This window comes from Coregonus lavaretus (genome assembly GCF_964263955.1).
Source record: "Coregonus lavaretus genome assembly, chromosome: 22".
Lineage (NCBI taxonomy): Eukaryota > Metazoa > Chordata > Actinopteri > Salmoniformes > Salmonidae > Coregonus > Coregonus lavaretus.
In genome coordinates, this window is record NC_140009.1 from 19404503 (window position 1) to 19476591 (window position 72089).

At 45.2% G+C, this 72089-nt stretch overlaps 2 protein-coding genes and 1 pseudogene across 5 annotated transcripts; 1 reads left to right on the top strand and 2 right to left on the bottom strand.

Annotated features, from left to right (window-relative positions):
* The first annotated feature begins 22562 nt into the window (after nucleotides 1-22562).
* Nucleotides 22563-24097, top strand: LOC311149555 (hyaluronidase-1-like; annotated as a pseudogene). The gene is made up of 4 exons: nucleotides 22563-23100; nucleotides 23184-23572; nucleotides 23680-23778; nucleotides 23963-24097. The product of its transcript is annotated as a hyaluronidase-1-like (transcript).
* A 69-nt stretch (nucleotides 24098-24166) lies between these two features.
* LOC311149412 (uncharacterized protein) lies at nucleotides 24167-35934 on the bottom strand. 3 transcript variants are annotated; one of them, XM_084186598.1, is made up of 6 exons: nucleotides 35882-35934; nucleotides 28454-29109; nucleotides 27864-28236; nucleotides 27376-27545; nucleotides 26310-26393; nucleotides 24167-26175 (listed from the first exon to the last, which is right to left on the bottom strand). In XM_084186598.1, exons 1-6 carry the CDS (start codon nucleotides 35916-35918, stop codon nucleotides 26050-26052), a joined length of 1446 nt encoding a protein of 481 aa, XP_084042724.1. In that variant the 5' UTR covers nucleotides 35919-35934; the 3' UTR covers nucleotides 24167-26049. The 3 variants fall into 3 exon arrangements, with proteins under 3 accessions (XP_084042724.1, XP_084042723.1, XP_084042722.1); XM_084186596.1 differs by having other exon boundaries at nucleotides 24173-26018; nucleotides 26349-26393; XM_084186597.1 differs by lacking the exon at nucleotides 35882-35934 and having other exon boundaries at nucleotides 28454-29345.
* Nucleotides 35935-39869: 3935 nt separating this feature from the next.
* sema3h (sema domain, immunoglobulin domain (Ig), short basic domain, secreted, (semaphorin) 3H) lies at nucleotides 39870-69685 on the bottom strand (the record flags this gene model as incomplete). The annotated part of the gene is made up of 17 exons (XM_084186592.1): nucleotides 39870-40681; nucleotides 40985-41127; nucleotides 41228-41289; nucleotides 41603-41760; nucleotides 42276-42317; nucleotides 42408-42496; nucleotides 44212-44431; nucleotides 44730-44874; nucleotides 46150-46222; nucleotides 51311-51425; nucleotides 51603-51748; nucleotides 52447-52566; nucleotides 52752-52845; nucleotides 53630-53749; nucleotides 54015-54077; nucleotides 55461-55615; nucleotides 69586-69685. The coding sequence occupies 17 exons, from the start codon at nucleotides 69683-69685 to the stop codon at nucleotides 40229-40231; spliced, it is 2298 nt and encodes a 765-aa protein (XP_084042718.1). The 3' UTR covers nucleotides 39870-40228.
* Between the last annotated feature and the right edge of the window lie 2404 nt (nucleotides 69686-72089).

Genomic DNA, 72089 nt, shown 5'->3' on the forward strand with positions numbered 1-72089 from the left:
CTGTAAAAGTTTGTGAGGGTTTTAAGGGAAAGCCAAATGTCTTCAGCCTCCTGAGGTTGAAGAGGCTCTGTTGGCCCTTCTTCACCGCACTGTCTGTGTGGTTGGACCATTTCAGATCGTCAGTGATGTGTACGCCGAGGAACTTGAAGCTTTCCACCTTCTCCACTACGATCCCGTCGATGTGGATAGGCGTGTGCTCCCTCTGTTGTTTCATCCGCTGCCATCACCTAATGTTTAAGCATGATAATGCACAGCCCCATGTCACAAGGATCTATACACAATTCCTGGAAGCTGAACATGTCCCAGTTCTTGCATGGCCTGCATACTCTCCAGACATGTCATCCATTGAGCATGTTTGGGATGCTCTGGATCGACATGTACGACAGCGTGTTCCAGTTCCCGCCAATTTCCAGCAACTTCACACAGCCATTGAAGAGGAGTGGTACAACATTCCACAGGCCACAATCAATAGCCTGATCAACTCTATGCGAAGGAGATATGTCACGCTGATTGAGGCAAATGGTGGTTTTCTGATCCACACCCCTACTTTTTTTAAGGTATCCGTGACCAACAATTCCCAGCAGTGGAGGCTCCTCAGAGGAGGAAGGACCTTCATTTTTGAAGAAATTCATTTGTTGTCTTTCTCTCTCTTTGAGTCAACTACTCACCACATTTTATGCACTGCAGTGCTAGCTAGCTGTAGCTTATGCTTTCAGTACTAGATTAATTCTATGATCCTTTGATTGGGTGGACAACATGTCAATTCATGCTGCAAGAGCTCTGATAAGTTGGAGGACGTCCTCCGGAAGTTGTCATAATTACTGTGTAAGTCTATGGAAGGGGGTGAGAACCATGAGCCTCCTAGGTTTTGTATTGAAGTCAATGTAGGACGGATGCTAGCTGTCCTCCGGCTACACCATGGTGCTACCCTACAGAGTGCTGTTGAGGCTACTGTTGACCTTCATTGCAAAACAGTTTGTTTTAATCAATGATTAGGTAATATATTTAGTATAGTTTTATCTAAAAAGGATAACTTTTTAAATGTTTCACTATTTTGATTTTTATGAAATTCACTGAGGAGGATGGTCCTCCCCTTCCTCCTCTGAGGAGACTCCACTGATATATACAACGAACAAAGTGATCATGCTGTTTTTATGTGGCTGCTATGAAAGTGAACTGTTTGCGTGTGATCAGGGGTGTATTCATTCCACTCAACCTGTGCACCTACGTTGTAAACTTCCATTCATAGGCTAGGTTATAGCAACCTCATGATGGGTACAGGGAAAATTTGAGTATCCTGTAGTAGCCTCAACCTATTGATGTTACATTGAGCTGGGTGAATGGAATATGAATGACAGTCATCTAATATGCTGTAATAGAAATAAAGCCATGCTCATAAAAAACAAACATCTTCCCTCATCTTAAATGGCACCGACTGCCACTGATTCCCAGTCATGTGAAATCCATAGATTAGGGCCTAATTTATTTATTTATTTGACTGATTTCCTTATATGAACTGTAACTCAATAAAATCTTTGAAATTGTGCATATTGCATATATATTTTTGTTCAGTGTAGTTTACAGAATGGTTTGTATGAGTCCGAGAAGGAATGTGATGTTCTTTTCTGAAGAGGCTAATAGCTCATTCATCCTGTACTGGATGCTTCTACCTGCTCCCCCAGTCGCACACCTGAGCCCCTGGTTCTCCAGGCCCACCTTCCTGTCATGGTCTGGGCTCTGGGGCTCTCGGCTCTGGGACTGACTGTGCAACGTGTCCATCTAGGGAAACAATAACAGAAACAGAGTTTTAAAAAAAACATGCGAGTCATCTCGACTACTGTGCAGAGCTTCTATTAGAAATCCCCTCTCAGCTCTCTGCCTGGCACACGATCGGGGGGCCACAATGGGCGGCGGATTCCCCCGGGATTTGGAGCACAAAGGCAGGCCGCCACCCACCCGTGGCCCCCTCTTGTGCCTCCGACCTAACGGGAGCTTCTGGAACTCCTGATTCAGCCGAGTACCGACTCACACACATGCACGCACCTACAGTATAATACACAGGCACTGGAAGCACACGCATGCACACACATATACACACGCATGCACACACATATACACACGCATGCACACACATATACACACGCATGCACACACATATACACACGCATGCACACACATATACACACGCATGTACAGTGAGGGGAAAAAAGTATTTGATCCCCTGCTGATTTTGTACGTTTGCCCACTGACAAAGACATGATCAGTCTATAATTTTAATGGTAGGTTTATTTGAACAGTGAGAGACAGAATAACAAAACAAAAAATCCAGAAGAACGCATGTAAAAAATGTTATAAATTGATTTGCATTTTAATGAGGGAAATAAGTATTTGACCCCTCTGCAAAACATTACTTAGTACTTGGTGTCACGATCATTGAGAGACGGGTCAGACCAAGGTGCAGCGTGGTATGCGTACATGTTTATTAAGACGAATAAACACTTGACAAAATAACAAGACAACGAAACGTGAAGCTCAAACAGTGGCTACACACAACAAGCCAAACACGAGTCAAGATCCCACAACTAAGGTAGGCAACCAGGCTACCTAAGTATGATCCCCAATCAGAGACAACGATCGACAGCTGCCTCTGATTGGGAACCACACCCGGCCAACATAGATCTAAACATACTAGATCTCCACATAGAATTACACATTACATAGAATACTCACACCCTGACCAACCCAACTAGCGAACTCCATGTCAGGGCGTGACACTTGGTGGCTAAACCCTTGTTGGCAAGCACAGAGGTCAGACGTTTCTTGTAGTTGGCCACCAGGTTTGCACACATCTCAGGAGGGATTTTGTCCCACTCCTCTTTGCAGATCTTCTCCAAGTCATTAAGGTTTCGAGGCTGACGTTTGGAAACTCGAACCTTCAGCTCCCTCCACAGATTTTCTATGGGATTAAGGTCTGCCTTGGCCGTGTGTTTTGGGTCATTGTCATGCTGGAATACCCATCCACGACCCATTTTCAATGCCCTGGCTGAGGGAAGGAGGTTCTCACCCAAGATTTGACGGTACATGGCCCCATCCATCGTCCCTTTGATGCGGTGAAGTTGTCCTGTCCCCTTAGCAGAAAAACACCCCCAAAGCATAATGTTTCCACCTCCATGTTTGACGGTGTTCTTGGAGTCATAGGCAGCATTCCTCTTCCTCCAAACACGGCGAGTTGAGTTGATGCCAAAGAGCTCAATTTTGGTCTCATCTGACCACAACACTTTCACCTAGTTCTCCTCTGAATCATTCAGATGTTCATTGGCAAACTTCAGACGGGCCTGTATATGTGCTTTCTTGAGCAGGGGGACCTTGCGGGCACTGCAGGATTTCAGTCCTTCACGGCGTAGTGTGTTACCAATTGTTTTCTTGGTGACTATGGTCCCAGCTGCCTTGAGCTCATTGACAAGATCCTCCCGTGTAGTTCTGGGCTGATTCCTCACTGTTCTCATGATCATTGCAACTCCACGAGGTGAGATCTTGCATGGAGCCCCAGGCCGAGGGAGATTGACAGTTATTTTGTGTTTCTTCCATTTGCGAATAATCTCACCAACTGTTGTCACCTTCTCACCAAGCTACTTGGCGATGGTCTTGTAGCCCATTCCAGCCTTGTGTAGGTCTACGATCTTGTCCCTGACATCCTTGGAGAGCTCTTTGGGCTTGGCCATGGTGGAGAGTTTGGAATCTGATTGATTGATTGCTTCTGTGGACAGGTGTCTTTTATACACGTAACAAGCTGAGATTAGGAGCACTCCCTTCAAGAGTGTGCTCCTAATCTCAGTGTCACGCTCGTGGATAGACGGCTCGGACCAAGGTGCAGCATGGTAGGCGAACATTTTAATAAAAAAATGAACAAAGATCAAACAACAAAATGCACACAAACGTAAAGTACTGTAGGCTACAAAGCCACTACACAAAACCAAGATCCCACAAACTAAGGTGGGAAAACAGGCTGCCTAAGTATGATCCCCAATCAGAGACAACGATAGACAGCTGCCTCTGATTGGGAACCATACCCAGCCAACAAAGAAATAGACAAACTAGAATGCCCACCCAAATCACACCCTGACCTAACCAAAATAGAGAATAAAAGGGATCTCTAAGGTCAGGGCGTGACAGTACCCCCCACAAAGGTGTGGACTCCGGCATCAAAACCTGACTCATTAGGGGAGGGTCCGGGCGGGCATCTAGCCTCGGTGGCGCCTCTGGTGCGGGGATCGTCGCCGGAAGCTCCGGACCGTGGATCGTCGCCGGAGGACCCGGACCGTGGATCGTTGCCGGACACTCCGGACCGTGGATCGTCGCCGGAAGCTCCGGACCGTGGATCGTCACCGGAGGAACCGGACCGTGGATCGTCGCCGGACACGCCGGACCGTGGATCGTCGCCGGAAGTTCCGGACCGTAGATCGTCGCCGGAAACTCTGGACTGCCGACCGTCGCCGGAGACTCTGGACTGCCGACCGTCACCGGAGACTCTGGACTGCCGACCGTCGCCGGAGACTCTGGACTGCCGACCGTCGCCGGAGACTCTGGACTGCCGACCGTCGCCGGAGACTCTGGACTGCAGACCGTCGCCGGAGACTCTGGACTGCAGACCGTCGCCGGAGACTCTGGACTGCAGACTGTTGCTGGAGACTCTGGACTGCAGACCGTCGCTGGAGGCTTCGTGCCATGGATCGTCACTGGAGGCTTCGGGCCATGGATCGTCACTGGAGGCTTCGGGCCATGGATCATCACTGGAGGCTCCGGGCCATGGACCATCACTGGAGGCTTCATGCCATGGATTATCACTGGAGGCTTCCGGCCATGGATCATCACTGGAGGATCCGGGCCATGGACCATCACTGGAGGCTTCGTGCCATGGATCATCACTGGAGGCTTCGGGCCATGGATCATCACTGGAGGCGTTGGGCCATGGATCATCACTGGAGCCCGGCAAGTGCGGGGCGCTGGCACAGGACGCACTGGGCTGTGAAGGCGCACTGGCGACACAGTGCGTAGAGCCGGCGCAGGATATACTGGGCCGTGGAGGCGCACTGGAGGTCTGGAGCATAGAGCTGGCACAACCTGTCCTGGCTGGACGCTCACTTTAGCCCGTCAAGTGCGGGGCGCGGGCACAGGACACACTGGGCTGTGAAGGCGCACTGGCGACACAGTGCGTAGAGCCGGCACAACCTGTCCTGGCTGGACGCTCACTTTAGCCCGGCAAGTGCGGGGCGCGGGCACAGGACGCACTGGGCTGTGAAGGCGCACTGGCAACACAGTGCGTAGGACCGGTGCAGGATATACTGGACCGAGGAGGCGTACTGGAGACCAGGAGCGCTGAGCCGGCACAACCCGTCCTGGCTGGACGCTCACTTTAGCCCGGCAAGTGCGGGGCCCGGGCACCAAGCGCACCGGGCTGTGAATGCGCACTGGAGACACAGTGCGTATCACCGCATAACAGGGTGCCTGAACGATCCCACGCTCTTTAAAGCGAGTGCGGGGAGTTGGCTCTGGTCTGAAACCTGGCTCCGCCAACCACCCCGTGTGCCCCCCAAAAAAAAATATTTGGGGCTGCCTCTCGGGCTTCCTTCGTGGTCATGAACTACGAAGTCGCCGTTGATCCTCCCTCGCTACCTCCGTCTGCTCCCATGGAAGGCGATCCCTTCCTGCCTGGGTCTCCTCCTTCGCCCAGGGTCCCTTTCCGGCAAATATCTCCTCCCATGTCCAGAATGTCTTCCCCACCTGTGTCCAGAAACGTAAAGTACTGTAGGCTACAAAGCCACTACACAAAACCAAGATCCCACAAACAGGCTGCCTAAGTATGATCCCCAATCAGAGACAACGATAAACAGCTGCCTCTGATTGGGAACCATACCCGGCCAACAAAGAAATAGACAAACTAGAATGCCCACCCAAATCACACCCTGACCTAACCAAATAGAGAATAAAAGGGATCTCTAAGGTCAGGGCGTGACACTCAGCTCGTTACCTGTATAAAAGACAGCTGGGAGCCAGAAATCTTTCTACTTATTTCCCTCATTAAAATGCAAATACATTTATAACATTTTTGACATGCGTTTTTCTGGATTTTTTTGTTGTTATTCTGTCTCTCACTGTTCAAATAAACCTACCATTAAAATTATAGACTGATTATTTCTTTGTCAGTGGGCAAACGTACAAAATCAGCAGGGGATCAAAAACGTTTTTCCCTCACTGTACATACACACACACACGAATACCTATACACAGGTACTGGCGCAACAGCAAACACTCACGATCAACCCACACTTGGAACTTCAGGATTTGAATAGTAAAAGATCACAGTTTAGCTTTAGCAGAAACACCAGCGCTAGTAGAACGGCTCTACCTGTGAAGAATACTAGGGAAAGAGTTGTGGTATAAATGTGTTGAGCTACATGGATGAGCAATTCTGCTCCAGATGACTGAGTGAGAGTATGTTCAGTAGGGGGTTCAGAGTAGGACTTTGATCATTACCAAGTGTGACAGAAGACTTCTGACAGAGAACCCCCCCTCTCGCACACTATTACACACACACGAACACACACACACACACACACACACACACACACATCCATCTCTAATTCCACAATCTATTTTCATTTCTCAAGGTGTTTTATTGATGCGGTTCTTCTCTGAGTTTTTGGTTAGCTGAATGAAATGCTAATCACTTTAAAAGTTCTGTTTGAGACACCGTTTTCATACAAAAATCTATTCCAAGCGCTCTTTCTAGCAGTGCAGCCCTGCAATCATCAGCTAATCTGTTTAATATCCAGCAGAAGGTATGAATGGGAATGAGTCCCAAATGGCACCCTATTTTCTTTATAGTGCATTACTTGCAATATATAGGGAACAGGGTACCATTTGGGACGTAGCCAGGGACTTCCTGTTTCCTGTGGAAGAGAAGGGACGCAGGGCCAGGGAGAGAGTCTGTGCTTGGTCACAATCTGCCTCTGCTTTGTCCTGCTGACAGTGATATATATTTATATCCAGGTTACAGTTTATTTTAGGAGACTTGGTTCTCTGAGGCTAAGGGCCTCTTTACACTACACTACTTTGAAAACACAAACGAGGTCCAGGAGAGATACTTGTGTAATGTAAAGAGACGGATCTAGATTCAAATCTCTCTTTAAGGGATGTCTCCCACACTGGCTCCAGAGGTAGTGTGGGAGACATTTACACCACATACCCCCCTCTGAGTGGTGCAGTGTAAAGACAACTGCTTTCCCACACCACGTCCATGCAAGGATGACCTTAATTACCTTAATACCAGTAGACAGCATTTTCTCTCTGTTAGCCAAATGGAAAATTAAAGGCTTTTTAAATATATTTTAAAATATCCACACATTTGTGAATCATTGCATTAATCCAGTTTGCAACACTATGTGCAAAATGGTTTAGATTAGAAGCTCCTGTATAGTTTGAATTGCTATCCTTATTTTGTTTGTCTATAAACTATGCTATTTACGATATGCTAATAGCTGCACTCACACATGAAGCAGGAATGTGACTTTGACCACACCGCATCCAAGGCTAGTGTAAACAGCAAAGTTGCAAATCTGATGTTGAAGAGAGCTAGATATCACTAAACATATTTGACTAATGTAAATCCACTTGTAAGTCAAGTCCCTCCTTTGCTCCCCCACCTCCCCAGCCCACCATAGTTTGATCAGTGTTATGGCCAGTGTTACTATAAGACCGGAAAAAGCTGTATTCACAGGATGTGTGTGTGTGTGTGTGTGTGTTTGTGTGTGTGTGTGTGTGTGTTAGGGGGAGGAAAGGGAATTAAACAGTGCTCCCTTCTACATTCATGACAGCACAGTAAGACAGACAGCCAGTCCCGCTGTGAGGTTGTCATGGCTACAACAGGAAGATGGAATGCAGTAAATATATTTATTTACATCAACCCCATCCTCAGTCATCCTAACTAATCTACACTCACTTTCTGACACACACACAGTCACACTCATGCGCACACACACACATTCGCACAGACACACATGCGCACACACACACACACACACACACACACACACACACACACACACACACACACACACACACACGTATTGCCTTCCATTACAGTACAGTGTAATTAAACCATTTACATACACATTCTCTCGCTCTCTTTTTCTCAGTTGGTCTTGTTATGGTCTTTCAGGAGAAAGGTCAAAACACGCCAGGAAACTAGCAATCCTGTCAGAGAGGGGGAGGAGGGATGCGGGGCATTTTATTTTTGTAAAGGCAACAATCATTGTCACACAAACAGCATGCGCTGACCTCGAAAAATGAATGAGGAGAATGAAAAATATGAATTTGACTCTCTGTCAATGCCAAGAGCCTGTCAGCAGTGGAATGGGATTGGGAGGGCAGACGGCTGAGGTTAGAACGAACAGCACTAGGCTTCATTTCAATGGAGATGAATAGGGAGATATAACAGGGGAGAGCGCCTGATGATAAGGCGTACATAACAAGGCCTTTCTTTACCTGCGACTACCCAGAGACATGCTGGTGCCTGGGCGTGGATAAACATCTGATTTCATCATCAGATCATGTCCCATTTTCTGTAGTGTCCAATAATGTCAAGTTTGTATTATGCTTTCCCACTTATGCTTTTTCACAGCGACCATTTGGAGAGGGATAATTTTAATTTCCAATTTCTATTTTGTTTAGTGTTTTAGAAACTACAGATTGAGGAAATTCGAAAACGTTCTTATTCTTTTCTGCAAGCAAATCCCTGGACCTCACTGACCACAGATTAATGGAGCAAAGGAAAGACAGAGAGGGTGTGAGAAGAAAGAGAGAGGGAGAGGGAGAGAGTGAACGACAGAGGTAGTTAGTGGAGGAGTGGAGAAGGACAGTGACGGGAGAAAGAAAGAGACTAAACTGGTCAACTGGAGATGAAGCCCCGTGTTGTGTGTGCTTTAGGGAAGTAATGGTCGCTATGGAGAAGCAGTGGTCGCTATGGTAACCCAGGGAGCGCGGGTCAACGGCTCCAGGAATGTGTTTGCACACAGAGGGGGGATGATGAGAGGAGGACCCCGCTGGTACAGTTAAAGAGGGCTGTGAATATCTGCACCTCTGTGGGGGGTGTGGGGACAACTGCCACACAACTGGTGCCATCCCACACCAGGAGGGCAGAGGGGCAGGAGAGGGCAGGGTGAACCGGGTTGACAGGGTGAACCCTGAAAATGATATTCCACTGTATGTGTGTGTGTTTGTGTGTGTGTGTGTGTACTCCCTGTTCAGTTCACTCACTGTGCCCTTAATGCTTGATACAAATTGCAGGATGTCAGCATCACCTCCCAATGACAGTTCATCTTCCCCTTCCACCAGAAACACACACACACACACACACACACACACCGACTCGTTCCTGCTTTCCAGACCACAGAACAGACACGCTCACTCAAGCACAAAATGTGAAGTTCAAGCAAGAAAATTCAGTCACTTTTCCCACCGCATTTCTACCTCATTCAGAGTCAAGCACGATTAAGATGCTTAAACTGACACGCAAACACCCCCAACCTCACACACAAACACAAACACACGCACACACAGATCTAGTGGTTAGATTAACACAGCATATCTGGTGGAGCTAGTCCTCCCTGTATTTGTCATGGAATCCAAGTTGACAGACACTCTAGTCCTAACACATATACAAAACCAGTGACATTCTGTCCCTGTTCCTGTCTCTGACCCCCTTACAATGGCCTTGATGACCTGTAGCTCTCACACGGCCCCAAAGATCAGCCCATGGACCAGACCTTGACTCCAATTGCCACACGACTCGCCTTACTTTGACCTTTTGACATGGTTCAGTTCAATGGCTGCTGCTGGGACTCTGTGATCCACACTTGTCACCCTACCCATGAATGCCCCTAATATTTCAACTATGAATGTCCCTTTTCAATCATGGGGGCCATACAGAATGTATCCATAAAGCCTTAAATGCTTGTTGTGGTATTATGCAGGTGGGGAAAGCACTTAGACACAGACATGAAGTGATTACTTAGACACATTTTTCAGTGAGAGAAACAAAAGCCATTCCATTCGCAGAGCAGTGATAATCTGTCTATGTCCATGTACCACCTCTGCATCTCGGCTCAGACTGCCACACTTTCAATAACATTGTCAGCTTCAGAGGCTGGCAGTCACACTGTTAGACAGGACCTGGTAACACAGACGTCTGTGCCAGAACTCGAAGACCCAGTCCAGGATCCGAGGCCAGGGAAAGAGAACAGCTATCCACTTTAGAGCCAGGCATTGAAGCTATTTTTGAGAGGCCCTTAAGATTGTTTTTGTCACACTGGTTCAACAGGCTACACTCAATCTTGTTTTGAATCAATCGTGTTCACCTGTTGGTGATGAGAAAAGTCATATTCTGAAAGAATAAAAAACACAAAACTTGTGTCAAATCCCTTATATACGTTACGCACATATAACCTGCTTTAGATTTGAATGAAGGGCTGTACTTTGCCATCCATCTTTAAAAGTTTGGTGATGCTTCTTGTTGGAGTCATGCACTGTGTATAGTAGCTATAGTGCTGTGCCTACTGACTACATGCCATACTGTATGCCTGTCATGGCTGCTCTTATTCTCAGATGTGTAGCCCTTCCTTCGCCACAGCCCTCCACTCTGTCTCTGTACCCCCCGCCAGCTCCCCTCTAAGACATCGTTCTGCAGCTCGCTGCACTTAAAGAGCTGAACTGTCTGCTTGTGGAGCAGTGAAATGGAAAAATTTAATCGCATTAAAATAAAAACCTTCTCCTTTCATTTGTAAATTCCTGGGACACGCTTTTCCCCCACATCCGTGCTCTGACATGGCTGGTGGACCTAGAAACATCCCACCCCCTTACCTCAGCTCCTTCCATGTGTCTCCATTCAAGAGCAGAGGATCCAGGATCTGCTCCACCTACCCCCACCCCCTTTCTCTCCTTCAGCTCTGTCTTGCTCCTCTAATTCCATTTATCCTTTTTTAAATAAGACAGAGATCAAAGCAGACTGGCCTGGCCCCGCCCCTCCCCACATCGTCCTGCTCTCACTCTATCCAGAGCAGCATTGTCCTGGTCCATGTGTCACTCTCTCTTTCTCTCGCTCTCTCTCTCTCTTTGTGGGACCCTTTTCTGGTTTCGTGCCATGTCCAACCGCCTCCATTGTCATCTGGTTCCCTAAAGGACCCAACCGCCCTGGCAGCGCCCCCCCCTCACACCTACCTCCTTTTGGACCGTGATCTCCCTCCCTTCCCCTCCCTACACCACCCTCCACTCCACCCACTCCTGCTTCCATGGGGACGAGCCACCTGAAGAGAGCTGAGGATTAGCGGTCCAGTTCAAAGACTTGAGGAGTTTTGTCTGGGGGAAGGTCTTTGGGTAGGAGGGGGGGGGGGGGATGTTCTGTCTCTGGGCATCAGGAAGCCTGCCTGCTGCTGTGGCCCAAAGCCCAGTTCCTCTGAGGGGCTGTCTGGCCTGCCAACTCCAATCAGCTACAGACCACGGAGGGCCCCCACTAACAGCTAGCAGGTCACAGGTCAAGCGACCTAGCCTGACATACCCCGGCTCCACAGTCCTCTCTGCCTCCCTGGGCATATAATGCACCTAGCTAGCACGCTCAGTGGGACTAATCAATGCTCAGAGATATTGATCACAGGAGGGTCTTCACAGTGGGCATCAACTTTGACAACACTATTTATTGGATTCCTTTCCCTTTCTCCTTTTCACCTCATCACTAGCACTGAAAGGTGAAAGGATTGGGAAACTTTTTTCACTAATCAGGCCCCTACAGAGGTCACAGAAATTGGGAGGTAGCCACAATATATGTTCAATACCGTAATTTAGTGGGCAAATTAATTATTTGACCCAATTTTGCAATCTCACAGAGCTCCCAGTGTCAATGTTTCAATACACCAGTGGTTCGGTCAGGACCATGAAGAGGACTTTATTCACGTTTATTGCTATTATAGGTAGGATTTTTCAAACACACAAAACTTGTAGGAGCAATAATAGTGTTCAAACTCTGTTTTTGAGGATGTTCGTTTCTCCCATTTGGCTTACATTCCTACTGGGTGGAGTAATGTAGACCACAGCACAATAGAGTAGCCTACACTTGGAAACAATTCTCCTCTTAGTCCAGTATTGCAATGTCAGCCAAACTCTAATGCCTGTGTGGTGTGTCGGTGTGCTGTGCTGTACTGGGCTGTACTTTGTTGATTAAAGCTACTGGCTGGCTGGCTGGCAGGCTGGAAGGCAGTACCTGTATAAGTGTTCCCTCTGCCCCCTTGTCTTTGTGTGTGATTGTTTATTGTGGAGGATAGCTAAGCTCGGTGGAGCTCCGTGTATTTTTTCTCGCTGGGATATTTCCCCGTGTGCCTTGTATTTTCCAGTGCGCCTGTTTTGCGCACTAGAATGTTTGACGCATTTCTGCATAACTCTGTATTTGCGGAATAAAGCCTGTTATTCTGTGATTTACCCTCCTGCGCCTGACTCCTTCGAAATCACCTCATCACACACTTACATTTACAGAGTGGGTGAGCTCCATTCCTGACAGGCTGATCAGATTCAATAGCAGCCTCAGAAGCTGATAAATCCGGATGCCGCTTTGTAAGCTGTTTCATATGTAAGGCTCCTTGCAGACAGCCTACAAGGTAGAATCCTGACTTATCAGCCCAATCACTTGCAAATGAACTCAATGCCACAAAGAATTCATTTAAGGTTTTATTTACTAGACTAAATAAGTTGGGAAACAAGGTAGTTAAAGGCACGTTATAAAACAGGGTACAATGGGGTACAACACAGTTATTGAGGTGAGAGTCTCCACAGTATAACTGGCTTCCGTATTCAACTCAGGCAAATACAACAGAACATTCACAGGACTTTTGAGAATGACATGATCTTATTCATTAAAAGAGAAAATGTGAGAGGACTTCGTCAACTTAGGCTTTCACAACCGTGAAACTCTAGAGCTCACCAACCAGGAAAATACATTAACTAGGCTACCAATTAGCCTCCGATGTGAAGAGTGCCGAGACAGTATTGATCATGGGTTTGTAAATTAAACTTGCCGTCTTACAATACTCAATATTTATTTATTTATTTATCAAATCAAATGTTATTTGTCACATGCGCCGAATACAACAGGTGTAGACCTTACCGTGAAATGCTTACTTACAAGCCCTTAACCAACAATGCAGTTCAAGAAATAGAGTTAAGAAAATATTTACTAAATAAACTAAAGTAAAAAATAAAAAGTGACATAATAAAATAACAATTACGAGGCTATATACAGGGGGTACCGGTACCGAGTCAATGTGCAGGGGTACAGGTTAGTCGAGGTAATTTGTACATGTAGGTAGGGTAGGGTAAAGTGACTGTGCAGAGATAATAAACAGCGAGTAGGAGCAGTGTAAAAACAAAGGAGGGGGGGGAAGGGGGGTTAATGTGAATAGTCCGGGTGGCCATTTGATTAATTGTTCAGCAGTCTTATGGCTTAGGGGTAGAAGCTGTTAAGGAGCCTTTTGGACCTACAGTGGGGAGAACAAGTATTTGACACACTGCTGATTTTGCAGGTTTTCCTACTTACAAAGCATGTAGAGGTCTGTAATTTTTATCATAGGTACACTTCAACCGTGAGAGACGGAATCTAAAACAAATTTTTTTTAAATGACATTGTATGATTTTTAAGTAATTAATTTGCATTTTATTGCATGACATAAGTATTTGATACATCAGAAAAGCAGAACTTAATATTTGGTACAGAAACCTTTGTTTGCAATTACAGAGATCATACGTTTCCTTTAGGTCTTGATCAGGTTTGCACACACTGCAGAAGGGATTTTGGCCCACTCCTCCATACAGACCTTCTCCAGATCCTTCAGGTTTTGGGGCTGTCGCTGGGCAATACGGACTTTCAGCTCCCTCCAAAGATTTTCTATTGGGTTCAGGTCTGGAGACTGGCTAGGCCACTCCAGGACTTTGAAATGCCTCCCGAGTGGCGCAGTGGTCTAAGGCACTGCATCGCAGTGCTAGCTGTGCCACTAGAGATCCTGGTTCGAATCCAGGCTCTGTCGTAGCCGGCCATGACCGGGAGACCCATGGGGCGGTGCATAATTGGCCCTGCAGGGATGTAACTCAGTTGGTAGAGCATGGCATTTGCAACGCCAGGGTTGTGGGTTCAATTCCCATGGGGGGCCAGTATGAAAAATAAAATAATGTAGGCACTCACTAACTGTAAGTTGCTCTGGATAAGAGCGTCTGCTAAATGACAAAAAAAACTCCTTAGTTGCCCTGGCTGTGTGTTTCGGGTCGTTGTCATGCTGGAAGACCCAGCCATTACCCATCTTCAATGCTCTTACTGAGGGAAGGAGGTTGTTGGCCAAGATCTCGCGATACATGGCCCCATCCATCCTCCCCTCAATACGGTGCAGTCATCCCCAAAGAATGATGTTTCCACCTCCATGCTTCACGGTTGGGATGGTGTTCTTGGGGTTGTACCTATCCTTCTTCTTCCTCCAAACACGGCGAGTGGAGTTTAGACCAAAAAGCTCTATTTTTGTCTCATCAGACCACATGACCTTCTCCCATTCCTCCTCTGGATCATCCAGATGGTCATTGGCAAACTTCAGACGGGCCTGGACATGCGCTGGCTTGAGCAGGGGAACCTTGCGTGCACTGCAGGATTTTAATCCATGACGGCATAGTGTGTTACTAATGGCTTTCTTTGAGACTGTGGTCCCAGCTCTCTTTAGGTCATTGACCAGGTCCTGCCGTGTAGTTCTGGGCTGATCCCTCACCTTCCTCATGATCATTGATGCCCCACGAGGTGAGATCTTGCATGGAGCCCCAGACCGAGGGTGATTGACCGTCATCTTGAACTTCTTCCATTTTCTAATAATTGCGCCAACAGTTGTTGCCTTCTCACCAAGCTGCTTGTCTATTGTCCTGTAGCCCATCCCAGCCTTGTGCAGGTCTACAATTTTATCCCTGATGTCCTTACACAGCTCTCTGGTCTTGGCCATTGTGGAGAGGTTGGAGTCTGTTTGATTGAGTGTGTGGACAGGTGTCTTTTATACAGGTAACAAGTTCAAACAGGTGCAGTTAATACAGGTAATGAGTGGAGAACAGGAGGGCTTCTTAAAGAAAAACTAACAGGTCTGTGAGAGCCGGAATTCTTACTGGTTGGTAGGTGATCAAATACTTATGTCATGCAATAAAATGCAAATTAATTACTTAAAAATCATACAATGTGATTTTCTGGATTTTTGTTTTAGATTCCGTCTCTCACAGTTGAAGTGTACCTATGATACAAATTACAGACCTCTACATGCTTTGTAAGTAGGAAAACCTGCAAAATCGGCAGTGTATCAAATACTTGTTCTCCCCACTGTATACTTGGCGCTCCGGTACCGCTTGCCGTGCGGTAGCAGAGAGAACAGTCTATTACTTGGGTGACTGGTGTCTTTGACAATTTTTTGGGCCTTCCTCTGACACCGCCTAGTATATAGGTCATGGATGGCACGAAGCTTGACCCCAGTGATGTACTGGGCCGTACGCACTACCCTCTGCAGGGCCTTACGGTCGGATGCAGAGCAGTTGCCATACCAGGCGGTGATGCAGCCGGTCAGGATGCTCTCGATGGTGCAGCTGTATAACTTTTTGAGGATCTGGGGACCCATGCCAAATATTTTCAGTCTCCTGAGGGGGAAAAGGTGTTGTCATGCTCACGTTGAGGGAGAGGTTGTTGTCCTGGCACCACACTGCCAGGTCTCTGACCTACTCCCTATAGGCTGTCTCATCGTTGTCGGTGATCAGGCCTACCACTATTGTGTCGTCAACAAACTTAATGATGGTGTTGGAGTCGTGCTTGGCCACGCAGTCGTGGGTGAACAGGGAGTACAGGAGGGGACTAAACACCCACCCCTGAGGATCAGCGTGGCAGATGTGTTGTTGCCCACCCTTACCATCTGGGTGCGGCCTGTCAGGAAGTCCAGGATCCAGTTGCAGAGGGAGGTGTTTAGTCCCAGGGTCCTTAGCTTAGTGATGAGCTTTGTGGGCACTATGGTGTTGAACGCTGATCTGTAGTTAGTGAACAGCCTTCTCACATACATGTTCCTTTTGTCCAGGTGGGAAAGGACAGTGTGGAGTGCGATTGAGAACCTCCACCACTTTGCACACACAACTTCACTTTCAAAGGAGATGAAGAATGTAACAGGGTAATATTACTTGTATGTCAGTGTTGCCTGCCCAGTTGGATTCCGATTAGGATGGGATGGAGCCGGAATGGATGGTTGTCCAAGTCTCTCTCGACAGCAGTGCTGAGGCCAGCAGGCTGAAATAATTCACAGCCAAAGGAGCGATACCCACTTCTTCCTCTCTGTCAGTCCTCAGTCCAGGAAAGTAAAGTCTATTAGAGTTGTTTCCATGCAGCTTATTCTTTCTCAGTTCACAGCCGGGATGGATGGTGAACTTAGTTACTTCATTTTAAATGAGCCCACTGTGTGTTGTGCACGACCACCTCTGAGATGATTGCTTCGGTCTGAATAGAATAAGTATTCTTCGATAGATGTTTGGCTTCAAAGGAGGTATGGATCACTCTGTTCAACTGGCGTGGCCACACCGCAAAGAAACTTAATCTGACGTCTGATAGCAAGTCCTGTAATTTATATGGATACTCACAGAGGGCGGGCCGATTAGGGCGGACAGGGTGTCACAGGGACCACCCCGTTGATTCTGAGAATTCAGCACATCCATGTCCATTGACACAAACCTGAGAAGTGTCTACAACATGTCCTATTGTACAGAAAACAGTTCAACAGTCCCTAGGATGAAATACGTTCCAAACACGCCTTGGGTGAAATACACACATCCCCCCCCCCCCCCAATTTGAAGGGGTGTCCACATACTTTTGTATATATAGTGTATATATATATATATATTTATATATTCAGTTTCAGCCGCAGGGCCGGAAGTGTCTGTTTTGGCATGAGGTGCTTCTGGAGTTAAAGTAAAACCAACACTGTAACCAACCAATCAACCAAACCAACCAACCTGACCTACCCCAATCACCAACCCAAGGTTGCTGGAGCTGTAAGTGTGAACAGAATATATTCTACAAAATATGTATCTTATGAAACAGTGTAAAAGGGGCCCTACTCTCATCTTATCTCTACCCAACCACCACATTATACAACTTTAGAAGCACGGCATCCAACTGCGAGCCATCCTGAAGGCGTACCAGCAACACCTGACCTAAAAACCTGCTGCCACCCGGCCAGCTGACCTGCGACCTGCCAGTACCCCAGTCGACTACCAGTGCTTTGCACACAGATCATCCAACACCCCCCCCCCCCCCCACACCTGTCGTGTAGGTCACCCAAACCACCTGATCTGTTTCCATGGTGATGGACACCAGAGTACAGGATTCACCTCAGATCCCTCTCCCTCATAATCACAGGTCTGTCAACCGGCCAGAAATATCTTATCCACCAATCCGCACATGGACGAATGGACACACGCAAACACACACACAGACACACTTGCGCGTCAGACAATCAGGTCTCAGCCTTTTCATTACAGTACTGAGAAAAGCAATCGTAGCCATAAATATACAATGATCTCTATGATTGTAGCATGGAAAACAGGCACATTTACCACCACTATTGCTTTGTGATTCTCAGACCAACCAATATTACTTTTAGTATATATTTTTAATCACCATTGGGATTCTATCCCGATGTTCAGGCCCAAATAGACCTATGAAACTGTAGAAAAGATTGAAAGATTGAAAACAAAATACAGAGCTGCTGACTAAGGAACATGGATACTGGGTAAAAGCATAGAGAAATTAGGAAAGACAAAGGAAATGAAAAAGACAAAAGTACAGAGATATGTTTGACACACTTCTGTCTTTTAGCTTTTCAGACAAATTCTGGGAAGGATGAGACATTGCCTCATTCAGTAAATGTGTGTTTTTCAATGATGGCAACATTTCCCATTAAAGTTCCACAGAAAGAGCAGGATACGTTTTTGCTGCAACTTTTAAGAAATCAAAATAAACTTTATATTGCCAAGTTTAGAGGGTGATTCTTAAGTTTAGTGGGGGATTCCTTAGGGTCTAAGTTTGGCACTGTAGTATTTTAGTCTTTTTCCAGACAGGAGTGACTTGGATTAGAGTATATGAGTGTATGATTGAATGTGTCAAAACAGGTACTTTATTCTTTGATCACATAGCTGAGATAAATATATATATTACATTTCTTTACATTACAGTTTAGTCATTTAGCAGACAGTCTTATCCAGAGCGACTTACAAGAGCAGTAAGGGTTAGGTGCCTTGCTCAAGGGCACATCATTTCACCAAGTCGACTTGGAAATTCAAACCAGTGACCTGTCGGTTACTGGCCCAACACTCTTAACCGCTAGGCTACCCATGGCAGCAGGTAGATTTTTATATATATATTAAATCAGGGGGCACCCCTACTTCCCGCAGCTATGAGGCTACCTGACACCCAACTACAGCACAATGGGTTCTTGTCCATGATATCGGTTGATTGATTTCTAAGAACATGGTAGTTAATCCTTTAGGTTTTACATTGAATCCTATATGTTCACATGCTTGGTGGTGTACTCTCCCCTTCAAGCCTGATCAGTAAAACAAACAAAAGCAGATTACTGTTAAAGGATTAGAGCTTTACCCAACATAGGACAGATTCTTAAAATTGTCCGGTATTATGGATCTACTGTCTTTCACAGGGCTATAACGGTAGCGATCAAAAATCATAGTGTAGTATAACAAAAAGTCTGTTGGTTTTTGTAGTTGTCTTCGGCATGGCTCCCTCTGCTGCACTACTGAGTAATTACTGAGACATATTTTGTATTTATTTTTTATTTGTATTTTATATTTTTTAGGGGGTAGATCAGCTTTAATATTACAGATAGATTGTAACTTCCATCAATGTAATTGTCTGCAACACTTCCAATCCCCCATATGTTTATTTTTTCTCGCATACATATATATACATATACAGTGCTATGAAAAAGTATTTGCCCCCTTTCTAATTTTCTCTACTTTTGCATATTTGTGATACTGAATGTTATCAGATCTTCAACCAAAACCTAATATTAGATAAAGGGAACATAAGTGAACAAATAACACAACAATTACATATTTATTTCATAAACAAAGTTCAATTCCCCTGTGTAAAAAAGTAATTGCCCCCTTACACTCAATAAATGGTTGTGCCACCTTTAGCTGCAATGACTCCAACCAAATGCTTCCTGTAGTTGTTGATCAGTCTCTCACGTTGCTGTGGAGGAATTTTGGCCCACTCTTCCATGCAGAACTACTTTAACTCAGTGACGTGTGGGTTTTCAAGCATGAACTGCTCGTTTCAAGTCCTGCCACAACATCTCAATTGGGATTAGGTCTGGACTACAATTTTCATGTAGACTTGATTGTGTGTTTTGGATCATTGTCTTGCTGCATGACCCAGCTGCGCTTCAGCTTCAGCTCACAGACGGATGGTCTGACATTCTCCTGTAGAATTCTCTGATACAGAGCAGAATTCATGGTTCCTTCTATTAAGGCAAGTCGTCCAGGTCCTGAGGCAGCAAAGCATCCCCAAACCATCACACCACCACCACCATGCTTGACCTTTGGTATGATGTTCTTACTGTGGAATGCATTTGTAACCGACTTGCCAAAACTATAGTTTGTTAACAATACATTTGTGGAGTGGTTGAAAAACAACTTTTAATGACTCCAACCTAAGTGTATGTAAACCTCCGACTTCAACTGTATATATAGCTATTTAAAAATGTATATCTATTCAAGTATCTTGCATATCTTATTTTCCATCATTATCAATTAATATGTGTAATAATGTCGGCAGTTTATGCATAGGATTTTAACCTATAACGCGGATTGCCATTGTATTACATTACATTTTTGACAAGCAATTATTATTTTAGCAAACAATTATTATGGTTCATCCTATATTCTCCCTGTCATGATCGTTCATGAACGGGACGGACCAAGGCGCAGCGTGATATGCGTACATGTTTATTTTAATGAATAAACAACTGACAAAACAATAAACAAACGAAACGGGAAGTCCAAGGTAGAACACAAAACATACCTACACGGAACAAGATCCCACAACCCACTAGTGCCAATAGGCTGCCTAAGTATGGTCCCCAATCAGAGACAACGAGCGACAGCTGCCTCTGATTGGGAACCACACCGGCCAACATAGAAATAGACATACTAGATTCTACAACATAGAACTAACACAACAAGGAATACACACACCCTGACTCAACATATAAGCGTCCCCTGAGTCAGGGCGTGACACTCCCTAACATCCTTACCCCCTTGCAACAGATGTGGGATAAACACACACGCATACACTCAACCCCTTTCCGCCACAATCAACCATAAGATCAGATGCTCAACGGTTTTTACATCCCAGAGCCCAACTCAAGAAAGGACCTGATTTATGAATGCTTATACAGTTACAGCTGTTTGAGAAAGCATGCAAGATTGAGCAAAATTTGAGATTTAATTAATCTATTTAATCTATGTCAAGTCCTAGGTGATGGAGATCAGATTCACCCTCTTCACCTGAGACACAAACACACTGGTCCCCCGTTGTAACCCTTTTCCCCAAGGTGATAGGACAATAAAAAAATAGATTAGATGTATACTATATTTTACAATGTATATCCCTCATCTGCACAAAATTGAAAGCTCTCTCTCACAACCCATGCTCACAGACACACGTTGGTTCTGGGATATGCAACCATTTCCTTTCTCACTCACTTAACGCCACACTTTTTCAAACACAAAAACGCACACCACACCTTCCATCACAATTCATCCACACATACCCACATACTGTGCCTTCTATGTCTTCTGTTTGCTATGTTTTTATCTCCACTATGTTGATTGAGTACTTGTGTTCTAATTTAGTTGTATTTGAAGATGTATTATTTTGCTTGTTATCTTTTCTTGTAATACCGTCTTATCCCTTTATAAAATACTATACATACTATAAATGTGCTTTATTATTACAATCCTTACCATGGCTAGTATTGGGCGTTCCATTATTCGACTCCTCTATTAGAACTTTCAGAATAGCCATGGAGTAGTCTTTGTGTCGCGGAACATTTGGTTGTCAATATACAGTTTATCGACAACAAGAGCCGTATTACTGAGCAGCATCTATGGCCAATGTGGGCGGCACTAATGAATCCAATGAACTCTTGGTAATTCACTCTTGGTAATTACCTTTCTGAGGCATCCTTTTCCTCTAGTCTACATCTCCTCTGATGGTGCTGCCGCTGACACACACACACCTCATCAACCATCTCTTCCTTTGTTGTTTTAGCCTCCTGTGTAGCTCAGTTGGTAGAGCATGGCGCTTGCAACACCAGGGTTGTGGGTTTGATTCCCACGGGGGGCCAGTATGAAAAATGTATGCACTTACTAACTGTAAGTTGCTCTGGATAAGAGCGTCTGCTAAATGACTAAAATGTTTTAGACCTGTACTCTTGGAGGCCCAAATAAGATTTCATAAGAATCCCACCAGTCAATGAGAATGGTTTAAATACTGTCTGGTGGCGACATGGGACTGACTAGGAGCTCTATTCAATCCATATCGCGAAAGTTCAGCGTTACAGCGTGATTTAAATTTAAAGGCAATGTTCCCACGTCAGAGGAGACTGCATTCACAGTAAAAGATGCATACAGTACCAGTCAAAAGTTTGGACACACCTACTCATTCATGGTTTTTTCTTTATTTTTACTATTTTTTCCATTGTAGAATAATAGTGAAGACATCAAAACTATGAATTAACACATATGGAATCATGTATTAACCAAAAAGTGTTAAACAAATCAAATATATTTTATATTTGAGATTCTTCAAATAGTCACCCATTGCCTTGACGACACCCTTTGCCTTGAATGAGTAGGTGTGTCCAAACTTTTGAAGTCACCCTTTGCCTTGAATGAGTAGGTGTGTCCAAACTTTTGACTGGTACTGTATGTCGGCTCTTTACCTTAACATTTTTATAGCGCAATCTGTAACGCTTCAGCGATACAGATTGAATAGAGCCCTAGGGGTGAGTGGGGCATCCTGGCAATGTGATTTGTGGTCCTCTGTAGCTCAATTGGTAGAGCATGGCGCTTGTAACGCCAGGGTAGTGGGTTCGATCCCCAGGACCACCCATACGTAAAAATGTATGCACACATGACTGTAAGTCGCTTTGGATAAAAGCGTCTGCTAAATGGCATATTTGATTTTTGACATCAGGTTTTTGTGATTAAATTGTTATTGTTGACTGTGATTCAATGACAATACATGTGATTTGTTAACTGTACATACTGTAGCAATTAATGTGTGGCCTCCACATGTTGACAGCTGAGGTGAGGGTCTTGCTGTGTTGTGTTCTATAGTTGGTTGTGAGGACCTGGAACCGTGGTGAGACACAGAGGCAGCAGACAGCTCCATGGCTTGGACTGAGCTGGTGCTCCGGGAAGGGCTCAGCGCTGGGCCACACAGGGCCCTCCTACCATTCCTCCTCTTGATGTTCCTCACCTCCCCCTGCCTCGGTGTTCCCCCAAAGCCTGCCCGCATCCCTCTGTCACCAAGGCAGCCTTTTCTAGTACTATGGGGAGTAGCCAACAAGGCATTCTGGACGTCCCGACCCAGGAGCCATTGGGATGGAGAGAGAGGGCCATGTGGCCATGTTTTATGAGGACACTCTGAGGAAGTACCCTTATTACACTGACCAGGACCAGCCTGTGAACGGAGGCCTTCCCCAACCCCTCAGACTGGAAGGACACCTCCAGAATACACAGGAGGACCAGGCGGCAGCGCTACCCTTTCCGTGGTATCAGGGACTGGGGGTACTGGGTTGGGGCCAGTGGTCCCCGCAGTGGGGAAGGAACCGTGAGAAACAGGGCATCTACCTGCAGGGCTCCAGGGCTCTGCTGAGGACCTTCTTCCCTGACTGGACCACAGAGCAGTTGGAGAAGTGGTCTCAGGTAAGATCCTCATCACAACAGTGATAGATGCTATTCAGTATGTCACAGTTGTCCCATAATGATGATGTCATCCCGTCCCCCAGGTGGATTGAGATGGCGGCCCAGTCCATCCTCATGCAGGCACTGTGGGAGATAAGGAGGCTCCGCCCAAGGATCTGTGGGGCGTGTCCCCATACCCCAACTGCTACAACTCTGGCCCGCCCAGTCGCTGTCCAATTACACGGGCCGCTGCCCCGCTGCCGAAATGGCGTTGAACGACGAGCTGCTATGGCTATGGAAACGCTGCTCCGCCCTCTACCCTGCCCTCATGCTAGAGAAGCTGCAGGGCGAGACCTCAGGGGCCAGACTGTACACATCTAATCAGATCCGAGAGGCACTGAGAGTGGCAGGCTTGGCTGGGACCGCCTACGACCTTCCTGTGTTCCTATTAGTCAGTAGTGTCTATACGTCAACTAATACTTTTCTGTATGAGGTGAGAGATAGTGCTGGGTGGAAGTGGATGTTACCATATTTTTGATAGTGGTTTCTCTTTGTCTGGTGGGTCTGAAACTAGTGTATAACTGTGTGATGTTCCCTCAGGCGGACTTGGGCAACACTATTGGTTAGAGTGCTGCCATGGGGGCAGCAGGGGTTATCCTCTGGGAGAACGATCCAGGTGTCTTCTCTACAAGGACTCAGGTATACATCTCTTCAATCTTCCATACATTGTCAGTCATACTGCCCCCAGGGTCGCCGACGAGGAGGTCCTCAAGGACAGGGCTGAGGTCAGGGCACAGGGAGCTCTTCCTCCCACACTGAATCCCCTCTTATTGAGTGAGCTGAACCAGGGAACCAGCCCCACCCTCGCTCTCTTGGACCACAGTGGACTGTCACTCACTGCACCTCTCCTACCTCTACTGCTGGTATTAACCACAGATTTATGCCTGAACCCCTGACTAACCTGCTGGACTATCAGGTCAGGGCTCAGGGGGCTAAAGACTGTCACACTAGTGTATAAAAAAGGTGTGTGGTACAAAATATCCCTATTTCGAACAATGAAATGTTGTGAAAAATATACTTTTCCTTTGGAAACTGGATTTTTTATTGTTTGTGGCTGTATTGTCTGTACAACCAAGAACATGACATGAACAAACAAAAAAGTGTTTTATTCATAGGACGTGGTTAACATTGCTATAATTTCTTGTCTCGTCGACAGTTCTGTGTATTCAGTTCATAGCAGGGCAGTACTGGATGTTTCTGGGGCAGCAGGTAGCCTAGTGGTTAAGAGCATTGGGCCAGTAACTGAAACGTCGCTGGTTTGAATCCCCAAACAGACTAGGTGACAAGTCTGTCGATGTGCCCTTGAGCAAGGCACTTAACCCTAATTGCTCCCGTAAGTCGCTCTGGTTAAGAGTGTCTGTTAAATGACAAATATTAACTAATTTTTGTTTATTTGCACACTTTTTTTCCTTCACTCTACTCCTTACATGTGAATGGCTATGCTGTAATATGGTTCACAACTTGGTTTCCTCAAACACAATGTAAACACACATTCTACAACCCACAACATGTTGCTGCAGTCATATCATTTGAAATGACTTCACCATTACCTTTGTGTTCTTACAGGTCATGCTATTGTGATGACAATAAATCATGCCTTTTTTCTGTGGAAATGTAGTAACATTTTATATAAAATGTAATGGATGCACTCTAGATGTCCTGTATCTATGCACTCATGTCATCACAACCAAACCAGGAACAAAAACAGACAGGTACTCTTTGCAGCTCATGTAAATGTGTTATTTTTCTTAAAATATACACTTAGGACAAAGGGTAGCTAAATCAATTTTTTGTTACAGAAAGAGATCATATGTACAAAGGTGCTTCTGATTGTACAGAGATATTATTAAGAGCAGTTAGAGAGGATGCCATCCCTCTCTCCCCAGCCAAACATGCGCCACCCCAAAGTCTATAGTCCTACAGCCCATCCCCTTCTATCTCCAGTGTGAGGGTGCTGCCTTATCTAGGTGGGGCTTCAGCAGGTCTGACAACATCTGGTAGCTTCCAAGTCCTTCATGGGCCATGGTGCAAAACAACTGTAAGGGCATGTTACATGTAATGGCTGTCCAGAACCTCTCACCATGGCAACACAATTTATGCCAAATAGATATGTTCGAAATTGAGACAGGCCTACCTGCCAGCCAACCTGTGAAGTGACAAAGGTGACCACAGTCTCCTAAAGCGCAACATATTATCCAGGGAACACAGAGGAGAGCTTTACAGGGAATGGCTTTTGGTTGGTAACAGCCTGTTACTAGCAGGTATATAACATGGAGGGACTGCCCTTTATACAATATAATATGTAACCCCACACCTTCACCTGTCTCATCTTACTATTAAAACATGCCACAGGCAGTTTCAGGAACCTGCCTAAGAAGTGACTAACATCTAAACAATCTTATCTCAACAGTTCCTAAAGCTCACGCTCCATACAAATCAAATCTTATTCGTCATATACTTCGGAAACAACAGGTGTGGCCCTTCCCAACAACGCAGAGAGAAAGAAAATTGAGAAATAATAGAAAAATAAAACCCGTAATAGATACACAATGAGTAACGATAACTTGAGAGGGAGAGAGTGCCACCGTGTGGGCAGCAGCAGTTAGTGCAATCTGAACGAAGTGGGTCGGCCGGTAATACAGTAAGAGAAGCATCAAGCGCTCCGTTTCCTTCAAGTTCTATCAGGGGGAGGGGCTCCTAGTCGAGCGAGGATCTCGGGGGTGGGGAGGGGTTTGCAGCAGGACGTATCCATGGGGGAGGGGTGAGGAGAGGGGTGTAATGTAGATCATCCATGAAGCCGGCATGATTAGCAGCAGTGATTCCAGGGAGGGAGGGAGAAAGGGGGTCGTTAGGTTAGCAAAGTGTCTGCAGTGGAGTCTCTGGGGGAGAGGGGTCTCCAGGGGGGAGGGGCTACTTGCAGATGGCTTCCAGGGCGTCCAGGGTGCGCTTGATGTCCCGGATCTGGGCAGCCAGGATGTGGATGGGCTGCATGGAGCGATCCAGCTCCTCACAGCGCGCCATCAGCGTGTACATTCCCTATGAACACACAAACGATTGAATACATGGAGGAAGTGAACACACATCATATACTAATGCCACAACAAGCATCCATGATTGCCATTGATCATCATATACCTCCTCATGTCTAGCCAAGCTCTCTCTTCTCTCACCTTTATGCTCATGTCCACAGACTCCCCCAGGCTGTCCACTGAGTCTCTGTAGGTTTGGATGTATCCCACACTCAGCGCTGTCATCTGGACACACACACATTTTTAAAAAACATTTTAGTCATTCCAGAGCGACTTACAGTTAGTGAGTTATTACATTATTTTATTATTTTTTTTCATACTGGCCCCCCGTGGGAATCGAACCCACAACCCTGGCGTTGCAAATGCCATGCTCTACCAACTGAGCTACATCCCTGCCGGCCATTCCCTCCCCTACCCTGGATGACGCTTGGCCAATTGTGCGCCGCCCCATGGGTCTCCCGGTCGCGGCCGGCTACGACAGAGCCTGGATTCGAACCAGGATCTCTAGTGGCACAGCTAGCACTGCGCTACCGATAAAGACATACACTGAGTGTACAAACATTAGGAACACCTTCCTAATATTGAGTTGGTTCCCCTTTTAACCTCAAAACAGCCTCAATTCGTAAGGGCATGGACTCTACAAGGTGTCGAAAGCGTTCTACAGGGATGCTGGCCCATGTTGACTCCAATGCTTCCCACAGTTGTCAAGTTGGCTGGATGTCCTTTGGGTGGTGGACCATTCTTGATACACATGGGAAACTGTTAAGCGTGAAAAACCCAGCAGTGTTGCAGTTCTTGACACACTCAAACCGGTGCGCCTGGCACCTACTACCAAAGACACTTAAATATTTTGTCTTGCCCATTCACCCTCTGAATGGCACAGATACACAATCCATGTCTTAATTGTCTCAAGACTTAAAAACCTTTCTTTAACCTGTCTCCTCCCCTTCATCTACACTGATTGAAGTAGATTTAACAGGTTACATTAATAATGGATCATAGCCTTCACCTGGATTCACCAGTCTGTCATGGAAAGAGCAGGTGTTCTTAATGTTTTGTACACTCAGTGTATATAACATAGTAGACCCTTAATATCGGGCAATTTACAATAAGAGCATTACAATAAGGAATGTATAGCAGAGCAGGACTAAAAGGATAGTTGAGCGGAGATCAAAATGGTATGTGTGAACAAACTGAGCTCACGTACGTTCTGGATGGTTCCGTTGAGGCTGCGCATCATCAGCTCCACACTGTGGGCAACATCCTGAGTGTGTCTCTGCAGGTCCACCAGGACAGCAGGGTCAATGGGAGGGATGTCTGCCGGCTGCCGCAACGACGACCCCCGACCTCTGCTACTGATGGAACCCGAGCAGTCCGCTGGACACAGAAAGAGAGAGACAGAAAAACACACACAGGAAATTACTACCTTATCTCGACAGTCTACAAAGCAAATCAGCCTCCCTCATCCAAGCAGTGCTCTGTGACTCATCCGTCCTCCCACCCTTCCTGAGGGTGCTAATCTAATCACAAAGGAGCAAAATGTTACACAACAGAAAAAGAAAACAAGCGTTTCTTACTGGACAAGTTCAGGTGGTCTCTCCCTGTTTTAGTCAGTTATCTTCTGTTTGGTGCCTAATGAATACGACCCAGGTGAATAACCATCCGATTCCTGCAGTCCTCCGGTGCTATACTCACATTCACAGTCACAGTCCAGGCTGGGCTTGGAGCTCATCTTGATCTTCTGCTCCAGGTTGCGGCAGATGAAGTGGGTCAGGTCCCCGTCGTGGCTGACTGTTCCCTCCAGCTCCAGGGCAGAGGAGATGGTGGCCCTGCGGCCCTCTGGTTGGCCCCCCCGGCCCACGCCTCGGGCCACTCCGCCGCACGCCTGGCTGATCTCATCCAGACTCTTGCTGTCCTGCATGCCCCGGACGATGCGCTCCCGCTCGGGGACGTTCCGCACGTGTACCTGGGCCATGACGTGGGGCGGGCAGGGGCTGCTGTCTGATGACTCCCCCTCGGCTGGGGCAGAGCTGGGGCCAGGAGATGCTGCCGAGGGCTCCTCTGTAAGCTGAGGGGAAGAGGCAGTCTTACATACCAGGACCAGACGTATGAACAATACACATGCATATCCTCACTATTGCAGGTGGTAGAAATCTATACAAAAACAAAAAAAATCCACGTCACAATGGATAAAGTACTATATTCTATTCTTGAGCTGTTGACTCTGGCACTTCAACGTTAACGATTATGTACAGGGGCAGTAGCGGTCAGTATGGCAGACTCACCTCAGCTGTGACTTCATCCTGGGTGTTTCCTGCATGCTGCTCCTCTCGCTCCTCCTCATCCTGCTTTTCCTCCTCCTGCTCCTCTGTTTCTACAGAACAGCAGCTACGAGGCTCTGTGTGTTCTTTCTCTGACTGATGTTTGTCTGCACTGGGAGTGTCCCTATGTGGGGCTGTGTCTTTGGATGGAATGCCTGTTGCTGTGGTGGTGTTCTGTGAGTCTCCAGACAGAACCTCATTTAGTGGCTCATCTGTTTGGGGGGGTCCAGTGAGGGACATGTCTTGAGGGGGCGCGTGTGGGTTTGTGTCTGCCGTGCATGTGGCAGTGGGGAGGGAGAGCTGTGCTAGGAGCGTGTTTTTGAGTTGTTTGTCCGAATGGGACATGTAGTTGTGAGGAGTGTCTATGGGGTCTTCTTGTACATCGCATGCTTTCTCCCCATCCACACAGTTCTCAGTCTCTCCAGGGGTCCCATCGAGGTATCCGTGCCCAGAACAGGGCACCCTGCCCCCAAACTTCAGGAGCTGCGAGGGGGTAGTAGGGCCGTGGGTGTGCGGGCCATTCTCACTGCAGGATCCAGGGGAGTCTGGTGTATGCACCCCATTGGCTGCTTCCGGCACGTATGTGCCAATCACAGGGAAGAGGCTCATCCCTCCACCTGCTGCATACAACACGTCAGATAACAACAGACACACTTTCCTCCTCCCTATGCTTACATACATACATACAGTGGGGCAAAAAAGTATTTAGTCAGCCACCAATTGTGCAAGTTCTCCCACTTAAAAAGACGAGAGAGGCCTGTAATTTTCATCATATGTACACGTCAACTATGACAGACAAATTGAGAAAAGAAAATCCAGAAAATCACATTGTAGGATTTTTTATGAATTTATTTGCAAATTATGGTGGAAAATAAGTATTTGGTCACGTACAAACAAGCAAGATTTCTGGCTCTCACAGACCTGTAACTTCTTTAAGAGGTTCCTCTGTCCTCCACTCGTTACCTGTATTAATGGCACCTGTTTGAACTTGTTATCAGTATAAAAGACACCTGTCCACAACCTCAAACAGTCACACTCCAAACTCCACTTTGGCCAAGACCAAAGAGCTGTCAAAGGACACCAGAAACAAAATCGTAGACCTGCACCAGGCTGGGAAGACTGAATCTGCAATAGGTAAGCAGCTTGGTTTGAAGAAATCAACTGTGGGAGCAATTATTAGGAAATGGAAGACATACAAGACCACTGATAATCTCCCTCGATCTCGGGCACCACGCAAGATCTCACCCTGTGGGGTCAAAATGATCACAAGAACGGTGAGCAAAAATCCCAGAACCACACGGGGGCACCTAGTGAATGACCTGCAGAGAGCTGGGACCAAAGTAACAAAGCCTACCATCAGTAACACACTACGCCGCCAGGGACTCAAATCCTGCAGTGTCCCCCTGCTTAAGCTAGTACATGTCCAGGCCCGTCTGAAGTTTGCTAGAGTGCATTTGGATGATCCAGAAGAGGATTGGGAGAATGTCATATGGTCAGATGAAACCAAAATAGAACCTTTTGGTAAAAACTCAACTCGTCGTGTTTGGAGGACAAAGAATGTTGAGTTGCATCCAAAGAACACCATACCTACTGTGAAGCATGGGGGTGGAAACATCATGCTTTGGGGCTGTTTTTCTGCAAAGGGACCAGGACGACTGATCCGTGTAAAGGAAAGAATGAATGGGGCCATGTATCGTGAGATTTTGAGTGAAAACCTCCTTCCATCAGCAAGGGCATTGAAGATGAAACGTGGCTGGGTCTTTCAGGATGACAATGATCCCAAACACACCGCCCGGGCAACGAAGGAGTGGCTTCGTAAGAAGCATTTCAAGGTCCTGGAGTGGCCTAGCCAGTCTCCAGATCTCAACCCCATAGAAAATCTTTGGAGGGAGTTGAAAGTCTGTGTTGCCCAGCGACAGCCCCAAAACATCACTGCTCTAGAGGAGATCTGCATGGAGGAATGGGCCAAAATACCAGCAACAGTGTGTGAAAACCTTGTGAAGACTTACAGAAAACGTTTGACCTGTGTCATTGCCAACAAAGGGTATATAACAAAGTATTGAGAAACTTTTGTTATTGACCAAATACTTATTTTCCACCATAATTTGCAAATAAATTCATAAAAAATCCTACAATGTGATTTTCTGGATTTTTTTTCCTCATTTTGTCTGTCATGTTTGACGTGTACCTATGATGAAAATTACAGGCCTCTCTCATCTTTTTAAGTGGGAGAACTTGCACAATTGGTGGCTGACTAAATACTTTTTTTCCCCCACTGTACATACATACATACATTACATACAGTACCAGTCAAAAGTTTGGACACACCTACTCATTCAAGGGTTTTTCTTCATTTTTTACATTGTAGAATAATAGTGAAGACATCAAAACTATGAAATAACACATATGGAATCATGTAGTAGTAACCAAAAAAGTGTTAAACAAATCAAAAATATTTTATATTTGAGATTCTTCAAATAGCCACCCTTTGCCTTGATGACAGCTTTGCACACTATTGCCATTCACTCAACCAGCTTCACCTGGAATGCTTTTCCAACAGACTTGAAGGAGTTCCCACATTTGCTGAGCACTTGTTGGCTGCTTTTCCTTCACTCTGCCACCAGACTCATCCCAAACCATCTCAATTGGGTTGAGGTCGGGGGATTGTGGAGGCCAGGTCATCTGATGCAGCACTCCATCACTCTCCTTCTTGGTAAAATAGCCCTAACACAGCCTAGAGGTGTGATGGGTCATTGTCCTGTTGAAAAACAAATGACAGTCCCACTAAGCGCAAATCAGATGGGATGGCGTATCGCTGCAGAATGATGTGGTAGCCATGCTGGTTAAGTGTGCCTTGAATTATAAATAAATCACAGACAGCGTCACCAGCAAAGCACCCCCACACCATAACACCTCCTCCTCTATGGTGGGAACTACACATGACGAGATCGTCCGTTCACCCACACCGCGTCTCACAAAGACACGGCGGTTTGAACCAAAAATCTCAAATTTGGACTAGAGACCAAAGGACACATTTCCACCGGTCTAATGTCCATTGCTCTTGTTTCTTGGACCAAGCAGGTCTCTTCTTCTTATTGGTGTCCTTTAGTCGTGGTTTTTTTGCAGCAATTTGACCATGAAGGCCTGATTCACACAGTCCCCTCTGAACAGTTGTGTTGAGATGTGTCTGTTACTTGAACTCTGTGAAGCATTTATTTGGGCTGCAATTTCGGAGGCTGGTAACTCTAATGAACTTATCCTATGCAGCAGAGGTAACTCTGGGTCTTCCATTCCTGTGGCGGTCCTCATGAGAGCCAGTTTCATCATAGCGCTTGATGGTTTTTGCGACTGCACTTGAAGAAACTTTCAAAGTTCTTGAAAATTCCTGGATTGACTGACCTTCATGTCTTAAAGTAATGGACTGTCATTTCTCTTTTCTTATTTGAGCTGTCCTTGCCATAATATGGCCTTGGTCTTTTACCAAATAGGGCTATCTTCTGTATACCCCCCCTACCTTGTCAAAACACAACTGATTGGCTCAAACACATTAAGGAAATAAATTCCACAAATTAACTTTTAAGAAGGCACACCTGTTAATTGAAATGCATTCCAGCTGACTACCTCATGAAGCTGGTTGAGAAAATGCCAAGAGTATGCAAAGCTGTCATCAAGGCAAATGGTGGCTATTTGAAGAATCTCAAATAGAAAATCTGTAGCTCAGCTGGTAGAGCACGGCGCTTGTAACGCCAAGGTAGTGGGTTCGATCCCCGGTACCACCCATACACAAAAATGTATGCACGCATGACTGTAAGTCGCTTTGGATAAAAGCGTCTGCTAAATGGCATATTATTATTATTTTTATATATATTTTTTTTTATAAAGAAAAACCCTTGAATGAGTAGGTGTGTCCAAACTTTTGACTGGTACTGTACATACATACATACATACATACATACATACATACATACATACATACATACATACATACAACTATAAACAACTGGGTTGAACTCTACAAATCATTGCACATCAACTTGCCCACCTGGGGCTCCAGCTACTCTTTTTATTGAGGCATGCTTGCTTTCAAGGGAGGTTGGGAGAAAGACTGTTAACAGTCAAATGTCCCAACAAACTGGCTTAGTTGCATCGAAGCTACTTCTAGTACAGCTAGCCAGCTGCAAGCATACATTGGAGGACCCACCAAGCTAAACTGTCAACAATACTACTTTGCAGCTCAATGCAATCCAACAAACACAAGAAAACAAAAAATGTAACAAAGGTCAAGTGACTACAATACAACATATAAGAATATATTTGGCCAACAACAGCTAACGTTAGCAACCTGTGTTTGTATGAGGTAAGCTAGCTAGCTAGCTGGCTGTCAGTTTGCCAGAAGACACCAACCCTACCATTACGCTGGTTTACACTGAGCTGCACTGGGGTCGGAATGCAATCATGGTTACATTATTAAGACACCGTTGAGCCAGCGCAAGATGTGGGTCAAAAAACGTACCTCAATGCAGGGATGGGATATGCCACTGTACTCCAAATTGTACCTTTATCCACACTGCTCCATCGAGAAGATTGAAATAGGCTTCTGCTAGTTTTCCCGGAAAACTGCCCTTATCGTCCTCAGCCGCAGCAGTCATTATGGAATGGCACGTTGCGTTGAACAACAAAGGAGCTGATTGGCTGACACTGCCATTCCGTGGTTGAGCAAGCATGGAGAGGACAGAGATAGCCAGACTTGTAAATTGGGCTAAGGAACAGAAGTTGGATTTTGGAGAAACGCCCTCAGTGCGTGCTCTGCAAGCAATACAGAGGAAGAAGGCGCGGCAAGAGTGTGTGTGTTGGGTACTGTTAAATGGTAGCTCGAAATGGTCTTGTGATAATTTTCTGTGTTACTTCCGCCCTGGGACAAGACCTGTGACTTGCTTTGCTCTCTGGAGCAGGGCGCCTTTGAAAGGAGTGATTACTGGGGTGGCGTTAATTTTTGAGGTGGAACAACTGAAATTGAAGATTCCCTGTGTCTGTGATGCCCTCCATTTGGTGCGACGCAGACCCGGTGCCGAGCATGGTGAATCTGAGAAGACACGGTCTGTCCTTTTGAGATTTGAAGAAGTCTTTACCTGACAAAGTCATGTTAGGATATGCCAGTTATCCCGCGAGAGCTTTTGTGCCAAACCCACTAAGGTGTTTTAGATGCCAAGCTTATGGTCATGTTGCAGCAGTGTGTAGGAGGGAGATTCCGAAATGTGAGAAGTGAGAAGTGTGCCGGAGCACATGGGACAAAGGAATGTGTAGTATCAGTGGAAAAAACTGTGTGTCAATTGGGGGTGTGCCCATGTTACTGGGGATCAGAAGTGCCCAGTGCAAGAGAGACAGGTTGAGGTTACCAGGGTCAGTGTAGAACAGAAGATGTAGTATGCTGAGGCAGTGAAGAGAGGAGAGGATTATGGGTCAAGGGTGAGTAGTAGGCCTAAGGCAATACAGTGATATGAATTTGTGCTTCAGTAAGGTTGGCTTCTTAGCATTCATTGCCATGGTTATCAACTGTCCCGCAGAAATGGAACGTAAATCACAGAAAATAGATGTTGTGGTGGTAGCTGCAGAGAAGTACTTGGGTGTTTGAGGTTTTACTGCAGAAGAGTTACAAGGTGTGTTGAACGAAAGAGTCCCGTCCTCCCATGCCGTCGGCCTGGTGTAGGATCAGTTAGGGTCAAAGTAGTTGAATGGGGTGGTGATTTTTATTTTTATGAAATAGTGGTATATAGGTGTAGGGTTAGTTGGTGGTGAAATTTTTTCATTTCCCTCTTCCTTTTTATTTTTTCATAAAAAAATGTAACATAATCGACCACACACTATCGCACAGTAGGTGGCGGCATGCACAAACAAACGTACGAATGCCATGATACCAAAGAAGAAGAAACTGCCATTCCAAAATGGCTGCAGTGGCTACTGCTAGCTAGCATGAGAACGAAAAGGGCAGTTTTACGGGAAAACAAGCAGTATTTCAATCTTCTCAATGTATCAGTGTGGATAAAGGTAACATTTGGAGTACAGTGGCATATCCCATCCCTGCATTGAGGTAGATTTTCCCACCCAAATCTTGCGCCAGCTCCACAGTATCTTAATCAAATCAAATGTTATTGGCCGCTTACACATATTTTGCAGATGTTATCACAGCTCCAACAGTGCAGTAATATCGAACAATACACACAAATCCCAAAAATAAAAATAAGTAAATATTAGAACGAGCAATGTCAAGGTCCAGAATATAAATATATATGATATTGTGTAAAAAAATCTGAACTCATCATGTGGTGCCGCAGTGTTTTAATTACGTGCAATTCTACAAGTTTTGCCATGGGGCGGAGTGAAAGTCTAGCAATTGTATAACTAATTTCATGCAAAAATAAGTGTTCGAGTTAATTTTGTGCAATTCTATTCATTTTGCCATGGGGCGGAGAGGAAAATTAGCAGTTTTACAGCTAATTTCCTGGTATTCTACACATTTTGCCATAGGGTGGAGAGAAATGCTTGCAGTTTTAAGTATGATATCTGAGTGAGACTGAATAACAAATAAACCTGTAGGTTCATGCTCTACAACATTCTGAGAGTACGACCCTGCCTTACACAGGAAGCACAGGTCCTAATCCAGGCACTTGTCATCTCCCGTCTGGATTACTGCAACTCGCTGTTGGCTGGGCTCCCTGCCTGTGCCATTAAACCCCTACAACTCATAGGGCAGCAGTTTCTACGGTGGAAGGTAGAGTACCGGGTGGTAGCCGGCTAGTAACAGTGACTAAGTTCAGGGCAGGGTAATGTAACCATGATTGTGTTCCGAGCTCAGTGTAAACAAACGTAATGGTAGGGTAGTATCTTCTGGCAAAATGTAACCATGATTGCGTTCCAACCCCAGTGCAGCTCAGTGTAAACAAGCGTAACGGTAGGGCCTGTATCTTCTGACAAGCTGTCAGCGTGATTAGTTAACGTTACGGCTAGTTAACTAACGTTTAATCAACTAACGTTTAATCGCAGCAGGAGTCTGTAAAACAATGAGCAATACGAACTATCAGACTAAAGATGTAAAAATCATAAAGAATGGTCCCAACATCTAGCAAGCAAGTTGACATATTGCTTTCATCAGTCATAAACTAGCAGTTTACTCATCAGTCAGATGACGTTAGCTGGCAAACTACCGTTAGCTAGCTAGCTGTCGATGCTAGCAGCCAGGCCTCGGAATGTTATCTTGTTTTCAGTTCCTTTGTTACTCCGTGTCAAGAGTAACCATCACCTAGTAATGTGTGGGAATACTTATTTCTACGACTTACTTTCAGGAAAATAAAATATTTGCCCGTTTTTAGCATAATCAAATAAATAAACACTTACCAGTGTAATTCTTTCCTAGAGATGTAGAGTCAACCATGAACTTGAGTCGAGTCCGCTCTGTATATTTTCCCCTACAACCTGAATTAGAGAACGCAATAGTTCCGCATAATGATAGAAAAACTGGTAGGTCTAGCTCACCACTGTAAATGTCTGACATTATGATTATATGCAGTAGTGAGAATGATGTGATGTTTCATAAATATAATCAAACCTATAATAATTTGTATTACTGAATAATTTCAGAATGAAGTTGTATTAAATGGAATTTAATCAAACACAGTAAATCATATCTGTGTACTTATGAGCTATGCCTCCAGTGGCTGCATCTTTACCTGAGTTCTCCATGCACTTATCTCTCTTTCCCACAGAGGGAGACAGAGACCATTGCCTATAACTTCTGACGTCACCGAGCTACAGTATTCGCCACATGGCCATGAGTGTGTAAACTGTGCTGTGAGAGCCCCACCCATGCTCCTCTCTGCTACAATATTGTGATGTTCAAGATGGGAGAGGCAGAGCAGATACAGAACACACAGACTATCCCTGGGGATATATGTCTGCACAGCTATAACCCTAAGCTACAAGCCCTAACTCATAGGGCCCAAGGACTCTGAGGTAATTCTTCACACAAAAAGTATTTGTTTTCTATGTCACATAATACATTCGCTTGTGTTCAAATATTAAGCCAACATTGTCAATTGTACGTTCATCTGTTTAGAGGACACTGGTATCTAGGGCAACACACACAATATACACACCATATGTGTCTGTCTCCGCACCACGTGCTCTCACCACTGGTGTCCCCCAGGGCTCAGTTCTAGGCCCTCTCCTGTTCTCGCTATGCACCAAGTCACTTGGCTCTGTCATATCCTCACATGGCCTCTTCTATCATTGCTACGCAGACGACACACAACTAATCTTCTCCTTTCCCCCTTCTGATAACCAGGTGGCGAATCGCATCTCTGCATGTCTGGCAGACATATCAGTGTGGATGACAGATCACCACCTCAAGCTGAACCTCGGCAAGACGGAGCTGCTCTTCCTCCCGGGGAAGGACTGCCCGTTCCATGATCTCGCCATCACGGTTGACAACTCCATTGTATCCTCCTCCCAGAGTTGAAAAAGCCTTGCCTTGACCCTGGACAACACCCTGTCATTCTCCGCTAACATCAAGGCAGTGACCCGATCCTGTAGGTTCATGCTCTACAACATTCGCAGAATACGACCCTACCTTACACAGAAAGCGGCACAGGTCCTAATCCAGGCACTTGTCATTTCCCGTCTGGATTACTGCAACTCGCTGTTGGCTGGGCTCCCTGCCTGTGCCATTAAACCCCTACAACTCATCCAGAATGCCGCAGCCCATCTGGTGTTCAACCTTCCCATGTTCGCTCACGTCACCCCGCTCCTCCGCACACTCCTCTGGCTTCCAGTTGAAGCTCGCATCTGCTACAAGACCATGGTGCTTGCCTACGGAGCTGTGAGGGGAACGGCACCTCCGTACCTTCAGGCTCTGATCAGTCCCTACACCCAAACGAGGGCATTGCGTTCATCCACCTCTGGCCTGCTGGCCCCCCTACCTCTGCGGAAGCACAGTTCCCGCTCAGCCCAGTCAAAACTGTTCGCTGCTCTGGCACCCCAATGGTGGAACAAGCTCCCTCACGACGCCAGGACGGCGGAGTCACTCACCACCTTCCGGAGACACTTGAAACCCCACCTCTTTAAGGAATACCTGGGATAGGATAAAGTAATCCTTCTACCCCCCCTTACCCCACCCCCCAAAAGATAAATAGTAATAATAATAATAATTGTAAAGTGGTTATCCCACTGCCTATAAGGTGAATGCACCAATTTGTAAGTCGCTCTGGATAAGAGCGTCTGCTAAATGATGTAAACTTAAACATAAACGTAAACATATGTTTAAACGCTATCTCACCACCATTTAGATGAAGCCTCAGTTGGACTTGAGGAGACCTAAAGGCCCTGAGCCATGTGGTCTCCTGTGCTGGAGCAGCTTACAGACCGCAAATGTGACAGAGAGCAGGTTCAACTACATCTGAACCATGGTGATTGAGATCTGCCCAAACATAACCATTTTTTATTTAACCTGGTCAGTTAAGAACAAACACTTATTTACAATGACGGCCTACCCCGGCCAAACCCAGACGATGCTGGGCCAATTGTGCGTCGCCCTATGGGACTCCCAATCACAGCTGGATTGTGATACAGCCTGGAATCTAACCAGGGTCTGTAGTGAAGTCTCTAGCACTGAGATGCAGTGCCTTAGACCGCTATGCCACTCGCTGTGCCACACACCATCCCAACAACACAATGCACTGAACATTTTCAGGTGTGGTTTCCTTCATTCAGTTCAGACCTAATGGGATATCCTGTTTGTCAGACCCACTTGGCTATTTCATTGTTTATATACTCATTTTATACACTGAGTGTACAAAACATTATTAACTTCTATGACAGACTGACCAGGTGAATCCAGGTGAAAGCTATGATCCCTTATTGATGTCACCTGTTAAATCCACTTCAATCAGTGTAGATTGTAGATGAAGGGGAGGAGACAGGTTAAAGAAGGATTTTTAAGTCTTGAGACAATTGAGACATGGATTGTGAATGTGTGCCATTCAGTGGGTGAATGGGCAAGACAAAATATTTAAGTGCCTTTGAACAGGGTGTGGTAGTAGGTTACAGGCGCACCGGTTTGAGTGTGTCAAGAACTGCAACGCTGCTGAGTTTTTAACCCTCAACAGTTTCTCGTGTGTATCAAGAATGGTCCACCACCCAAAGGACATCTAGCCAACTTGACACAACGGTGTGAAGCACTGTGGAACACTTTCGACACCTTGTAGAGTCCATGCCCAGACGAATTGAAGCTGTTCTGAAGGCAATAGGGGGTGCAACTCAATATTAGGAAGGTGTTCCTAATGTTTTGTATGTTTGCGGATTTACTGCAAGATAATGTCAGCTGCATTATTTTGTATTGGACGATATTGAAACGTGAGTGGTCGATTATAGATTATGTGTATGTGGAGTAATAAAGATGGGTGATATAAATCTTCCAGATCTATCATTTGTCCGCACGCTGTGTGTATGTGTGCGTGTGTGTCTCCTATTGTTGATGGACAGGTTTCCTATACCACAGAAAGGAAAAGTATGAAAACATACTGGCAGAATTGAGTATTTATACTGGGTGTCTCCTTAACTTGGGAGAGGTCAATTGAAAACCTTTGATTTGATTTGTAAAGTCAATTTAGAAAATCACATGAAAGAAATACTGGCACAGAGATATAAATATAGGCTACAAAATAAAATTCATGAGCGCATAATGAATAAGGGAAGGATCTGATCAAGGTCTTCGAGGAAAGCATAAACATGACATGTTTTATTATAAAATACTTTTTTTATGGGTTCCATCATACTTTATGGTAGTGAATAAAGTACACACACACACACACACAGACACAGGCACACACACACAAAATGACCTTGCTCAGTATTGGTTCCGTCTCCTGGCGATAAAAGAAGTCTGACCATATTTAAAAATGTCTCAGTCTCTCTCTGCTTTTATGCAGCTGCTCCAGAACATGAAACTAAAGTTTATTTTTCTACAGCATTAAAAGTGCTTTAGCTTTGCTGCATTTCATTTTGGCAGATTTGCTGGTTTGACTCAGAGTTCCCACTTTTCATTTCTCTGATGCACTAATGTCAAACACACCCAGCATCAATGATGCTAGTTATGAGGAGTCAAGCTTGAGTTGAAAGCCTGATGAACACCACAGAGCATTTACTAAATAAAACAGACCTTATACAACTACTGAAACTAACTGTTTTATTCAAAACAGAAATAAATACGACACAGAAAGTTAAACATATATATTTTTTTTTTACATTAAACATCAAAGACAAATCACACATTTTGTGCCTCAGAGACACTTAAGTCTCTCTCACATGCTTGAGTCCTTTTGACTCCCTCTCTGTCTTTCATTAGGACAGATCCCAGCTAGCTTCACCTTCAGGGCATTTATTCTCTGTACATTATACCCAGTCAGTTCCTCAGACAAGTTCACATACTGTGTCTTATGAGACACCACATTCTTCCAGGTCCTCTTCATGCCTTAATATATTCCTCACCAGTCTCTTAGACATGCTGTGCATCCTTCATACAACACGCTACGCAATCATATTCACATTTCTGAGTCCAGCCCACACTGAACCTCCTATGTCCCCATTCGATATGAATATGTGTTTTTGTAAAGGTGTGTGTCTTTGAGAGAGTGAGACAGTGTTTGAGTGTGTAAGTCAGGAGAAAGCATGTCGTAGGCAGTAGAGCATCTAAGCACTTCGTGGAGACCTCTGCTGGGGTTTGCTTCTGCTCTTCCTCCTGCCTCCTCCTCCATCTCCTCCTCGGCCTCCATGTTTGTGCCTCTCGCCCCTGGGGCCATCCCCTGTCTTGCGGTCGCTGTCCTTGGTCTTATCCTGGTCGCGGTTGCGGTTGCGGCGTTGTCGGAAGCCCAGCCTCTGACAGTGCTTCTCCAGGCTGCTGGGGTGGATGAGGGCCATGACGTCCTGGTACCAGGGCTGGGAGGCATCTGGACTGGGGTTGGTGTTGCTAGGGGACCAGGAGAGGGCACGGGAGGGGCTCCACACACTCAGACGGATGGTGACGGTGGTCCAGCGGAAGCCATGCTCCTCCAGTTGACAGTGGTACACGCCAGAGTGACCCATCTCGGCCCGACGGATCAGAACACCTCTCTCTATCACCACAAGCTGCTCTCCTGACTGCAACTGCAACAGAGAGAGGATTGTGAATGTGTAGGCCAGTGTGTGTGTGTGTGTGTGTGTGTGTTCGTGTGTGTGTGTGTGTGTGTGTGTGTGTGTGTGTGTGTGTGGTGTGTATGTTCATGTGTATGTGTGTATGTGTATATGTGTGTGTGTGTATGTGTGTGTGTGCGCGTGCATGTGTGTGTGCGCGCGTGTAACTGCCTGTGTGTCAGTACATTTTACATTTACATTTTAGTCATTTAGCAGACACTCTTATCCAGAGTGACTTACAGTTAGTGAGTGCATATCTTTTCATACAGTATGTACCTGATGTAGCTCAGGGCTGTTCTCTCCTGCCTGTTTGTACCAGGTGACGGCTGCATGTCTGGATTTGGGCATGCACTCCAGATAGGTGCTGTTACCCTCGGCAACCATCATCATCCTCTGCTCTGATTTCACTTGCAGACCAGCTGAACAGAGACAGAGAAAAATGTCACAAGGTCTGCTCTACATAGAAACCCAAGCTAGTGTATGTCTGTGGGGGTGTGGCTCCTGACAGTTCCTGCTCACCTCCCTGTCTGACACACTGAGTCAGAGGGTCCTCCTCATCACCAACCTGACGAGCGTTCCTCCTTCAGAGAGAGGAAACCAAAAAATACATAATGTTAGATAAGAGTATGCACTAAATGTGAGTATTTATAAGTAGGGCAGGCCTATAGCTACATGCACATGTATTGGATGAGTGGGTACTGGGTAAATGAGCGTGAGCTGGCATGTCATAGACTTAAAGGTAGAACTTTAATTTCATCTATATTTAAACACCATGTTTATTCATGTTTAGTTTCTACTATAGTTCTATACTGTAACTGTGTGAAGTGCTAGCTAGATACACAGTGTAAGTGTTGGATTATAAGTCTGGATTGAGTGTGAGCTGAGCGGGCCCACCTGCGTGCGATGGGCATGAAGGGGCTGCAGGCGTGTCCGTCCCAGGTGCAGTAGGGATCTCTAGCCAGGCAGCATTCAGTGCAGGCCTGGCCGTACAGCTCACACTGGAACAGAGCCAACTGGGCCACACCCTCCGCAGAACCCACAAACAGCCACTGCTGTAGTCACACACACACACACACACACACACACACACACACACACACACACACACACACATACACACACACACACACACACAGACACACAGACACACATACAGAAAAAGAAAACAGAGAAGAAAGACATATCATTATAACATGGCTGAGAGAGCAGATGCCACAACCGTCAGTTATTTCAGGAAATCATGCCTTTGGTGATTCACACTTTCCACATTCACACAAGACTGAGACTGACTGCTTCAGAGCATGTTTACGTGTGTTTCACCATCTCAATGTTAGCCAGCCCACTGGGCACACACTGGTTAAATCAAAGTTGTTTCCAGGTCATTTCAATGAAATTAAATTGAACTAACATGGAATAGACGTTGAATTGACGTCTGTGCCCAGTGGGAGTCCTCATCACTCGGTGGTTACCATAGCAACTGGTGATGAAGCTCACATTGGAGATATAAGATGGGGAGCTGTGTGTGTGTTTGGGGGCGGGGGGGGGGGTATATGTGTGTCATTCTTACCTTTTTCTTGGACAGTGTCATGGTAGTCACAGGTGACTTGTGCTGTGGGGGGAGAGGGGAAAAGGTGTTATGGTAAACCAGACGACAGAATAAACTACAGATATGTCAAAGTAAGGATACAACAAATTTTACCTGGAAGACCTGCAGCTGCTCCAGGGTTACCTCTTGGGTGACACCGTGTTCTTTAGGGAGGGGGATAGACTTCAGCACCTGGCCTGAGTCTGCAACACAGAGGACACTCCTGCTTGTACTGTACTCAAACACACACTCACGCACGCGCATGCACACATACAGTGAGGGAAAAAAGTATTTGATCCCCTGCTGATTTTGTACGTTTGCCCACTGACAAAGAAATTATCAGTCTATAATTTTAATGGTAGGTTTATTTGAACAGTGAGAGACAGAATAACAACCAAAAAATGCAGAAAAACGCATGTCAAAAACATCATAAATTGATTTGCATTTTAATGAGGGAAATAAGTATTTGACCCCCTCTCAATCAGAAATATGTCTGGCTCCCAGGTGTCTTTTATACAGGTAACGAGCTGAGATTAGGAGCACACTCTTAAAGGGAGTGCTCCTAATCTCAGTTTGTTCCCTGTATAAAAGACACCAATCCACAGAAGCAATCAATCAATCAGATTCCAAACTCTCCACCATGGCCAAGACCAAAGAGCTCTCCAAGGATGTCAGGGACAAGATTGTAGACCTACACAAGGCTGGAATGGGCTACAAGACCATCGGCAAGCAGCTTGGTGAGAAGGTGACAACAGTTGGTGCGATTATTCGCAAATGGAAGAAACACAAAATGACTGTCAATCTCCCTCGGCCTGGGGCTCCATGCAAGTTCTCACCTCGTGGAGTTGCAATGATCATGAGAACGGTGAGGAATCAGCCCAGAACTACACGGGAGGATCTTGTCAATGATCTCAAGGCAGCTGGGACCATAGTCACCAAGAAAACAATTGGTAACACACTACGCAGTGAAGGACTGAAATCCTGCAGCGCCCGCAAGGTCCCCCTGCTCAAGAAAGCACATATACATGCCCGTCTGAAGTTTGCCAATGAACATCTGAATGATTCAGAGGAGAACTGGGTGAAAGTGTTGTGGTCAGATGAGACCAAAACTGAGCTCTTTGGCATCAACTCAACTCGCCGTGTTTGGAGGAGGAGGAATGCTGCCTATGACCCCAAGAACACCATCCCCACCGTCAAACATGGAGGTGGAAACATTATGCTTTGGGGGTGTTTTTCTGCTAAGGGGACAGGACAACTTCACCGCATCAAAGGGACGATGGACGGGGCCATGTACCGTCAAATCTTGGGTGAGAACCTCCTTCCCTCAGCCAGGGCATTGAAAATGGGTCGTGGATGGGTATTCCAGCATGACAATGACCCAAAACACACGGCCAAGGCAACAAAGGACTAGCTCAAGAAGAAGCACATTAAGGTCCTGGAGTGGCCTAGCCAGTCTCCAGACCTTAATCCCATAGAAAATCTATGGAGGGAGCTGAAGGTTTGAGTTGCCAAATGTCAGCCTCGAAACCTTAATGACTTGGAGAAGATCTGCAAAGAGGAGTAGGACAAAATCCCTCCTGAGATGTGTGCAAACCTGGTGGCCAACTACAAGAAAAGTCTGACCTCTGTGATTGCCAACAAGGGTTTTGCCACCAAGTACTAAGTCATGTTTTGCAGAGGGGTCAAATACTTATTTCCTTCATTAAAATGCAAATCAATTTATAACATTTTTGACATGCGTTTTTCTGGATTTTTGTTGTTGTTATTCTGTCTCTCACTGTTCAAATAAACCTACCATTAAAATTATAGACTGATCATTTATTTGTCAGTGGGCAAACGTACAAAATCAGCAGGGGATCAAATACTTTTTTCCCTCACTGTACACATACACACACACACACAAAACCTATCCCCACACCTGTGCCGATGAAGAGGACGTCATACTGTCCATCCACTGCCTCTACTCGGTCCACGAGCAGTCGGCTGAATTTGTAGTGCACTCCCACCCTGACCAACAGAGGGCGCCCTCCCAGCGGCAGCACTGCCTCCTGCAGCAGAGGGTGGGTACGGCTGAAGAAGATGACGTCATCAGGGTACTCCCAGGTGGAGCTGTAGCTACCGTATGTACTGCTGGGACACTGAAGGGAGAGAGAGAGAGATAGACAGAGCTGCATTGGCATCAAGCATTCAATGACATGGAAAGAGTTGGGCATGACATGGTTAATGTTGGGATCAAGTTAAGGTTGAGAAGAAAAAAGTTGGGCGTTTGGATTAGAGTTGTTGTTGAGCTAGAGTTGGGTCAAAGATAGTGCTTGAATTCCTCAACTTTGACTGGTAGAGAGCCTCGTCTTCAGCTACATTCAGTATAACATGACGAATCAGAAAATGGTGAGTAATGATGGACAGGGAATGACAGCTCATTAGGAGAGAACTTACTGTGCCAGGTCTTGGGTAGGGGACCTTTCCTGTGAACTCGGCCCACTTGTACTGTGGTCCCTCCTTGTGGTAGAAGTTTCCCTTGAAGGCCCTTACCACATCCTGCATGCGGTACACACACACCGCCGAACCGTTCAGAACGTCACTGGGGAAGAGAGATGGTGTGTCAGTCATTATTATCTGTCAATCAACTGTCAAACACAATGAAACTCACACAGCCTGTCAGTTGTGTGTCTGTTATCATCTGTCACATACTGATGGGGTGTGTGTCAAAGTTTCCGTGTCTCAACCCTGATTCCAGATCAGATCAGTATTCACTGAAGCCAATGCCTGTCGTCAACATAGGGCTGCTCCATTACCACCATCAATCATACTGGCATTGGCAGTGAACTATAGTACTGTATGTCACCGTTTCCATGATTATAGATTTCTAAATGTATATTTTACAAGTGAAACCCCACCCCGGATAGGGTCAACCTCAGAGCCCTCCCCACCTCCTTGGCCCCTGGCCCTCAGCCCACACGCTCCCAGAGCCCAGTTTACTGGTCTATTCCCAGAACCTCTCTGAACCTCTGCACTATTCACAGAACTCAGAGAGAATGTGTCATTGCAGACAATGCACTTTCTCTCTCTCTTTGTCTCTCTTTTTGTCTTTATCGCTCTCTCTCACACACACACACACACACACACACACACACACACACACACACACACACACACACACACACACACACAAACAATACAGAAAGACACAATGACTTTGACCCTTCTAATGTGAAACATATTAAGGATCAAAGTATAGACCATAGAGTCATATAGAGAAAGGCTTTCTTATGAACTGGTTTGAACTACTGAATTACCATACATTTCTGCTGCTAAGGCTTGGTGTCACTGTGTTTGGAAAGTATGATCCTATGAAAAATAACTCAACCTAGCCTCTCCCATCTCTCCACCATTGCCTAATACGGGGAGTACACACACACGGAGTACACACGCAAATATACACACGCTCTCCCTCTCTCTTAACCCACTGCATGTATTACTCTAGCCACCTGTCTCCCGCCAGGCAGCCAAACCAGACTGAATACAAACTACTGTCAGAATAAAACACTGTACAACACAAAACATGTGCAACAGAAATATGCAGCCCAAGACAATAGCCATGTTTTGATTTGAGTTAAAATGATCACTGTCTCATAACTGCTTTATATCATTGTATCCCTCAGTGGGATACACAGCCTATCATATATATCTGATGACACATTACTGTAGCCCGCGCATCCCTTATGTATGCATTCATAAAGGGTTTATAACAGCTACATAAGCCATTATAACATCAGCCATGGGAAACAATAAAATAATGAATGAAGTTCCAATGGCAGCGGGGTTGTGGTGAACTTTGTGCCGGAGGCTGAATCACCTGGATGTGGTAAAGAGTCCGTAGATCAGAGGGTTCTTCTTGTCCTTCCCATCATGGAGGATAAAGATGTCCTCTGGAAGGAGAAGAGAAGGGATACATGTTGCATTAGGTAAGAGACTTGGGTCAAACTGATTATAGGGCTGATTTGCATTAAATATGTGACATGACAGGGTTGAGTTTGTGTTAGGGTTGTATGCATAAGTCCCCTGTAGCTCAGTTGGTAGAGCATGGCGCTTGCAACGCCAGGGTTGTGGGTTCGTTTCCCACGGGGGGCCAGTATGAAAATGTATGCACTCACTAACTGTAAGTCTGGATAAGAGCGTCTGCTAAATGACTAAAATGTAAATGTAATGTGAGGAGTATTCTCTGTGTGTGTTCTCATTACGCGAGCCATGGGAGGAGCGGTGTGCTGGACAGATCATCAGATGATCTTAACCAAGCTCAGAATCCGCCTCAAGAAGTCCACCAAAAAAGTAATAAAACTGTGCTCGACTTCAGGAAACAGAAGCACGTAACAACCTACGTCGCTCTCTAGCAGAACAACTCCTCCTGATTGAGGAAGGTCCAATTGATGACAAATGGTCTTCCTTAAGCACATCCCTCTATCACCAGCCCACTCCATCAGCTACAGCAGCAAGAAACATCAGAACTGGTTTGACGAAAACTCCACGTACCTTCCACAGCGTACACAAGGTACATAAAGCCACACTCAACAACCCCACTTCTGAAGCCCTCAAAAAGCAATGGCAAGTGCAGTGGAGGGAGGCACAGAGTGCTCTACGACATCTACAAAATGAGTGGTGGATCGCCAAAGCACAAGAAATCCAATCTTGTGTGGACAGATATGACATACACAACTTTTATGATGCCCTGAAAACCACCCACAGCCCAAGAAGTTGCTTTCTCTGTCCCCTCCGAAGAGCAGATGGGTCTACTCTCATCAACTAAGAGTGTCCAGAGGTGGGGTGCGCATTTTGAAAGTGACCTGGCAGGATTGTGTTCCGCACTCAGAGATCCTACAGAGAACCAACTGCAGGAGCACTGAGGAGTCCATCCCACACCACTAGCTTAGATGGCTCGCGATGCTATCCGGATGCCAGAGGATTGCCTGCCACGAAATATACTGTACGGACAGCCACAACTGGGCCGTCGCTCTTCAGGTGGCCAGAAAAAGCGACTAAAGGACCAACTGAAGATATCACTAAAGAAGTGTGGGATAAACCCTGCCTCCCTCCAGACTGTTGATGTGGACCGGCCTCTGCCATCAAGGATTGCAGTTGGCCGAGGAAAAAAGGACTGAACGTAGCCTGGTGAAGTGACCGGCCTCAACGGCAGACAGTGTGCATCCCGCATCAGATTATACAGTCGTCAGCGAACCCACAAGCAGTAGTGGAAGTCATCATTGGATATGATGGACTACCTTCAGAAGGTAAGTGTGTGCGTATGTATGTGTGAGCATGCGAGCATGCTTGTGTGCTTGCATGTGAGCGAGCAAGTGTACAAGTGTGTTCCTATGTGTGTGTGTGAGTGTGTACAAGTGTGTTCCTATTTGTGTGTGCGTGACTAATGCTGTTTGGTGTGGTGGTACGGCTGAGTGGGCCAACCTAATGAATCCCAGGCAGTAATATGCCATCTCAGTGTGAGAGCTGGAGACGAGCTGATCCTCCATGACCAATCCTCCTATAGCAGCCCTCCCCTGCCATTTAGCTAGGCCTCTCTGCCTCTCTGTCTTCTATGGCCCCACACTGTCCACCATCCCTCCCCTCCCCATGACACAGATCAACCACTGACCAAATATATGACACATGTACATGTACACAAACAAGAAATTGATATGTATGCACGCGAAGTCTATGTATACACAGTTACATGAACCCACAGTACACACAGACATACTGGATGCGACACACAAACATGCACACACGTACACAAGAATGCATGCACAAACACACAAACGGACTAACAGACACACACGCTAGCATACAGACAGTATGTATGGTGGGCTTGTAGTTGTGGTGTGGGACATAGTGAAGCGTATAAGTATTCTCACATTCCTCTCGTTCCTGCTGCTTCAGGTGGCCTTGATGGGATCAGTCTGGTGGGAATCTAATCTTACCTCCCACACACACACACACACACCACTGCACACACACACACACGCCGCCGCATAGCCCAGGGCACAACACACAGCAGAGGAGTTTGGGTACACCATGCTGCGGAGGCACTGCTGGCTGTCTCTCTGTCTCTGTTTCTGTCTCTCTCTCTCTCTCTCTCTCTCTCTCTCTCTCTCTCTCTCTCTCTCTCTCTCTCTCTCTCTCTCTCCCTCCCTCCCTCCCTCCCTCTCTCTCTCTCATTCTCTCTCTCTCATTCTCTCTCTCTCTTTCGTTCTCTCTCTCTCTCCTTCTCCCTCTCTCCCTCTCTCCCTTTCTCTCTGTGTCTCTAATTTTCTCTCCTGAGGACCCTACTTGTGTCAGTTCCTCTAAACAAAGGGATCTGTTCCCCTGGAGGGTAGATATCCTTGTCTGGCCCACACCCCTCAGGCTCCAGCCCCTATCCGCCCCAGCCTTATCCCAAAAAACGACCCCTTCTCCTCAACTCCTCACCCCTCCTCTTCACTCCTCCTTCTCACTCCTTTTCCCGCATCAGAGTTGGGCTATCTAGGGACTAGGATGTGGGTTATGTCTTGCATACCTGGCCACACACACACACACATAGGAACTTCCTCTAAATCACTGAAATCTAGACCTCGTTGTCCTCTGCTTCAGGACCGAAGTGTTCAAACCTCAACTATGTGGTCTAACAGTTAGTGTCTCCTGGTCCAAACCCATGGTATGACTGTCCTGAATAACAACACAACAACATAGCAGTGAATTCTGTTTATGGGATTCTGACCAATTACACCCTTCAAATGTTTACATGTTTCTCTTACTGGGCACACATTGGTTGAATCAACATTGTTTCCACGTCATTTCAATGAAATGACGTTGAACCAACGTGGAATAGACGTTGAATTGATGTCTGTGCCCAGTGGGCTATATTTATATCCATACAATTTCTACTAAACTCTGATACTCTAAGAGTTTTGCTAACCATGTCTCTCATAAGCTTTCAATCCAAGACTACAGTTGGAACCACTTTATTCTGACTGTAGGATTAGAAACTAATGTATTTAGTAAGTGTTGATGGTTGAGTACTCCACACTGTAAACGATCCCTTTCACCTGTACAAACAGAGATGACCTGCCAGGATAGTGGCTCTTGTTAAAGCTCACACAAGTTCAGCTCAAATATTCCTGTTGAAGTTCCGGCATAGATAACAACCTGACTCAGACTGTGTCCACTCCTCCACCATGAGGGACCCGGACACACACCAGGCGCTCATGGGATTCGTAGTGTTTCTGGCCGACGGAGCATGGCGTAAACAAAACACCGGCGGCATTCTTGGGCTGATGATCTTTGATGATCTTTTCAGCTGCAACGTGTCCCGGGGCAGGTTGTTGTGTGGGGATGTTTATGTTCATCCTACTACTCACTGTCCTGGGTGAGACATGTTGGGTTGGACAGAAAGGGATGTGTGTCATTGTGTGTGTGTGTGTGTGTGTGTGTGTGTGTGTGTGTGTGTGTGTGTGTGTGTGTGTGTGTGTGTGTGTGTGTGTGTGTGTGTGTGTGTGTGTGGGCGTGCGTGTGTCTGCGTGTGCATATGTGTGTCATAATGTGTGTAGTTGACTTTGCCTCAGTATAACCCCAGAGAGAAGGAAGGAGGGGGGTGAAGTAGGGCTCAGGTTGTTTATTCTACTGTCTGGTTGTCTTCACAAAGATAGATGTGATAAGGGACTGGTCCTGTCTCTCTGTCTCGCTCTCAGTGAGGCCAGCTACTGATCACATCACTTACTGATACACCATGGCCTATATAACCAGCGATGACAGAGTGCATACACTTCCAGTCAAAAGTTTGGACAGACCTACTCATTCAAGGGTTTTTCTTTATTGACTGACCTTCATGTCTTAAAGTAATGATGGACTGTCATTTCTCTTTGCTTATTTGAGCTGTTCTTGCCATAATATGGACTTGGTCTTTTACCAAATAGGGCTATCTTCTGTATACCTTGTCACAACACAACTGATTGGCTCAAACGCATTAAGAAGGAAATACATTCCACAAATTAACTTTTAACAAGGCACACCTGTTAACTGAAATGCATTCTAGGTGACTACCTCATGAAGCTGGTTGAGAGAATGCCAAGAGTGTGCAAAGCTGTCGTCAAGGTAAAGGATGGCTATTTGAAGAATCTCAAATATAAAATATGTTTTGATTTGTTTAACACTTTTTTGGTTACTACATGATTCCATATGTGTTATTTCATATTTTTGATGTCTTCACTATTATTCTACAATGTAAAAAATAGTACAAATAAAGAAAAACCCTTGAATGAGTAGGTGTGTCCAAACTTTTGACTGATAGTGTACTTAAACATAACACACACATGCGCACACACACACACTAATCACCCTGTGATTGAAAAACAGAAGATGAAACAGCAGAAGGACAGTGCCAGACTCTTGAATCCTCTCTAATAGACACTAAGATACTTCAGAGCTGTTGCCTGGGCGACCAGGGCTGAAGTACTACAGAGGCAGAGCAGGGTAAAGGGACAGGGCTGCTGGTCACTGTGGTAACAGAGTGGAATACCACAAGCCAGGGTGGGGTGGAGTGGAGTTATACTGGCTGCATGATCAAACACTGGGCCTTCTGTTGACCAAGCATAGAATCTTCACTACCATAGCTGCTTCGGCGCCTATATAGTCTGTACAACATTCACTCCCCCCCCCACTGCTGTCTTATTGAGATTGAATACTATTGAAGACATATGGTATGTCTGTTGTACTTTAGGATGATTGTCTGTATGCTTCACTTTGTGTATTCATGGTTATGGACGGTGAACTTATGGTCATGTGTGTGGTCACTGGTCAGTGAGAGTGAGGTAAAGTTGATAGTTAATATGCCATTTAGCAGACGCTTTTATCCAAAGCGACTTACAGTCATGCATGCATACATTTTTTGTGTATGGGTGGTCCCGGGGATCGAACCCACTACCTTGGCGTTACAAGCGCCGTGTTCTACCAGCTGAGCTACAGAGGACCATACTGTAGTTGATACTCACGTAGTTGGTCAAAGTGAGTCTGTATCCCGTCGGATCCAGGGACGGAGCAGACTATACGTGCCTTCTGGAAGGTGCTCCACTTGTTCACCAGACTCCGCTGGCCACCAATGTCATTCTGTACAGATTAGAACAGATGTCATGATCGACATAGACAGCAACTATGATAGAAAAAAGATAAAGAAACACACAGACAGGCACATCTATAAACACACAAGTCTACAAGTGCATATGCCCGTGTAATGCCAACACACGTCAGTACCAGTAGACACACACAGGCACGTAGAGATCTTACCTTGCAGACACGCGCCACTCGGGAGTACAGCACCTTCCCAGCTGCCCCCTCTGCCTCCTGAGCCCGCTCAGTGAAGAACACGTACACCTTGTCATCCTCTGGGTTATCAGTCTCCGCCATCGAGGCCACCTTAACAAACTGGGCATCTGACAGAGAGAGAGAGGGAGAGAGAGAGAGTTTGCAATTTAGACAGAAGGAAAGAGGGAGAGAGAGAGAAAGAGAGAGCAGGGAGAGTTTACAAATGAGAGAGAACAATAGAAAGAGAGAGAGTGAAAGAGAAAGAAAACAAATGCCAGAGAATGAGAGGAAACATTGTGATAAGTAAGAGTGAAAGAGAGAATGAACAGAAATGATTCAGTTTTTATTGTTTGATCAAGCCTATGGAGAGGTTCCTACAGAATCCTAGAATGCTGTCACGACTTCCTCTGAAGCTGCCTCCTCTCCTTCGGGCAGGCTTCAGCGTTCGTCGTCACCGGCCTTCTAGACACTGCCGCTCCTCATTTCATCATTCCATTTGTTTTGTCTTGTTTATTACACACACCTGGTTCATATCCCCTCATTAGTACCTGTATAAGTATTCACTCTGCCCCCCCTTGTCTTTGTGTGTGATTGTTTATTGTGGAGGTCACTATAGCTCGGTGGAGCTGTATTGTATCTTTTATCGCCGGGATTTTCACCCGTGTGCCTTGTTTTCTCCAGTGCGCCGTATTTACCGCACTGGAGTGTTTTACGCATTGCTGAGTACCACTGTCTTACCGAATAAACCATTTATTCTGTGATTTACCCTCCTGCGTCTGACTCCGTCCAAATCACCCGCTACAAACGCTGAGATTAAGTTCCTTACCCTGCAGCCAGGTGGAGTCGTACTGCTCGGTGCGGATCACATGACGACTGCCCAGGCTGCGGAAGAAGGCCGAGTCTCGACTCATGAAGTCGGATGAGATCCCAGCATACAGCTCGCCATCTGTACACGAAAGCAGACAAACACATTATCCACCATACTATATGGGCCTACCCTATAGAACAGCACATATAAACACACATTATACATCAACATTCACCTTTAAGGACAGCAAACAGGTCCTTGTATTATTGTGCACTTACTCACACACAAGACACTTACTCACAGACATACTGTCGTGGTCTTACCAATAACGGCTGTGGCAGTTTTCTGGTGTGGATCGTATGGACACTTTCCCTTCCCACATTCAGTCTCTCCAAATGACAGAGTTTGTCGCTCTGACTGCCAAATAAACAGAATTGAATAAACACATTATACACAGTGTGCACACGCATGCACACACACACACTGCCACATAACTAATGTACAGTACAGCTCTGAAACTTTCCCAGACTTGTATAGATTAATGAGGTAGTAATCGCTGTAAATATTTGGGTGAACATTTTGTAAAATGCAATGTGAGGGAGGTAAACCCTTTCATGGGTTTAGTACCTTCTCTCAGAAACACAGACACCAGCACACTGGGGACCAGAGTGGGGTGAAAAGAATAGTGTGTGAGAAGGTGAAAGAAGAAAGCGAGAAAGAGGAAGAGGGAGGGAGGGAGGGAGGGAGGGAGGGAGGGAGGGAGGGAGGGAGGGAGGGAGGAAGGGAGGGAGGGAGGGAGTTTAGCTAAGAATTGTTTAGACACGTGGTAAACACACAGAGACAGATAGGATAGGCTGGTATCAGGGTATAGCGGTACACAGTACAGTACACATAGGTATACCTACAGATAGCGCAGCTATAGGGGTAGACAGCTAGACCTATAGTCAGATAGATATACACACAGATATAGGATTTATTGCTATAGGACAGATAGAGAGGGAAAGCTTGAGATAGGCATCAGTAGAGCGTGGTTCTCAAACCACTCTGGGTGTGCACATGTTGGGCTAAAATCATTAAAACACCTAATTCAACCAATCGAGGGGTTGGAGTGGGTAAGGACGGAGTGTGTGTGTGTGTTTGTGTGTGTGTCTGTGGGAGTGCGTGTCCATGTGTGTTTCCGTGTGCGTGTGTGTGATTTTACCTTGAGGAAGGTGTTGGTGGGGATGAAGGCACAGCGAGGGTTGAAGGCTCCCGTTCCACACACATACAGGTGGGTCTGGTTGTAGGGCTGCAGTACCCGCAGGAAGTTAGCACACTCCAACTGTAGGGGAGACTAGAAGTTAGCACAGTGTGTGTGTGTGAGTGTGTGCGTGTGTGAGTGTGTGTTTGAGTGTGTGAGTGTGTGTGTGATTTTGTGAGTGTGTGTGTGTGTGTGTGTGTGTGTGTGTGTGTGTGTGTGTGTGTGTGTGTGTGTGTGTGTGTGTGTGTGTGTGTGTGTGTGTGTGTGTGTGTGTGTGTGTGTGTGTGTGTGTGTGTGTGTGTGTGTGTGTGTGTGTGTTGTGTGTGTTTACACCATAACCACTCACCTCCCGGTCCTTTCCAGCCATCAAACACTCTTGGACACGGTCTGGACTTGCTGGCCAGTAGAGCTGAAAGAGGAAGAGCCAGTATAGTTGTCATGCCACCATGATTAGCCGGTATCATGCCACCATAGATGACTAACCTCCATAGCATGTTCACTGAGTTAGTCATTTAGGGACCGTAGCAGAGATCATGTGATAAGATAAAGATGTTTTCATTATCACTGAATACCAGAGGGAGGAGTAGAATGAGAGACCCCCATAGTTCTCACTGTGAAAAACAACCTTATATAAATCAACCATCTGTGACAAATAACATTTCTTGGATGGGAGTTTTATACATTGGCAGCTGAAAAAAATGTATATGCTCTGTCACATGGACAAAGATATGGAAATGCATAGACACTACACTAATCCCTGTGCAACATGCAATTCAATTAGTAATCTACCGAAAAGGAACTGGGGGGTTTGAATGTGGTAGGGAGAGAAAACATCTAATAAAAGAGAAGGAGGATATGACTGGTAGTGGGCATGGATAAATGGAATGGTGGAGAGAGTGATCACACACACACACACACACACAGCTCTTCAGTCAGTTTGAGTGATGTGGGCTGGTGGTGAGGGACTCATGCAGTAGGAATGCCTCAGGGGTTGGTTGATCAGAGGATAGCTTTATTAGAGGGCTCATGGCTCCACCCAATCTCCTGCCAGGCAGAAATGGGAACAGGGGTGAATGAAACCCTCACTTATACACTACGTGCTTCTTCTGTCTGGGAGAGATTGTATGAGAGAGTTCCTGTATAAATGTGTGTCTATGTGTATTAGAATGAGAGTCTGAGAGAGAGGAAGTGGAAAAGGAGAGAAATGAGGATATGACTGGTAGTGGCCATGGGTACACACAGTAGAGAGGTGGACAGAGTGTGTGTGGATCTTTGTTTATTAGAATGAGTGTTTGTCTGAAAGAGAGTGGTTGAGAGACACAGGGGGCTTAATGGAAAGAGGAAGGGATGCTGGACAGCTGGAGATGGCTTCCTCCTCTGTATTCTCATTACCATCAAATTGAGCTTAATTATCCCCTACATTACATTAGCCATGCACACTGGACAACACACAGTGACTGTGACATTCATCCACCCCCTTCTTTCTCTCACAAGGTTTTCTGAGTTACAGTTTTCCTTTCAGTTTTCCTTACTGAGTGTAGCTGTATGAATGTATGTGTTAATGTTATTGTATTGAATCTATTACCCTTTTCACACTATCATGCAGACCAGAGCCAAACTGTGGTTTGGATAATCGATTTTCACATCGCCTTTTTCAACAAAGTTCCAACAACTATGGTGGACGTGTCACCAGGACAGCTCAGTGCAGCTTGGTTTAGTTGGGCTCGGTTGGGCTCAGTAGTGTGAAAAGCCCCTATGCGTGAGAAGCCTATAGAGAGCCGGGCAGTCTGACCTTGTGGGGGTTCTGTGAGATGTCGTCCAGGCTGGTGGACAGCAGGTTGTCCTTCATGGCCACGTAGAGCCGGCGGCCATCTTCGTCTGGCAGCAGAGAGTGCATGTCCCCCGCCGCCAGGGGCAGGGACAGAAGACGGCCGTTCTGGACAAGCTCTGAGAGAGAGAGAGAAAAATCCAGAGATGAATACAACAACCAGAAGCACAGTACTGAGGCTGTCCTAATATGGACACCGTACAGCGGAGAGACATGAGGGTACAGTCACAATATGGTACAGACATCAATATTAAGTTATACTGCATCTATAACCTAATGACGAATACAACTTGACAGTATGGTCAAACAATTTATTGACAGCTTATGATATACAGATAGAAAGGCAGAGAGATCGAAAACACATAGTCACACACCAGCTATAATATCTCATATGGTACACCAAAGAACAGCTAATGAGGGGTACTAGGCTGCATCCATCAATCATATGAGTTGTAATACTCTGTGGCTATGACTCTGCATAAGTCCAACTCCACTCCACAAACAGACATAATATAACACAGCACAAACCCTGTCCCACAGTATCTATCACACATTCTTCTATTCATTTCTCAAGCACTCTTATCGGGCAAAGTCAAAGTACAAGTCCATCAGACAAAAGTAACTAGTACATCTCCAGACAGATTAGACAATAGTGGGTGATACATCAGTGAGACAATGAAAGCTATGATAGAGGCTGTACGAGATAGATCCGATAGCTGGATAGCTAAGAGTAGCGATTAGCAGAGGATGACAATCGTCACTTCTGTCAGTCTACTCTTATTGTGAAACCACACTTCTCCCACACAAACTGATCTACACTAACATACAGCATAGCAGATGTCTATAAGCTTTGAGATCACATAGGAAGGAATTTTGAGGATGGACTGGTTTACATTCGTCTAACTATTCTAACACATGGAAGTAACTGTTTCACTTTAGGAAAGCTTAGCTCTAAAGCTTAGCTCGCATATGTGTTTGATAGAAGATAGAAGGAGGAGGGTTTGGAGAAGATGGAGACTTACTGACAGACAGTGTCTGGTGGTAAAACTGGAACAGTGAGATTAGACTGATGCCACTGTGATGAGACTGACAGACTGAGAAATGAGACATGACGAGCGTGGAAGAAACGATACAGCGATGAGAAAGAGGATAAATCGATGGGGAGAAGGGCATGAAAGAGAAAAAAATTATGAAATGGAGAGCTAATTTGGAGCAGACAGGGAGGGGACTGTCTGTTATTGAGGGAAAGTACAACAATAAAATAAACTGCCATTTGGAGTTCATTGAATCAGTTTAATTTTTTGGGTGAAAGAAGTAGCAAAGATTTATTTGAAGATATCGGGAAGACTGAGAGTAAGATTGACAAAATGGCACACGTCCCTAATATTGACAAACTTGTTGAGTGACACGTCCCAAATATCACCATCAAATTCCTTGCTAAGAGTATACCCATCTTACTTGCCTGTTTGTGGCCCACCTGTTAGCTTGCACGATTCTTGCCATTCTCCTTCGACCTCTCATCAACGAGCTGTTTTCGCCCAGAGGACTGCCTCTGACTGGATGTTTTTTGTTCGAACAGTAACTGAATGCCTCCATGCCTGTGTGCCTGCTTTGTATAGCAAGCCACGGCTACGTGACTCACTGTCTGTAGGAGCGAACCATTTTCGTGAACGGTGTGGTGTACCTAATAAACTGGCCACTGAGTGTACAAAGCATTAAGAATCCCTTCCTAATATTGAGTTGCACCCCCACTATTTACCCTCAGAACAGCCTCAATTCGTCGGGGCATGGACTCTACAAGGTGTCGAAAGCGTTCCACAGGGATGCTGGCCGATGTTGACTCCAATGCTTCCCACAGTTGTGTCAAGTTGGCTGGATGTCCTTTAAGGTGGTAGACCATTCTTGATACACACAGGAGACTGTTGAGCGTGGAAAAACATAGCAGCGTTGCAGTTCTTGACACAAACCGGTGCGCCTGGCACCAACTACCATACCCCGTTCAAAGGCACTTCAATCTTATCTCTTGCCCATTCACCCTCTGAATGGCACCCATACACAATCCATGTCTTAATTGTCTCAAGGCTTAAAAATCCTTATTTAACCTGTCTCCTCTCCTTCATCTACACTGATTGAAGTGGATTTAACAAGTGACATCAATAAGGGATCATAGCTTTCACCTGGATTCACCTGGTCAGTCTATGTCATGGAAAGAGCAGGTGTCCATAATGTTTGTACACTCAGTGTATGTATATACTGCATACTTATACACACACACTGGACTATAGTGCCAATGACCAGGGCACCCATCATTCTGAGTATATGATGAATGCTTCTTATTCAGGGTGACAGAAAACACATTCCTGCCTCTCCCGAGCACAAATCCCCCTTGTAGAAACTGACATGTGGTCTCCACACCAACACACATCACGCATACACTCATACACACATACACGCACACCACACACACAGACACACACAGACACACACACACATTCTTACTGCCACTCCTCTCCTGACTCACTCCCAACACACCAGCTGCACCCACCCACCCCACTGGGCCAATCCTTCCTCTGGGGCAGTTGCCTTGACAGCAATGACCATGTCGACCCAGTGGGGGTTCCAGACCTGTCCTCACCAGCAGCCCCTCAGAGGGATTAGTACTGGCAGTGTTTCACCTGTGTTTCAGACTGACTGGCCTCCGCAGCTAACACCAAAACACAACACATCTACTGGAGAAAGTCCACTATCTTCATGTACTAGTGTGCTAACTGCTCAACTGTAAATGTAGGCCAATGTGTAGAAACAAACTAGTAAGGTACATTGTTCAGTTCAGTCGGCTTAGATTAAAATCCCGAAAATCTAGTTGAAATCCGAGATCACAAACAGAAGGGTCTTTGTTTCTAAATGTGTCTAAACTCAGAACAGCCATGTACAGTATTTTCAGTCCGGGTAGACTCAACGTGTTTGTAAAGACAGCAGAGTAGAGGTCTTCTCAGGTCCAACATTTTGGACCCGAACGGACTGGAAGACAATCAGACCCGAACCCGAATGGACCCGACAACAACCAGACCTAGTCCCAGACCTAGACCTGACTCCCAAGTGACCTTTTTTTATCAGCCAAGTTGCTCTTCTGATGAAGAAATATGTATTTATATGTTGGCTAGGCCTTCTATAAGTCAATAAATTCACCTTATTAGCATAAAATAAATATGCTATAGGCTATTTAGAGCCGTGGTTGGGTCCATTCGGGTCTATCAGCCGCTCCGGTCCCAGGTCGGGTCTCGGGTATTCGGGTTCGGGTGGACCCGTGAAGACCTCTACTGCAGAGTGCAGACGTCCTCAGACATGCTGAAAGTGACAGCAAGGTCCTTAAGGCCATGACCCTTGACCTCCAGTCAGTTGATCCTTGACCCTGTAAATCTAAATCAAAGAAAACGTTTGACACTTTTCACCGCCCATTTGCCCCATCCTCTCCGCCCCCACACCATCATGCTACAATCTTCACACTTCCCCTGGTATCTGGGGCATTTCTGGGGCGAGTCTCTGTATGCCCTTCACCCTCTCTTCCTCCTGTCCTGTGTGGATGTGGATGCCATGAGTTAGCATGGCACCAGGTGGACGGGAGATATACAGTACGTTTTTAGCCGCCAAACAAACCCAAGCCAGTGGACATTAGATTACCTCAGTTATGGGAGCCACTGATGGGTGTATATGTAATTAGGGCAAATGTACGCCGTGTGACACAGCTAAGAACATTCCTGCATCAGGAGACACAGACACACACTCACACACACACACACACACACACACACACACACACACACAACGAGTGCACACACACACACAGACAAGCGCACATTCAGACACACACACAGAGACAAACGTGAAAACACACACTGTGCTGGGAGTCCTTTTTAGGACAGCTGGCTCTTTTCCTCAGACTGGAACTAAGGGACAGTTCTACATTTACTGGGGTGGAGGGGGGGCTGGTCCAAAATAGGTGAGGGTTGTCAAACTTTCTTTTTGCTTTGGGTAGGGTTGTGTGTTTTTTTATTGGGCACAGGGAAGGGTAGAGCGTTTTTTCCTTGACTTACATTCTCCATTTTGCAGGTTTTACTATATAATGTCTTCCATATAGCCACATTTCCTCATCTGCTTGCATGCGCCTCTAGGTGTTTTGGTACTTCCCTTATGTACTACACTTTACCAGTCAACTTTCTATCCTGTCCTCTATTCATAGTGACAATAGTGGTAGGTGGATCATTTGTCCAGATCTGCAATAGGCTGACTAGCAATCATACCACACATAAAATCATACAAATCTGCACCAATTATCTATATAAATACACAAGATAGAGGAATAGCTAATAGGCAGCGGAGAGGCAGTGAAAGAACAGTGAAGACACACGCCAGATTCAAAACATAGAATTTTCCCATTTTAATTATTATACAAAATTCTTGCAACCAATAGAATTCGGAAAGTATTCAGACCCCTTGACTTTTTCCACATTTTCTAACTTTACAGCCTAATTCTAAAAAGGATTACATTATTTTTTTCCCCCATCAATCTACACACAATACCCCATAATGACAAAGCGAAAACAGGTTTTTCGAATTTGTTGCGCATTTATTAAAAAAGAAAAAACAGAAATACCTTCTTGACATAAGTATTCAGACCCTTTGCTATGAGACTCGAAATTGAACTCAGGTGCATCCTGTTTCCATTGATCATCCTTAAGACATTTCTACATCTTGATTGGAGTCCACCTGTGGTAAATTCAATTGATTGGACATGATTTGGAAAGGCACACACCTGTCTATATAAGGTCCCACAGTTGACAGTGCATGTCAGAGCAAAAACCAAGCCATGAGGTCGAAGGAATTGTCCATAGAGCTCAGAGACAGGATTGTGTCGAGGCACAGATCTGGGGAAGGGTACCAAACAATTTCTGCAGAATTGAAGGTCCCCAAGAACACAGTGGCCTCCATCCTTCTTAAATGGAAGAAGATTGGAACCACCAAGACTCTTCCTAAAGTTGGCCGCCCAGCCAAACTGTGCAATCGGGGGAGAAGGGCCTTGGTCAGGGAGGTGACCAAGAACCCGATGGTCAATCTGACAGAGCTCCAGAGTTCCTCTGTTGAGATGGAAGAACCTTCCAGAAACCCAACCATCTCTGTAGCACTCCACCAATCTGGCCTTTATGGTAGAGTGGCCAGACGGAAGCCACTCCTCAGTAAAAGGCATGTGACAGCCCGCTTGGAGTTTGCCAAAAGCCACCTAAGGACTCTCAGACCATAAGAAACAAGATTCTCTGGTCTGATCAAACCAAGATTGTACTCTTTGGCCTGAATGCCAAGTGTCACGCCTGGAGGAAACCTGGCACCATCCCTACGGTGAAGCATGGTGATGGCAGCATCATGCTGTGGGGATGTTTTTCAACGGCAGGGACTGGGAGACTAGTCAGGATTGAGGGAAAGATGAACAGAGCAAAGTACAGAGTAAAGTGCATCAACAAAGTACTGAGTAAAGGGTCTGAATACTTATGTAAATGTGATATTTCCGTTTTTAATTGTAATACATTTGCCAAAATTTCTAAAACCAGTTTTTGCTTTGTCATTATGGGGTATTGTGTGTTGATTGATGAGTAACAATATGTGGAAAAAGTCAAGGGGTCTGAATACTTTCCAAATGCACTGTATATGGGGGATACAACCATCCCAGCTCTGCAGATTTTGCTGCGAAGAGACAGAATCATTACATCATTTGGTTTGGTACTGCCCATATGTAGCTTGTTTTTGGTCGCAGGTTCAGGAATGGCTAAAGAATTGTAACATTTATCTGGAGCTAACTCTGCAAATAGCACTGCTGGGTGTCGATCAATAATATAATAATACTTTTAGCAAAAATGCTTATCTTTAATTTACAATCTGTAAAAACTATGAGAATAGAAAGGTTCAGAGCTTTTGTGAAACATCACAGCACATATATGGCAAAAAGAAATCAAAACTGGATGGTCTAAAGAGATAGATGGGAGGGGTTGAAAGTCGGAAGTTTACATACACCTTAGCCAAATACATTTAAACTCAGTTTTTCACAATTCCTGACATTTAATCCTAGTAAAAATTCCCTGTCTTAGGTCAGTTAGGATCACCACTTTATTTTAAGAATGTGAAATGTCAGAATAATAGTAGAGAGAATGATTTATTTCAGCTTTTATTTATTTAATCACATTTCCAGTGGGTCAGAAATGTACATACACTCAATTAGTATTTGGTAGCATTGCCTTTAAATTGTTTGACTTGGGTCAAACGTTTCGGGTACCATTCCACAAGCTTCCCACAATAAGTTGAGTGAATTTTGGCCCATTCCTCCTGACAGAGCTGGTGTAACTGAGTCAGGTTTGTAGGTCTCCTTGCTCGCACATGCTCTTTCAGTTCTGCCCACACATTTTCCATAGGATTGAGGTCAGGGCTTTGTGATGGCCACTCCAATACCTTGACTTTGTTGTCCTTAAACCATTTTGCCACAACTTTGGAAGTATGCTTGGGGTCATTGTCCATTTGGCAGACCCATTTGCGACCAAGCTTTAACTTCCTGGCTGATGTCTTGAGATGTTGCTTCAATATATCCACATCATTTTCCTTCCTTATGATGCAATCTATTTTTTTTTTTTAAGTGCACCAGTCCCTCCTGCAGCAAAGCACCCCCATAGCATGATGCTGACACCCCCGTGCTTCACGGTTGGGATGATGTTCTTCGGCTTGCAAGCATCCCCCTTTTTCCTCCAAACATAACGATGGTCATTATGGCCAAACAGTTCTATTTTTGTTTCATCAGACCAGAGGACATTTCTCCAAAAAGTACGATCTTTGTCCCCATGTGCAGTTGCAAACCGTAGTCTGGCTTATTTATTGCGGTTTTGGAGCAGTGGCTTCTTCCTTGCTGAGCGGCATTTCAGGTTATGACGATATAGGACTCGTTTTACTGTGGATATAGATACTTTTGTACCTGTTTCCTTCAGCATCTTCACAAGGTCCTTTGCTGTTATTCTGGGATTGATTTGCATTTTTCACACCAAAGTACGTTAATCTCTAGGAGACAGAACGTGTCTCCTACCTGAGCGGTATGACGGCTGCGTGGTCCCATGATGTTTATACTTGCGTACTATTGTTTTGTACAGATGAACGTGGTACCTTCAGGTGTTTGGAAATTGCTCCCAAGGATGAACCAGACTTCAAAAAAAAATTCTGAGGTCTTGGCTGATTTCTTTTGATTTTCCCATGATGTCAAGCAAAGAGACACTGATTTTGAAGGTAGGCCTTGAAATACATTCACAGGTACACCTCCAATTGACTAGAATTATGTCAGTTAGCCTATCAGAAGCTTCTAAAGCCATGACATCATTTTCTGGAATTTTCCAAGCTGTTTAAAGGCACAGTCAACTTAGTTTATGTAAACCTCTGACCCACTGGAATTGTGATACAGTGAATTATAAGTGAAATGATCTGTCTGTAAACAATTGTTGGAAAAATTACTTGTGTCAAAGTAGATGTCCTAACCAACTTGCCAAAACGATAGTTTGTTAACAGGAAATGTGTGGAGTGGTTGAAAAACAAGTTTTAATGACTCCAACCTAAGTGCATGTAAACTTCCAACTTCAACTGTATATAGAAACTTGGTGCAGATTCATATGATTTTATGTGTGGTATGATTGCTAGTTAGCCTATTGCAGATCTGGACAAACGATCCACCTATCACTATTGTCACTATGAATAGAGGACAGGATGGACATGATTATTATTGTTAAAAAAATTTTAGGGGGTAGATCAGCTTTAATGTTGCAGATAGATTGTAACTTCCATCAATGTAATTGTCTACAGCACTTCCAATCCCCTATATGTTTTTTTTCTCGCAAATATATATACATACACATACATATACACATACATACATATAAATAAATATTCATATATATATACATATCCTTTAAAAATATATATATTTCCCTTTATTACTTTCCAACCCCACCACCCCTTCCCTAATTGGAGTAAACTAGTGAACATCAATGCTTAGGCCTCTACTTCCAGCTTATACATACTATATACATTTTATGAACACAGTCAATTTTACAGTCATTCTATTTTGTTTGTTTTTACTCCTGAATTTCCTCTACCCGCAACCTCTCCGATCATTTTCATGATGTCCATCCGGTTTGCTTCTACATGCCATATCTTTCTAACTGTGCTCTTTCACAAAAGCTCTCAACCTATAACCTATATACTTATTATGGACACAGTATGCTTTACATTAGTTATCTTGTTGTTATTAGTTGTTGTTAGTTGTTATTAGTCCCATCCTTCAACTCCATTCAACACCACCCATCTATCTCTTAACACCATCCATATTGTATTTCTATTTGCCATATATTTTTCAACTGTACTGTGATGTTTTACAAAAGTTCTGAACCCTTCTATTCTCATTATTTCCACAGATTGTAAATTGAAAATAAACATTTTTGCTAAAAGTATTATTATATTATTGATCGATTGACTATGACTTTTCAGATCACCCAGTAGTGCTATCTGCAGGGTTAGCTCCAGGTAAATATTGCAATCATTTAGCCATTCCTGGACCTGTGTCCAAAAACAAGCTACACAAGGACAGTACCAAAACAAATGATCTAATGATTCTGTCATAATTTGGACTTGGTCTTTTACCAAATAGTGCTATCTTCTGTATACCACCCCTATCTTGTCACAACACAACTGATTGACTCAAACGCATTAAGAAGGAAATAAATTCCACAAATTAACTTTTAACAAGGCACACCTGTTAATTGAAATGCATTCCAGGTGACTACCTCATGAAGCTGGTTGAGAGAATGCCAAGAGTGTACAAAGCTGTCATCAAGGCAAAGGGTGGCTACTTTGAAGAATCTCAAATATAAAATATATTTTGATTTGTTTAACACTTTTTTGGTTACTACATGATTCCATATGTGTTATTTCATAGTTTTGATGTCTTCACTATTATTCTACAATGTAGAAAATAGTAAAAATAAAGAACAACCCTGGAATGAGTAGGTGTGTCCAAACTTTTGACTGGTGCTGTATATATCTTTACAAAAAATGTTTTCCTTTATTATGTTCCCCTAACCCTACCAACCTTCCACTAATTGGAGTAATTTAATGGACAACAACACTTAGGCTTCTACTCCCAGCTTATACATACTATATACACTTTAAGGACACAATATATTTTACAATAGTTATCTTTTTTATGTTTTTAATCCCATCCTTCATCTACAGTTGAAGTTGGAAGTTTACATACAGTTAGGTTGGAGTCATTAAAACTCGTTTTTCAACCACTCCACAAGTTTCTTGTTAACAAACGATAGTTTTGGAAAGTCGGTTAGGACATCTACTTTGTGCATGACACAAGCAATCTTTCCAACAATTATTTACAGACAGATGATTTCACTTATAGTTCACTGTATCACAATTCCAGTGGGTCAGAGGTTTACATAAACTAAGTTGACTGTGCCTTTAAACAGCTTGGAAAATTCCAGAAAATTATGTCATGGCTTTAGAAGCTTCTGATAGGCTAATTGACATAATTTTAGTCAATTGGAGGTGTACCTGTGGATGTATTTCAAGGCCTATCTTCAAACTCAGTGCCTCTTTGCTTGACATCATGGGAAAATCAAAAGAAATCAGCCAAGACCTCAGAAAAACATTGTAGACCTCCACAAGTCTGGTTCATCCTTGGGAGCAATTTCCAAACGCCTGAAGGTACCACGTTCATCTGTACAAACAATAGTACGCAAGTATAAAAATCATGGGACCACGCAGCCATCATACCTCTCAGGAAGGAGACGCATTCTGTCTCCTAGAGATGAACGTACTTTGGTGCGAAAAATGCAAATCAATCCCAGAATAACAGCAAAGGACCTTGTGAAGATGCTGGAGGAAACAGGTACAAAAGTATCTATATCCACAGTAAAACGAGTCCTATATCGGCATAACCTGAAAGGCCGCTCAGCAAGGAAGAAGCCACTGCTCCAAAACCGCCATAAATAAGACAGACTACGGTTTGCAACTGCACATGGGGACAAAGACCGTACTTTTTGGAGAAATGTCCTCTGGTCTGATGAAACAAAAATAGAACTGTTTGGCCATAATGACTATCGTTATGTTTGGAGGAAAAAGGGGGATGCTTGCAAGCCGAAGAACATCATCCCAACCGTGAAGAACGGGGGTGGCAACATCATGCTGTGTGGGTGCTTTGCTGCAGGAGGGACTGGTGCACTTCACAAAATAGATGGCATCATGAGGAAAGAAAATTATGTGGATATATTGAAGCAAATGGGTCTTCCAAATGGACAATGACCCCAAGCGTACTTCCAAAGTTGTGGCAAAATGGTTTAAGGACAACAAAGTCAAGGTATTGGAGTGGCCATCACAAAGCCCTGACCTCAAGCCTATAGAAAATGTGTGGGCAGAACTGAAAAGGCGTGTGCGAGCAAGGAGGCCTACAAACCTGACTCAGTTACACCAGCTCTGTCAGGAGGAATGGGCCAAAATTCACCCAACTTATTGTGGAAGGCTACCCGAAACATTTGACTCAAGTTAAACAATTTAAAGCCAATGCTACCAAATACTAATTGAGTGTATGTAAACTTCTGACCCACTGGGAATGTGATGAAATAAATCGTGGTCCTCTGTAGCTCAGCTGGTAGAGCATGGCGCTTGTAACGCCAAGGTAGTGGGTTCGATCCCCGGGACCACCCATACACAAAAAAAATGTATGCACGCATGAACTTCCGACTTCAACTGTAAATCCACAAGATAGAGAAATAGCTGATAGGCAGTGGAGAGGCAGTGAAAGGACAGTGAAGACACACAGCTCAAAAAGCTCCACTATTGATCTTGTATAGGGACAATAAAATTATTGCAAAAGCACTGTTATTTGAATGTTTCATTCCGTTTGGATCAGTTGTGGATCTACTCTCGACAGATTATAGAAAGGCACAGTAGCAGGCCAGTCTGGCTGTATTTTTACTTCTGATACTGATGCGCTGTCTGTGCCGATCATCATTCTCCGAAGTCGTCCACATAGGCCTATGCTCCCAGGAGGCCCAGTTATTCAGGAAAGCTTAACACGCGTTCTGCCTCCCTTCCGATCAATATAGCCTAAATATTTGTCATTTAACTTTTAAAATGTATTACCTTTTGTGTGTTGCATAAACACAACTAGTCACAATGTTTTAATCTGATTACTGGTAGGCTAATTCAAAAGTCTCCTGTAGGCTACCTGCACACGTTCATCCACTCCACTCTAATATATTTCCAGCAACCAAACTGCACAACAGCCATTCGATTAATGGAAAGGGACATCTGTTACAAAACACCAAAAAGTTGAATGACATTCGGAGAATGTCAAACCAAGCCTTCGATACTGAGTAGGGAGGGATGTATTTTCTGTTTGTTGAGATGACATACTCTATTTGATTGTGGTGTTGAAAACGCAAACCATGATTACAAACGCTCAAAGTAATCGGTATGCAGTTATGCGATGCTTATTGGTTGTGTGTGGTGCATTGGCACAGAGACCTGATGGTGGAAAATTCGTTGCATATATTTTATATAATTATAAATACAGTATAGCATCAAAATGTTGAAAATCTGATTTCCCCCTAGCTGATCATTGTCTGCAGCTGGCTCTGATCGTAGTGTAATGAGACAGGCAGAGAGAGTGAGCCCGTCCGTTGTGGTCGGCGAACCCTCAAACTTCTGTCCCGTTAGCCCTGACTGTGCCACAAAACCATGCTGAAGTATTAAAGTCGATATCCACGTTTATAAACACAGGGTTGCTACAGTTATTGGTATTTATGGTATTTATTTTTTATGACACCTCAAGTTGGACCAGCCCCCCCCCCACCCCCCGTGCATAAGTGAGAAGGTGTGTGGGTGTGAGTGTATGCCTGTCTTTGTGTCTGTGTCTGTGTGTCTGAGTTAGTCTGCCTGTTTCTCTACATGGGGAGCCCCAGAGCTGAGTTGTCTGGCTCACAGTTCCCAGGAGGAAGACTTTGTTCGGTGTGCCACAAGAGAGATGAGGAAACCGGGGCACATTTCCTGTGGAAATGGGGTTATCACTTCACCAATTACTGTGCAATTAGAGAGGCAGGCCTGGAGATGCCTGGGAAATGGACAAACACACACTCCCTACATCTGGATTCTTTCACAACTCAACCAGGCACAAGTGGATACCTTGCCCTTTCACCTTTCTGAATATATAGATATAAATCATAATCAGATTGCCTGAGTCCTTGTCTGAGTATTACAGTACACCTTTAGTTCAAGGCTGCAAAACCACTGTCTGCCATTGTCAAGGGTGTTGCCAAGGAAGAGGGGTACTAATTCTCAGGGCACCACCCTCCCCTCAGGTGAAAGGAGAATGTGTTATCATCTAGATGATGAAATTACTCCCAATCTATGTCAGTATGTCTTGTGTGAATCAATCTAAATTATAATGAACTTCCAAACATGGCCGCCTCTCCAATCACTGTACCGGGTAATAATGCATAATCACGGGTCACAAGAGGAGCAGGTGAACTGTAAAGGCAACCAGACCAGGCAAACCAGACCCGCTTTTGTGCGGTTCCCAATAATTTCACATGGCTTAACTGCTGGGATTGCTTCATTAGCCTTTTGTATGTGCCGCTATACATTTCACATAATCCGCAGCAGTAAAAATGTCCCTTTTGTGTGTGGGGGGCTCAAACCCAATCTCCAGCTGTCATTTATCGTTTGGGAAATCAGGCCCAGAGTCTACAAGCGACTGGGATAATTGAGTCATTATAAGTGGGGTGGCAGACAGTTTAACTCCAGTGCTGGCTGGCTGGCTGACGTGAAGTTTGACTGAATAACTGGGATAATTTAGTCATTAAGGCTAGGAGGGTTGGAGAGAGAGGGACCAGGCAGCCAGGCTGATGGGGTAATCAGCCATGGTGGGGTTAAAAACCAGCTCCCTCACACGTGGACTTCCAGGATCTGATCTGGAGTCAGGCCCTGGTGGCGCCCCTGACCCGTGAAGAGCAGAGGAAAAGGCGGTCAGGCAATCAGACTTACATCGGAGGTAGAGAGGGAAATGACCAGCACATGGTGCTCCCTCTGAGAGTCACTGTCTGTGTGTCGGTGTCTGCATCGGATTGAAACACGCATGTACATCCACACACACTCACATTCCTGACACGCTCCTGACTAATTTCCCAGCAATTCCTCTCTCACACACACTCTTTCTCCCTCTAATGCACAGGACCACAGTACCACCTTGAAACACCTTGTATTAGCACAATACACATCTGGCAGTACACATGTTCAAAAGCAGCCAGATGAAGCACTGAAATCCAGCAGAACAAAAATGCAGGAAATGAAACCTCCCTCTGTGTTGAGACACCTTCACTCTGACTAAACTAAATTAATGAGAAAATTCCCACCTGAGAGCATTGTTGAAATACTAGCTTTCCTCCCTGCATAATTTCCCTTTGTACTTTCTAGGTCACGTACTTTTCATCCTTGAATCTGATTCTTATTTGTACTTCACATAGTCTGTGTGATGTCTGGGTGTGTTTAAATGATGTGAGTACAGCCCATTACAATTAGACTATCACTCCCAACTGGGGTTTATTATTGTTGCATTATCAGATATGAGCAGATGGAGCAGCTCAACTATCAGTCAGTACTCACTGAGCACAGACCAAAAATATGTTAGAAGAAAGATGAATATACAATCATACACATTCTTTAAAGTTAAAGCCAGCACCCTCAACGACACAGATCATCTTTACACAATAATCGCACTTCGTCAATCATACACACATCTTCATACAAAACTGCCATACTCTTCCGAACATAGCTGATCCTTTATTGTGTAATGGTATGAGGGAAGCAGTTAGAAGGACATACAATGAACTAGATGATGCAATTGAAATGGACAACACAATGAGTGGAGAGCTATACAAAAACCCAGTATGTAAGACAGAGACAGCAGGGTGTGAATGGGAGAGAGAGGGGGGTTCTGTCTTACCTGAGTGGGTGAACTGCAGGCGAGGCTGGGAGGCTCTCCATGCCCCCGTCAGACTGCTCCCCAGGTGGGCTAGAAGGACCAGGGTCACGAACTGCCACATGGTCTCTCACTCACACACACTAAAGTCCTAAGCACAGCACACACTTCACGAGGCAGGCAACTGCAGGATACACACTCACGCGTATGTGTTTGTGGGCTCGGAAAGATACCTAGATAAATCTAGTCCAACAAAACACACTACTCCCACTTGGCTTCAGCTCGACCACTACAGATCAGATGTGTCTCCTCTCAGCTCATCTCATGTGACTTGTCTCATGCGTCTCTCACTCTGTTATATATTTTCTGTTATGTCTGGGTTTCTCCCCTTGTTGAGTGTTGATTCCTCTCTCACTGTACTCTTCTCATCTCCTCTGATCTCTCTCTCTCTCTCTCTCTCTCTTTCAGTGAGTCCTCCTCTCCTCCGTATAGGCAAAGAGGAGGCGGGGGAAGAGATCCCAAATCACACACACAAACACACACACTCCTTCTCTCTTTTTCACTGCTCCAGGAAAACCTACTTTAAATGGGAATAAGACAACTGCTATATGGTGTGCCTTTCATCTTATCTCTCTCTCTCTCACTATACTCCCTCTTGCTTTCTTGTCACTTTCACTCAGCTGCATCAAACAGTCCTTTTGTTGGCCTTGTGAATTTTTGAATTTGATGTATAGCATTTACTTGTTACTTTTAAGTATGAAAATGTACTGCTTTTTCCACCACTTTACTTAAGTACAGTGAGGGAAAAAAGTATTTGATCCCCTGCTGATTTGGACAGGTGTCTTTTATACAGGTAACAAGCTGAGATTAGGAGCACTCCCTTTAAGAGTGTGCTCCTAATCTCAGCTCGTTACCTGTATAAAAGACACCTGGGAGCCAGAAATCTTTCTAATTGAGAGGGGGTCAAATACTTATTTCCCTCATTAAAATGCAAATCAATTTATAACATATTTGACATGCGTTTTTCTGCATTTTTTTGTTGTTATTCTGTCTCTCACTGTTCAAATAAACCTACCATTAAAATTATAGACTGATAATTTCTTTGTCAGTGGGCAAACGTACAAAATCAGCAGGGGATCAAATACTTTTTTCCCTCACTGTACATTTAAAACCAGATACTTTTAGACTTTTACTCAAGTAGTATTTTGCTGGGTGACTTTCACTTTTGCTTTGGTCATATTCTATTAAGCTATCTTTACTTTTACTGAAGTATGACAATTTAGTACTTTTTCCCCCACTGAGTAGTAGAAGTAGTAGTAGTAGTAATAGTAGTAGTAGTAGTAGTAGTAGTAGTAGTAGTTAGTTGTAGCATCGTGATTGTTGATAAAGCATGTAAAACTATGAATTACAGAAACAGAGTGAGATCATGACAGAAGCCCTGAACCAAGAGAGACTGAGAAGGAGGGAGACAGTTGTGATGAACGAGGGAGAGACCGACCTGGCCATGAAACAGCAGGATGATAGATTGAGGGAGTTGGACAGACTCATGAAACAGCAGGATGATAGATTGAGGGAGTTGGACAGACTCATGAAACAGCAGGATGATAGATTGAGGGAGTTGGACAGACTCAAACAGCTGGAGACTCTTACCAACCTGGACAAGACCAGGTTTGTATTTATTGGCTATAATTGTTTAGATATGTCCCTGTCTATTACATTTACATTTACGTCATTTAGCAGACGCTCTTATCCAGAGCGACTTACAGTTAGTGCATACATCATTATTTTTTTTATTTTTTTATACTGGCCCCCCATGGGAATCAAACCCACAACCCTGGCATTGCAAACGCCATGCTCTACCAACTGAGCTACATCCCTGCCGGTCAATCCCTCCCCTACCCTGGACAACGCTGAGCCAATTGTGCGCCGCCCCATGGGTCTCCCGGTCGCGGCCGGCCAAGACAGAGCCTGGATTTGAACCAGGATCTCTAGTGGCACAGCTATCACTGCGATGCAGTGCCTTAGACCACTGCGCCACTCGGGAGATCATGATGATGCTTGATGATGTGTTTTAATGTACGCACAGAGCCGCACACAACAATTCCTCATGGGGATAATAAAGTAATTGACTTATCTAATCTGATTTTAGGGAGCAGAAGATAAAAGAGGAGGAGAGAATGGTTGGAGAGCAAAGCTCTCAGAGGTGGGAGAAAACCTTGGAAGAGATGTATTTGGAGAAGGCGCAGAATGAGAACAAGAAGGAGGAGCCTGCTGTGCCTGTGACCGTGCCCGTGCCCGTGCCCGTGCCCGTGCCCGTGCCCGTGCCCGTGCCCGTGCCCGTGCCCGTGCCGTGCCTAGGCTCAATGTCTACAAGCCGAGGCCCCAGGACGACCTCACACCTGAATGTTGGCTCCAGACCCAGAATGACCCAACTCTAGAATCCGGCCAAGATCCCGAGCCCAATCAAGCTCCAGAGGCCACGATGGCTGCTGCAGAGACCCAATGTGAGGTACTGGACATTGAGTTTG

What these genes read in the sequence shown, in the direction of transcription:
- LOC311149412 (XM_084186596.1), bottom strand. Translation starts at nt 35,918, where the DNA reads ATGGTTGACTCTACATCTCTAGGAAAGAATTACACTG. An exon ending in TCTAGGAAAGAATTACACTG is followed by an intron (nt 29,110 to 35,881) that starts GTAAGTGTTTAT and finishes TGTTGTATGCAG; the next exon opens with CAGGTGGAGGGATGAGCCTC. An exon ending in TCAACGGAACCATCCAGAAC is followed by an intron (nt 26,394 to 27,375) that starts GTACGTGAGCTC and finishes GTGTGTGTCCAG; the next exon opens with ATGACAGCGCTGAGTGTGGG.